Genomic DNA, 72,089 nt, shown 5'->3' with positions numbered 1-72,089 from the left:
GAGAGGATGAAAACAAATAAAATGATGCATATTTGCCCCACAAAGTTTATTGTTGCCTTCCCTACTAAAACTGTTATTAGTGAATCTGCCTGATATTTATAATTTTTTATATTTTAAATTTATTTATTTATTATATTTCTATTTATTTAATATATTATATATTAAATTATATCTCTATTAGATTATATATATAATTTTTTAAAAAGTTAATCACAGCCTAGATGCCTAATAGACCATATCCTAAGAATTGGAAACTATAATAGAGACAGTTTATTTTTTCCCCCATTCAAATGTAAAACTGTGCTTAGAGCCCTGGCCACTTAAATGTCATCATGTTCTCCTTCACTCTGGTAGAGTGAATATTTAAGTAGCCCATACAAAGTAGAGCAGCTTCAGCAAGAACAACTGAAAGTGCTCAAACTCAGTGCCTACACGAGTTTTGCTTTCAAGGCTTTTACCTTAGAAATACAGGCTCAGATTCCATGAGGAAGAGAAGGACATTAGAGCTGGGTTTTCCATAGCCTGGGTAACTGATCTTACCCTAAGGTCTTGAGACACAGGGTCATATCAAGTCATTCATTTCATTTTCTCAGTTGAAACCAGAGCTTTGTGGCTTTGTGTGCACATTTAGATGTCTATGTATGTATCTTACAAATATCAACATGTATGTTCCCTGTGAAACTCTCTCCTGTGAAACTCTCTTCCAAACAGCATGACTCTAGAGGTAAGAAAAGTAATACGGATCTACCATTACAAGCAGAAGGAAGCTATAGTAATAAAAAATGACAGAAAAAGACTCAAAATGTGTGAAGATAAGGAGAGAGAAGACAAAGAAGAATTAGGAAAAAACCTTGACTATGTTCAGTGCAAGAAAAAAGTGAGACATACCCTACACTGAGGTATTTGCCATCAGGATTAAAATATTAAAGTGCTAGAAGTAATAGTTAATTTATTTATTCTTATGGTGTCTTGTGGATCTGTTACTTTTGACAAAATTTAAGTATCTATGAAATAAAATATATTCAAACCTACTTAAATACATAGAATAACTCATTCCTAAAAGTGTCACACTGTTTTGTTTTTCATGACTTGACGTATTCTTGTGATTCTCAGCAAGCCTGAAGTTACTATGCCACTCATCCATCCATTGCTTGGTAACTTTGAACCTGTCATGTAACAGAAATTCATCACCCATAGAAAGATGTCACAAGGTGTCAAGACACAGATTTGTCTTTCTTATCCTTTTTCTGCAAATGAGATTCTGCTGTCAAAATGATAGAAAGTTCGAGGTGGAGGCGTCTAGCAAAATGTCAGAACCTCACTCGCAGTGAGTTAGCACCGGCATTCACCTCTGAATTGAGCTCTGGCAAAGGTAAGACTTCTTGAAATCAAACTAAGGACCAACTTTTCAAACATACTTGATCATCTACTGGACTTACGTAAATGGCAGCAGGTTGATTTGCTACATCTGTCGACATAAGAGTTCTGCAATACAGCTGAGAGAATATTTCTGGTACGTTCTTCCATGACACAGAGCCTCACCTACAGGCAGTGAAACAAAGGTGAGGAATGTGATCTCAGAAAGCCTCAGTTCCAATTCCCTCCAGAGAGACTGTTAAAAAAAGGGGGGCTTTACTCATACTTCTGTTTTGTCTAGAACATAAGAAGGAAACATGGGACCTGATAACTTAATGAAATATGTATTCTTGCTACTTATGAATTAAATAGTGGGGAAAATAACAAAAAAGTCAGAACTGTGGGAAATGGAGAGACAGATGAGAGTGGGAGGAGCTTCTCAAAGATGGCAAGTTGTGAAAGATGGATCAAAAATAATAAGAGAGGTTCCTTGCCCAATGTAAATATCACCAGGTTTTGAAGGAAATATAAATGTGAGAGGTATGCTGTATCTGTATATACTGAAGAAAACTTATGTGCAATGAAAACTGGACAGAGACAGAAACAAGAATGAAAAAGGAAAAGTAAAACAAAGATCAAATGTTTGTCTTCATTTGCTTGGTTAAGAAAATAAATTTGTTTCTGTGCTTGTAATGGAGATTGAGTTAGCCCGGAAGTCTTAAAGTTTACAGCTTTTGAAAGCAATTTTTTACTAAAACCATAACAAAGTAGAAGGATCATCACATACTAACTTCCACCCAGCAAGATTACTGCAAAGTAACTGCAGGGTGCTTTGCTGTTTTTACACTAAAAAAGTGGCAGTATGCTTATCGTATGAGTTCATGATGGCACAGTTCTAGAGAAAAGCAGAATTCTGCCAAAATATCAATTTTGCTAAGTAGCCTAAGTTATTGTGTTCTGAATTGCAAGCTTAAGTGGCATAGTAATGACTCTCAACCATGAGGGACAAAGGAACTAACTGGCATTTAGTTATTAGGAGTAAGTAGCATGCTGCTGTAGCTTTATATCTTTATGAGTCTTATCAATCATGTTTATGAAGACAATAGAAAGTTATAAATGGTTACTGCAGTGCAGAGTGGTCCATCTCAGACACTCAGTATGACAACTTTATTTCAACGGATAAGAATTGCAATAAATTAAGAAATTGTAGTATATATAACTTATTGTGAAAAAAACAAAGGGTAATGCAAGGTCATCTCATACTTGTCAGCAGCTATAGCAGCTGTGTTTAGAAACATGCATAAACAGAGCTATTTTATAAAGCATTTTGGACCCATATTCCTAACTGATCTTTTGTGCCACAGATTTTTCATAGAATGTATATCTACTAGTAAAGCCTGAATTGAAAGAAAGAAAAACTTTTATGATCTGCCACTTGATCATTTCTGACAATGCCTTCTGTTGATTTATTATAGACAGTAATTCAGATTAGCTTCATGATTAGTCCTCCTAACTTCTCAGCATGTTAATGCCAGTCACTTTCCTTCTAGAAAATAATGACAACCTGTTACTGCCTTTGACCTCTTCATTTTTCATACACTAAGTAGTTATTTTGACTTGGACAATGGTTCACAGAAGTTGAAACTATGGCATCATATTCCACTTTTAGTGTTAGTATATCTAGTGCTTCTAAAGAATATGGCCTGATACATTAGTGACTCAGGCTATAGCCCAGTGGGAGCACTGTTTGGCTTCTGCACCAACAGGAAGAGATGTTTTCCTAGAATCGGGCAATGATGCCTCCATATTTAAATGATGGGCATGTTAGAAATTCTAGTAATAGTCATTTTAATTCAGTAGTGAACTATGGGAAAGATGAGAGAGAACCCTTGTATAGCATATTACTGTTTCTCACAGTTGGTACATCATTTCAGAGATAGTGGATTTTCATCTTGAAAATTGACAAATGGAGAACATGAACTAATTTCAAAATGTACAGGTTGCTTGTTGATACTGCAGGCATAAACAATTTATGTGTGGGATGAAGAAGCATGAACTGTCTGTTCCTCTTTTTGGAAGACAAATGACCTTGAATTATGTGCCTTTTAGCATGGCACTTGGCTTTAAAACTTGGTGGTAAACCATCCAGAGAATAGTTATTTTCCCTTGAACTTTTTTTTTTTTTTTCACTCTTGCATTATTATTGGGAAAATTGTCCAGCTTTTCACATTATGGACTTCCCTTGCCTTTGCATTTTCTGTGAGTCAGTAATTTCTTTACTTCTTCCCCTGCTTTTTGCCCCTCAAAAATCTCCTTTGCTTTCATGAACTCACTTACTCACCCTCTCTTGGTTAATGACCTGATATTAAAGATTTATGGTTTCTTTGTTTCTACTGCAAATCCTGATCCCTCTATACCACCTGGGCCTGACAACCACTTTTAGCCCTCTCTTTGTAATCATACTGAGGTCTGGACTCATACAAGTAACTTTAGACACATTCTTAAAGCCCCTGTGTGAGATGTCCGTTTGCCCAGTATGTAGTATACAATCTGAGCTGGGCTCTTGCAGGGTGTGATTTGGTTCATCTTAGATCTTAACCACTTTGTGATGTTGCCTTCTTCCCCTCCCTGTCCTGCTTTTTATGTATAAAAATAACGTTCTGTTGTCAGCGTGCCAGACCCTCTTCCATTCTCAATCAAAAAGCCTAATATCTAAACCTACAAATACTACATCTTGCTAAGAAAGGAAAAAAATGAGGGAGATTAGAAATAGAGAAAGCCTAATTCAGTACATCTTCCTCTGGGTCTTCTTCCTTAGAGTGAGATTAATAAAAACCCTTGTCAACACACAAAAGCTGCATCCCCAGGTAGAGAAACTCAAATCCATTTGTACACGCTTATGTCGATTTAGCTTGCAGCTGTTGTTCATTGACATAGCTAAACTAATGTGAAGCAAAATGATTTGAGGGTTCCTGTTGTTTAAACTGAAACCAAAATGAAATTTCTAATCTTGCACAACTCTTCTATGCTACAAAATTCATTTGGAGAGGGCCTTTCTCTGTTATACCTTGCAACTGACTTCTATGCTATAACCTCATCATAAATAATTAAGCAAAAATGTATGAAAACCTACAGCTATACTCAGATGTATCAAGATGCATTAGCGAGAAAAGTTCTCTACACTGCATTCAGCACTTAAAAGTTGTCCTTTGTATTGTAAAGGTTATCATAAGCTGTGCACACTATTTTAATTCAGTATTTTCAGGGTCTGTAGATTGATGCGATTAGAAACAAAATTGCCCTGAACTTTTGACTGAATCGGGGACAAGAGATCATCTGAAAAGGAAGCTATCATCAACAGTAAATAAAATATAGCACAGCACTGTGAGCAGAGGCTTGTGACCTAATCCTTGGGAAGCTGAAACATGCATTTCCTGTCATTGCTTAGCAACAAAAAGAAAAAAAAAGTGTGAATATTTCAGGGTCACTGTATTTTTGGACCTGCCTGTGTAGTACCATAAAATGCAAGCAACACAAAGATGTTCCTCCTTTTTGATTTATAGCAGTATTAGAAATCCGAATGTTTTTATGGGGAAACTACTCCCAAGCATGGTCAGACTGTGAAAGAATACTGTTTGGAAACTGTAGTGGTTGGGTTCGATATTCCTCATGCACAGAAATGAGAGAACTTTTCTGTATTCTGTGGCTTTGCAGTAGCTACTTGCAAAATCATTTGAATTATTGTTCCTCTCCTTTATTTGTTGCATATTGTTATCTCCTTCCTTTGGGTCTTCATTTGTCATGTTTTCTTTGCTTTCCAACTGGTTCTTATGCAGCATAGCCTTGCACTATCCTAGCATAGGTCATGTTGTATCTCCACTGTCCCTGCCATGCCAATGCAAAGCTCTTCATGGACTCTAAAACTAGGAGTAGCCTATGACTTTTCTTTGCTAATTGCCTGCTTCTGAGTGAAAGTTATCAAAAAGGAAGTATTTTTCTGTATTTTAGACAGCGGCTTACAAGTCTCTAAACATACTTTCCACTTCTTTTTTATATCTTTACTGTGCAACACTGGAAACTTCTGGCTTCACTTTTGAGATACAAAGTCCAAACTAGAGCAGCCAGCATGTCTCCCACAGGTAGCATTTATTAACTATGCCACCTCAGTGTTAACTTTCCTGTGTTTTTCTGAGAATGATAAATGACTTTCTGTGTGCATGTGTGTCAGATGATGTGGAAAGGAAGCATTGTAAATACAAAAATTGAGTTTGATTTAATTTTCCTTCATCTGTTGGGGAACATAAATCCCCCCACGAACCCATTGTGCCAGCTCCCAGGCCTGCCCAGAGATCAAGTGACCTTGTTCAAGCTGCCATCTCAGGGTTTTTACATTTTAGCTAACAAAAGCTTTTTTCAGTGAGGAAATAATGGGGCCAAAATTAACCAGTGGTGAACTACTATATATTAAATAACAACAAAAAAAGAAATTTATATGCAGGTAATTAAAAAAAAAAGAAAGGAGGAGGGGAATAGTATCTTGCCCTGTACACAAACGTCTTTGACTTTCTGTGATGTTTGCTACTTGTGGTGTTACACTTCGGGAAGAGACCTGGGGCAATGTTGACTCCCTGGCTAACCCAAGAGGTATCTGTTCATGCTTGCTTCTGTGAATACTGAAACTGCTAAACTACTTGAAAAGTGAAAAGAAAGAAGCAGCTTATTCATTCTTCAATAAACTACTTTTTAACTGACTTTTGAAAAGTCCAGCCACTTCAGTCGCACTTAAGTGAGTTACCAGAAGTGATATGAAACAACATGCAGGAGAGGAGTATTTAAGCTGCCTGAAAAATACCACCATGCTTCTTTCTTTTTCAAAATAGTAAACTCTACCCAACCCATCATGTTTAGTCTTAACAAATATCCATGTGGTCCTTCTTGTTCGGAAAAAGAAAATACAGTGGCACCAGGAATGAAGCTAGTCACTGCCACGTGCACAGTAAGAAGATCTTGTAGGCAGGGATCTATTGGTTTCTAAGTCTCAAAGACAGACTCACCTGGGCCCATGGTTCAGAGGTGTAAGGGTTTTGTAGCCGGTACAGCAAGACCTGATGTTTGGAAGAAAACAAGGAAAGAAAAGTTTACAACTGCCTGGAAGAGCCAGGGACGACAATATGCTCCACCTAGTTTTGGACTAGCCTAAACAACAATAGCCTTGAAGAGAGAAGAAAGTCCTTTTGCTGCCAGAAGTTACAGGTATTCCAGCTAATAGGCAGATGGGGGAAACACAATCCCTGAGGGAAAGGTTACACAGTCAAACAGCAATTACTTGCATCCTGCCCATGAAAACGCTTAAGAAACAAAATAAAGGAGTGCACCTGATGTCAGTCAGATTTATAAATGTGAACGGTAGTCATTGGTGCTTAATGCAAAAGCTAGTGCAAGTTTCCTTTTGAGAGGAGAGGTAATGGGATAGCTTTAAGATTGGTACTCAAGTGTCTTATGCCAGAAAAATTCTTAATCTCGCGGAGGTACAGAGAGAGAGATTCTGCCTGTGGCTTTTAAAATGAAAGCCTACAAAGAAAGATATTTCTGGGGACTTATCTAAGAAAACAAATTTTTCTAGCTTAGTCTTGGTGCAGTTTTGTATAACATATATTAAAACAATCCTTCAAATAAACTGTCTGCTGATCTAGGGTATCAGTTTTCTATTTAGAAATCTCTGAAATCAAACCAAACAATGAGAAAACCCTAGTGGTTCAGTGACATAATCCTTTTATAGAATCTTATACCAGTATGAGGGAGAGTTTCCTGCTCTGGCTATGGGTGTTCTCATTCTACTCAACAATGGAATAAGGTCTCCACAAGCCACATCTCTTCTGTCCCTTTCCCTGCTTAGGGGAAGGAATTCTTGGTACATGAGCTAGCAGGAAACAGCCAGAAGCTCAGACAAGCCCTTCTGTGAAGATATTCAGAAAACAGGACTGCAAAGTCTACTGAAAAACACATCTGCCCCACCATGTAGGGCTGACCATCCTTGCCAATCCTAACTGCAAGAGCCAGGAGCTGCCATTTCAATGAAGTCTCTTCTTGGTTGAGGTGACTTGGAACATCCTGAACTTGTCCAAGTTCAAAATGTTACTCTGCCTTCCTCTCTTGGCTTCTTTCCAGCCTGTAAAGTTGGACGATCAAAGATGTCTTGAATAATAAACCTCTTCTTCTGTGCAATGTGGAAATATAGGTGCCAGATATTTGGTTTTAACTTCATTGCTGTTGTCCTCAGAATGAGTCTTAAAGTGCAGTGAGCTTTATAATATCATGTTTCCTTTGAAAGAAACGTCTTTGCACTGATGAAAAAATTAACAGAGCCTGGCAGGTTTGTGTTATAATGTGATAGCAGAAGAGGTACCAGGAAGAAGGCTGGAAAATTCATTCCGTGGGTTTTGCATACTTTGTGCCTTTGCAGGTGCTCCTGAATTTGATTTAAACTTAGAATGATTGCCCTTGGGGTGCTGGGTAAAACATCAGTGAACAATAGTATTGACTCCACAAAGAGGTCATATTGAGATCTAAGTTGTTTATTGCTGCATTAAACAATACTCCTTTCATTTTGTCAGTGGCAGACTTTGATAAAGTTTAATTTTATTTCTCCTGCTCCTTTGAATATGACTTCTCCTGCTGTGCAATACTACTTTGCATTTTTGTCACTGAAGAAGTCCTGCATGTATGTGTGTATTCTGGTGCAAATGGGGTTCTTTAACATACTCCGGGAGCAAACCCCAATCAACTACCTTCTGAAACTGTTCAGCTCTGTAGTACTCAGCAAGCATACAACTTCTGTTACCATTAGTAAGTGTAATACTCGTAGATAATTTGTGCAGAGATGACAAATCATTAATGATTCCCCCAAACCCCAGAAGTTTATATGAGCATAGCATTGCCAGATGCCATTTGTCTCCTCAAGTCTATGATACATAAGAAATTATTTTTTTACAGAGCTGGTGGATAACAACATCCAGGTGAGGGGTGCGGGTGGCCAGAATAACTGTAAAGGAGGAAGAAAATGCCAACAAACAGAGTGTGCTCCCATTTAATAGTCAGATGGAAAGGAAATGTTTCCAATAAATGATAATAATCTCATTCTAATGAGGCAGTCTCTAGGCTCAGAATAGATGACTTAGCATTTTTTTTCTAAATAACAGATAAACATACAGCTAATAGAACATGATTTAGTTTTATTAATAAAAAGATCTCATAGATTTCCTGTAACTAAAGGTAATTTCCAAAGGAATTATTCTTGACAGAGACATGCCATCTTTAATTTTGAAAAAAGATTCTGATCTTAATTGGAACATTCCATTTTTTGCCATAAAAAGTTACTTTCTTAACCTTTTCACTTCAGCATTTCCTCGTTATCTACTCAACAAGAATTTAATTTTGTTTTGTTTTGTCACTCAGGAAAAAGGTATCTTATTATAACAAGTTATAGATGTGAACAAGAGGTCTCTGCACAAGAATAAATAATTGTAGTGAAATTTTGGGGGGGGGGAGGGTTCCTTGTGTTTAGACATTATTTTGCCAGTATCATCAAACCTGAGATCACACAGTCATATATACCATTCACTGGTTTTTCAGAGTGTACAATGTAATGTGGAACACACTGAAATATCAGAACTACTCAACTAAAACAATTTTTTTTTCATGAATATATAAATATTGTCCTCCTGGTTATGTATTTTGAGCTGATTCTTGAAATTCTTTATAAGCATAAATTTGTTTTGGTTTTGTACACAGCAGCTCCATATGCCTTCAGATTATACTGTGGCATGCAATAGGATTTACCACTCATCTGGCAGTTACAGCATGAAGTAATTAAATCCCTGGGTTCTGTTGTTGTGAACTTTATGTATTAATTCAGCCTGAAAGCAGAATTTGGTCTTATTTGTTAATAAGGATTTTCCTGAATAATTAAAATTGCTGTTGAAATAAAAAAATTTAAACCTCAATCTTGATGCTAACTACTGTTTTTACTCTCTTTCCATACATCATTTGGCAATGACAATACTCACCTTCCTCTGCATAACAACTTTTCACTCTTCTAAACCATAACTGTATTAGTTGTGTGAGATCTTTGGTTCCATCTGAATACCACAAAATCACAAATACACTGTTTGGATTGTTAGGGACTTTTTTTAAGCGTTGGGTAAAGCACACTCAGTTCCTGATTAAGTGAAGCCAAGCTTATTATATTTTAGTTTGCCAATCTATTCTCAATTGCTTTGTCGACATGGAAGCCTAATGTGCTATACCATGGGATTTTGTTTCAAAATTCAGGAATAAAGAGGTTTTTAAGAGTGTTATTCCGTGTCAATAGGAAATTTCTGAAAGAATGGCACAGCACTTTCAGCTGGGGAATGCTATGAAAGTGAGTCAGTGTACATGGAACCACAGGCACACACTCTGTGTTTAGAGAACACGAATGCTGTTTAAGTGTTAGGACTAGGCTTGAAGTGATTGCTGAAACTGTAAAGGGAAAAATATTAATGAATTTTAGGTATTTATCTTCTGACAAAGTCATTAATCAAGATGAAATTTTTCAGAGATAAAATAAATTATTCTTACAAAGGTGAAAAAATATGCTTTTTACAATCCCTAAATAAAAGTAACTAATGTCATAGAAATATTTTGTAGTTCCATATGGTGACCAGTAGCCAATTTTCTAAGGTCAGTCTTCAGATATACTTAGCTTTATGACTTGTTAAGTAGTTTCTGCATGGTTTTTTTTGCTCTAGGTATGCTTGTATGTGCTTGCTAATTAAGACAAAGTCAGAAGGGTAACTCTGTGCATTGAGTTGTAAAATGGAATATTTAAAACACCCATAAAAGAAAAAACTTTATAAGAAGTTGAAAATGGTAGCCTATCAGGTGAAATCTGGCATCTGTGCTTTTGGTATAGGCAGTGGAATTACTTCTTTCCCTCGCCTGAATTTGTCCTGAGGACTTAAAATGGCAGTATTTTGGTGTTTGACCACCAAATTACATGGAAGTTGCAATACAATGCATTAATTGACTTATTATTACTTCGTAAAAGGATAACCAGGCTATTAGAAAGAAAATACAACTTGTTAGTAGACTTACCACACATTCTGGGATTCCCCAGTCATGTCCAGAGCATGAGAATGAGAAGATCCACACAATGCATGCTCGTAGGATGTCCCAGAGTCTCATGTCTTCTACCCCTACCTGCAAGTTTCCCCTGATGAAGGCTGGAAGAATTACAGAAACTAGGAAAAGAATGAGTGGGAAGCAATAGAGATGGGTAAATCAAAGGCAGCAAGCATTTTGGGAGGAGGTATGCACAAATTTCTCTCTAGAAGAACTAAACCAAATGTATAGAAAAGAAATTTCAGATTACTTGTAATTATCCACAAAATCATTACTGCAGGACAGCCTTGTGGATAAGTGTTTAGCAGCAGTGAAAAAATGTTATTCATATCACTAGAAAAGTTACCCTGGTTAGAAAAGACATTAAAATTATACTGTGCTACTTTAATAGAAATAATAATACAGAAGAGTGCTCCAGGGCATGAGCTCACTATAAAGTGATGTGGGCTAGGAGGAAAGTGCCCCTTTGGGCAGTTAGGGTTTTCAAATCCTAACTCATGAAAGTTGTCTTTACACTTTCTTTGAAGCGTTTGCTACAGGCTCAGACAGACCATACTGAACTGGGTGGTCTACTGGCTTGTGCTACAGAAACATCTGCTTTTATGGCTTCCAATTGGAAACTGCTTTTGTATGTTCTCTGGTGCTGTGAGAGAGTTCATAACAACATTTTGGTCATGCTTCAGTTCTGAAGTTCCTGACATTCATTACTATGTGTACCAAGGTGAAATAAACCCCAGTCAGTCGTTATATTGCAAAACAAAGCCCACACAGCATGGGACATTATTTGCTTAAGCTTTTACATTTGTTCATAATATTCTGAGCTAAGAAATACTGTTTTCATTTCTTTCACCATATTTGTGAAATGCCTTTACCTTTGTTAGCAGAGGACTTGACAAAGTCTCTCTTTAACACAAAAGCCTTTATCTATGTGATTTTAGTACTGAGATATGGTAGATGTCTACTGGGAAAATTTATACACATTGTACTGCCCCCATTTCAGATTATTACTGTGTTAAGTTTACAGACTTTTGACTGAAAAATTAAGGACTGCCTGTGTGCATTGTTCTATTGTATTAATCATACATAAGTTTTTATAGACATATTCAGAAAAATGCATTTAAGAATTATTTTACATGCATTCTGATCAGCTTTATTTATGAGGAACATTTATTTTTATTACCCACTGACATCTCATAGGCCCACATATTTTTTCTGCAGGTAGAAACAGGCTTTTCTTGGTATCCACAGTATGTTTCTGCAGTTGCCCTTTAGTCAGGTAGTTTTTCTTACTGTATTGTTCTTTTTACTTCAAAGCTCAAGCTAGATTTCCCAACAGGCTTTTGTTTGCCAAAGCCCTGGAATACTGGTGTATTTTGAAAGTAATGTGTGATGTTAATTATGTTATTATAAAATGTATTTCATATTAATGCTAATATAATTATAATTAATTCAAAGATAATATGAGATATGTTGTTAATTGTTGATAATTACTAAAGCAACCACACACTTATATCAACTGTCCAAATTACTTCGATACTGGAATAGTCAACACTTTAATAGTATAATTTAGGACAGAAAGGGGAAGTTTCTCATTTGATTTATTTACAGATGGCATTGAAGTAGTCAGAAATAAATAAGCAAAATAACCAATCTTTTCCTCGTATGAAATAAGCTCTTCAGCAATAGCTGCTTTTATATCCAAAGAAAACTGTATCTTCAGCATCCATATTATATCTTTAAAGCCCTTTCAGAATCTTACCTAAAGGACAATGGTTTAATATTTCTCTAAGACTTCACAGCTTGAAAATCCTTTCCATTTGTTTCCTTCCCCCTTCCTTCTACTGTCCACTTCCTACTGCTTTTCCCGTGTTTTTGCCAGTCCCCCATATTACTGTCTCCAGTTTACTTTTTGTTATCAGCTGAGTGTGCAAAATCCTTACATACAAAATTTGTGTAATCTTGCTTTGACAATGTGATCACAAGTTATGTGATTGTTTGACAAATGAACAAAAATTCCTATCCTGTCCTACTTCCCCCCCTAAATCGCACCCTCTCCCCTGACCAGGAACATTCTCACAACTTCAGCTTATTGAGTGAAGCCAAAATCTTCTTCCACTGATCTTCTTTTCTACACTGTCCAAGACTCCTCTTGGAGAAAGGTTCATGATGCATGATGTGTATGGTATATGATGCATATGGTATGTCTTTCCAGCTATGTCTCTGCTTTTCTTCCTAGCGATATTTATTTAATCTTTATTCTTATATATAGAAATTAGGATGGATTATTTTATGCTGTTTTTCATGTTCTTGTAAAAAAAAAAATGTACTGAGAGTCTATGATGAAATGTTCATTATATCAACATTTTCTCAAATGTAGATTTATGCTCTGGCCCTCTGTTTTGCCAAAGTAGTAATTCAACTAAAAAAAATAATTATAAAAATCAAGTTTTACAGAACTTAATCTTTATAAATGGCTATTTTGTTGTAAATATATGCATTTTTGTTCTATTTTTGGTTTTGTTACTTTATTGAATAGAATAAGGAATTTGCCTATTGTGTACTACACCTCTGCATTTATTTATGTTATGTAAAATGTGTTTCAGTCTGTAAGTTATCAGCCAACCTTATTGGTACACAACTGTACAAATGGGCTACAGTTAACATGAATAACAACTTTCAAGGTGAGTTCTATTTCAGGAAAAAAATAGTTCATAAAATGTACATTTCCTAATGTGTATATTTAAACTCTGTTCTTAAAAAATGGTAATCAGCAGCATGAAGGGTGCAAGTGGTCTTGATCATAGAGTTTAAGCAATCTCAGGACTGAAACATGCAGCAATATGGCATGTCTGAATAGACCACATCCCTTTGAAGGACAAGAGGGTCGATCAGCATGTAAATGTGAGTCTAAACCTCCACCCATTTTTTGCCAGTTTCAGACAAGCAGGACCATTACCAGTGGCTGCATAAGGGAATAAAAAATATGAGATATGGTAAGATAAAAGCAATGAATTTCAGTCTAATCTCTTTCTTTATTCTCTCTACACCATTTAGCCTGCCCTATGTTTCAGTACTATTTAAAATGTAACATTTTAATATTTTTTTTGTTCTATGATTTTATATGTTCTTTGAAGCAAGACAAACTTTTAACTTAAGTTAAAGTGCTGGGATGCTTGATTTGAAGTGACTTGAAGCAGTAGATATTAATGATGTATAAGGGGACTAGAGCCAGAATGGCTTTAAATCTTTTTTTATTGTATCATTTGAGACCTGGTTTTCTATTGCAGATGCTTTTTTGCCCCATAGAGTTCTCAATGCCTGTTGCAAAACTCTTGCTCTGCACTTCAGAAAGAGTTTTCTCTGACCTTTTCCACAGAAACATTTTCCTGAAAGAATATTAAACTTCACTGGATAAATGTATCCCCTGAAAGGTATACTGATGGCCATACACATAATCTAATATGCCTTAATGATATGTTATACTGAATGAAAGGGCAATAATCCCAAAGGCTAATTTTAGCCCAGCTCACTACAACTGTTGTAGACTCTGGCTCAGAAGCATCCTCTGAAAAGCATCTCTTCTCCCACTGAGCCAAAAAAGGAGACTATGGAGAATAACCTTATGTCATCCACTGTGGCAAATACCCCTTTCTTCCCTAACTTGTGTATGCATTGGCTCAACAAATGGTTTAACAAGAATGGTGCTTGCTTTTCAGAAGTGTTAATTCTGTCTGATTACACTGTACCTCTGCCTTGAACACAGCACTAAAGCAAAACTACTGCTGGACTTTCTGGCCTTGTAAGCCCTTAGACTACACTAGGCCAGGATGAGGACTTAGATCCAAGGTACTCGGGTACTTCTTCTGTGGAGTGCATTGAAGCTGCGTGCAAAAAACAGTCTTTGCTCTTTCTGTTCAATCTCTTTTTTTCCTAATAGTTACTTGTAAGAACAATAGAGAACTAAGGCAGATTTTTAAATTTTAAGGTTTTTACAGCTAAAATTTGGTGTGTAAAGGTATCTGGTAGAAGAATAATCATAACTGGATAGTTCACAATTATAGTCCTTAAATTATCTTTATCAATGTTAATTAATTAAAATTAGAAATTCTTCAGGTGAAAGCTCCTAATTTTTTTGCTGAATCCAAAACACATCTAACTCCGTAGAAAGACTAACAGATTTAAGCATCATTTAGGGCTGGCAGTATTAAAGAAAACATGCAAGAAGTTTTTTTGTTAGGATGACTTATAAAGTGAATTTCATTTCTTTGTGTTCCCACCTCATCAAATTTGCTTTCTGTAAATAAATTAATGAGCTTGATGGAAATCTTTAGTTAGAACAGTGAGTTTTTAAGCAAATATCACATAATACTCATGGGAAATTTATTTTCAATTATTGTTTCTAAGTATTCACAGTGGAAAACCGGGGAAGAGTCCTGATATGGCTTAAGTTTATGGCAGCATTTCCACAGACTTTAACATGACTAAGGTTCTGTCCCAGATTTTAAGATGTACATTTAGCCTCTAAAGGAACAGTCACAGAAATACACTACTATTTTGCCTGAAAAAAACCCACCTTGAATAATAATATTTTTCTCTCGGATCAGCTGTAGTATCTGCTCATCTCCTAAGAGCTAGATAGTCTAAGAGAGCTGACAATCTTAAGTTATAACAGAAATTTCATGATGAAGTGTAATATTAACAACACAGGAGAAATAATCACAATGACGCTACAGTGGAGCAAGACCCCAGTTCCCAAGAATAACACTACCAAGGGATATCAACCCCTGCCACTTTTGTACTCTGATTTAGACAGATAACAATAAAATTCAATGGTAGTATCCCAGGCACATGAAGAATAAACATTTTATAGGATTGTATTTTAGAAAAAAACACTTCTGTCTAAAAAAGAAATCTGACCAGCTCTGTCCTTTGTGTCTAGGGTGGAATTTCAGCTCAAAACAAGGGAAAGAGGCATCGTCTGGTTTGAATGTGGAACTTAGGTGTAGGTTTCTAGATTTTCAGGTAAATTCTCTGTTGCTGGTACCCATGGAATTTCTCTTTAAACCATCTTCCTTCAAGAGCTTATTCAAGAATAAAACCACCAATCTTTTCAACTAACAGAATTCTTGTTTCTCTGCCAGCCTTTACCAAGGAGAATCAAGCATCCTTTCCTTCCAGTTTGGATTGAAACATTTGAAAGAACACAATTCAACATAGTTTAGATACAAGTCATCTCCCTGATCTCTTAAAATGAAAAAACTGACAAAACACAATCTTTAGTGAAATACATCTTAGGCCTCCCTAGATAAACAAAGATCCCAGTTATCGGGCTGCAGCATCCAAGCATGTTCAGTGGGATCTCCATGCCCACTCAGGAGTTCAGACCTCTAAGCCTCCCTGCCTGCCAAAATGTAAGGCTGTTTTGAAGCATTTTCAAAACAGTGAACAAGCATTGATCTTGGTGACAGGGAGGGAACGTGCAGACAAGTGCGAGGTGTAAAGTGCATGTCTCCTACTTAATGGTCACAGATAATTTATGGTATATTCCAGTGCTTTCATGCCAAAAATATGGCTGCTGATTACCACGTCTTTTTATTTATTTATTTATTTATTTATTTATTTACTTTGTACCCATGATTTATAGAATGTTTTCTTGAAAAAAAGAAAAAAACAAACAACAAAAAAACCCAACAAACCAAACCTTCACCAACGTGTGTTGTGGCAGTTTTCAGCATATTTAAATCAGTTTTTAGGTACCTTAGAAATCTAAATATATCAGACTTGTTATTCTAGCATTTCTGGTAGTCTTTTGAGTAAATAAAAAACAGTCTGAATTCTGACATTATTATTGAAAAGGTCAGTTATGTTCATAATGAATACAGACTTGTGCACCAAAATCTTTTTACTGAAATGCAGTGAAGATGTTTGAATTTGTCAAAGCCTGTTTGAACTTCTGTTTTTAAACTACTAAAAATGGATTTGGAGGAGTCAGAAAGAAATTTGTTAAGAAATACAGTACTAAAACTGTATTCAACGCATATAGGTCATATTTTATCATGAGATTTAGCTTGTGTGAAAGGCCTTAGTGCTGTGCATATATTGAAAAGAAAGCTTAGAAGCACTTTTTACCTCCTTTCAGTCATCACTCTGCTTCTGGAATCATGTTGATAAAGAGAGAAGATTCTTCTTCTCCTTGGCCTTGAGACTTTCACATGATCTTGGGAAAAATGGGGCAAAGGCACTAGAGATAATTCAATTTTGTACACTAGAAGTGAAGTGGCAGTGGTGCAAACTACAAGTGACCTTTCAGAAGTGTATTCTGGATGCATCTAAACAGATTTAGAATAAACATATAGCTGCGTGCCTCATTAGCACAGCCTTCATAATAATTTCTTCCACTTTTCAGTTCAGGAATCCAATAGGAGGGAAATCTTTTGATCCCTTTGCCCTCTAGACCCAAGTGAGACGGGGAGTGTAAAGAAGACAGAAAAAACAATGAGAAAAAAAAAAGCTAATTTCATAACACTAATTCAGCTTTGGACTAATTGCATCATATTCCCTGGCTTCTCCTTAAAAAATAATCACTCTAATCCTCTCTCTTCCTCCTTCTTAATTTGAATGGCGCATTAAATCTTTCAGTGAGTGACAATCTCCCATTACTTACTGTCACCACACTTACTGCATTTTGGAACATCTCATTCTATTTGCTACTATCCCACTTTGCTTGTTTTTTGTGTAGCTAGTTGGCCTAAAAAATATCTCAAGTACTGCTCTAGTTCACTTTCATTCTTGTTCATCCTCTTTTCCCATTTCCTTCATGGTTATCTTCTCCGTGTAGACAGCTTGTATTTTCATCTCTCCATTTTCCTCACTTTCTCTCTATTTGGAAGGCTATGCTGGGTTTGTGTCTAAAGTAGTGCACTGAAGCATCAAAGAACTCTAAATGGGAAGTTAGCAGAGCTGACTAGGAGTGAGGGGACTGATGAAATGGAGGAACAAAGTTCAAGGAAGTCAACTGAATTGGAAATCATTAGGGAAGAAAATAATTACTAAGGAGCAGAAGCTTGGAAGGGAGAGAGGAAGAGAGTGAAAACAGGCTTCAGCTGCTGTCATCCTTCAGATCCTTTTTTCTGCCACAGTCAGAAGCTGTCACTGTCTCTCTGACCTCCTGGTGCTCCAGGGTCCATGGCTCAGCTCTGCTATGGGACTGGTACAGGCAAAGCCCTGGCTCAGGCTGCTGAGGAAACTGGTGAGTTGTGAGGAAGGGCTTTGAGCAAGTCTGTAGGATGGACACACGCATGATGAGAAAGGTAAAATTACAGAACCTTTAGTTAAGGTAACTGAGTAAAGAGATCATTAGCTCAGGGGCTAAGGGGAAATCAGCAAAATTGAAAGTTACAAAATACTAAGTGTAAAATCAGGGTGTTGACTGATTTGGTGAGAAAGCAGCACTGAAGGCAGCGCGTCCCATCCTGCCTACCCGGCAAAATACTCCTCTAGTGTCCTACTGGGGAGGTAAGCATAGTAATGATGAACCCACCAGCTGTCTTTTGTGTGCTAGCTCATAAATAAGTGCTTTACACTTATACAGTGATGATATGAAATTGCTGTATGTAGGAAAGGGAAGAAGCCACACTCATGTTAAATGCAACAGCAGGACCAGAGTGATTGATGCTTCCTCTTCTAATTGGGTTTGGAAATATGCAAATAACAACACATCCAAGGAGGAAGGACAGCATACACAAAGGACTGTGTGACGAAATGGATCTCATCCTTATTCAACATGTTGGAGTGAGCAGAATTAGCAATGTGTCCCAAGCAGAGAGAGAAGTAAATATCACCTGTCAAGACCTCTGGGAGAAGGAGAGGGACAGCTTGCTTGGTGGAGGGCAGTGCAGAGTCCCTAGTAACAGCCATTTGACACAGGAATAGAAGGTAGAGTAGACAGAAGGTGTAGCTAAACAAAAGGTAAACTTAATATATTTTGAACTTAAAGTCATGAACTTATCACTCTGAAGGAAGTAGAAAACAAATTTACTAATATCGCATTTCCCCACAACTGGCTACTGTATTTTCAGTAGAAATACAATGGGAATAGAAGAAGATCTTTCAGGGGCCCTCTGTATCAAGATGTTTGCTCCATGAGCTGTGTATAGGGTAATTTCACAGGAAATAAACTGGAAAATATAAATAACGTGAAATAAGGTTTTTCTTCCTCTCAGAAACATCATATCAGATTTTATATCTGATTGATTCTTGTTCTTTGCTCAATCCCCAATAGTGTAAGTGACAAGTAAAGTACTGGAAACTGCTGCTTTTTAAAAAATGATTTAACACCAAAGGACAATCCACCTAGGCACAAGGGCCAAGACCTCTATTTGGCATGGCTTCAAAGGTCATTTATACATTTTACATTGAGCTTGATTTCTCCTGGATGTTACTGTAGCAGAAAATCTACATAAAAGTCATTCCAATAAAGGCTAAGTGGAAAAAATAAAGCCTGTACAAAGATAAAGAGTGGAAAAAAAAACATTTAAGATTTAAATCTCAGAAAGATTTTGTGTAGTCTCTGAATGAGGAATAAAATTGAGAGTGGTGGGATAAAATGGCATAGTACCATAAAATGCCTGGTGCTTCTAACAGCAGAGGAGGCAAGCACATTCATTAAAAACTTGACTCCACTCCCAGGAAATATGGTCAAGTAAGTTGCCAGATTTCTTTTGAGAAGGAAGAACTACCTGTGTACAAATAATTAGTTTAAAGACTTAAAGATGGAGGGAACTCTATGGCACGAGAGGGAACAGAATAAATTTGGGGAAGCTGGCAATCCTTGAACCAAAAATACTTATCAAGAAAGGCTCCTTGCTGTATTAAGGTTTTCTGGCAGTAGTTTTAGCCTAAATACCTCTTAAGGACATGGGTTACTAACGAAGCAATAGATGTTAGGATTAATTCCCTCCTTCCTCTGTCCTTTTGCTGCAATGTGCTCCACTTGCTGTTGACCTTTGTGAGATCTAAGCCAGAGCCACTCTGCTATTCCCACCTCTGCTGCCTGCACAGGTGTCATGGGGTGACATATGCCCTGAGTTGGTGGGCACGGGGCTGGGCTGCCCCAGACCATACCAGGTCTTAAAAATATATTTACAATTATTTTAGCTTGCTTGGAGTGGGTGTCAGTGGATTTTCCCTTCTGGAGTCCTGAGGTTCTTGTGGATTACTTGCCTCCTTTCTCCTACTGGTTTCCGTATGAAAGTCCCAGGGTTCACAGAAGTGTGAGATTTTCAGGAGTGTTATAAAACCAAAGAACCACATTGTGCTAGTAATAGGAATTTTAACTTTGGTCATGCTAGACATTTTAGTCTTAGGTAATATATGTGATGTACAGAAAGAAAGCATACAATTTGGTGAGCTGTCAATAGTTTGCAACACACCCTGAGTAATCCTCAGAAAAAATGGCATTATATATCCTCTGCTATACATGAAAATATATGAACAGTATTCCTTCTGAATGTCAAAACCATGGTGTATTTCTAAGGATTTCCATTACAAAAAATGTTAAAGCAACTTCAAGGTTTTGATTCCAACAAACACACACATTCTGAACTGGGTTTGTGAAAACAATACCTTTGGCTTCAAAGTACCATACCTATCAGCAAAATGAGTCTTAAGAATAAATACCTGCTGCATGAATACTGTCTAAATTTCCATGACAAACTAAAAACTAATAAAAATCAAATGTTTTGTAACATATCTGGAAGGCAGCAGCTGTTTGGGAAAGACAAAGCATGGGAAAAATCAAGACACACAGAAGTTCCATATGTATATATCATTAGCGTGCCTAGTAATATTTGACAGTAGACTTTTTCTGTTGGTATGTCATACCAAGTATTCTGAAGCTTTCCAAATTAATAAAATGTTCTATGATAACACCCAACAATACCATGCTGGTTTATTTTTATTTGCATTGCCTGTATAGTCAGCTCAGAGGACATGAGAAAAAGTCAGTCACCTGAAAACTAATAAAACCAAAATAAACTCAAAACGAAGCAAGAAATAAAACACAGTACACCAATTTTTAAAATGTGAAGGCAAAGGGCAAATAGATAAATTATTCAATTAAGAATCTGTGTTATTATAGTTTACGTAAATTGGAACTACTGTTTCTTGTTCCAGATAAAGCTTACTTTAAAACTCAAAGAATTCAGTTAAAAAAACCAAATGCAACAGTTTAGCCAGGATTATAAGCACAAAGATGTCCCTGGCCTCAAGGGGCCTTCTCATGTCTTTAAAGTTAAGTTGCTATGCTTGGTTGCTCTGCTGAGGCAGTCCACAAATTCTATTAGTTCTAATAAAAAATGAATGTCCATGTAATACCAAAGGGGTTTCACTTTTTCTATAATGGTGAAAAGGAAAATCACTTAGACCTGTGTGTTGAACAGAGGGTATGTGTCTCTGATTATTTGAGTTGTAGGACTCCCAACAACAACGAAGGACTAATTTTCATTTCCGGTCCTACAAAACACATAGAACTCAAAGGTTTTTTTCTTATATTTTCAGGAGACATCAATGACAACAACTTTGGGAATCTATGGTTTTGGAGCTTTAACCTGAGATTCTTAAAATGGGGGCTGATTTTTAGAAAATATTTGGCTCTTTTATTTTCTTGAAATTGCTTTCTTTAAAGTAGGTCAGCATGAAGTAGAAGCACAAATTTAAAAAAAAAAAAATCACTGTTTTCTGAAAGGGCATTCCAAAATATTTTGTACTGAACTGTTTTGCATTCTAACCTCAATCTATTCAAATATGCCTTAGTCAGACCACAAGACTGCCCCCCCCACTGCTTTTAAAAACACATTTCTCAAATATTAAGAATCAGCTCACGTAATTTGCAGTGATTAACAGTAAATGTAGGCAAAATACAACACCTGTCCCAAAACCATCATAGGTATTCTAACTTCTGTTAATGTGTAATAAAAGTCTGATACAAATGCAGATCCTTCTGTTGATTAAAAAGCATTGATAAGGTACTTTTGAGAAGAAGGCTCCACTGATGCTTCTTAGAAGTTCTCTGCATTTCTTCAGCTAGGATCTGATCATCTGAACCTTCTCTGGAAAGAAAAACAAAAATTATTATTATATTTTAATATAATACGAATACTAATACTAATAATAAATTCTTCCCAATGATATTTTGCAAAGTTTAAGAAAGGAAAAAAATTAAGATAAAAAATAGAAAATTAAACCAGAAAAAGAATAGAAAAAAATTAATAACTAATTAGTAGAAGGCAATCCTGATGTTTAATTATTTTTTACTGCTCTCATCTAGTCTTGCTGGACTTCTCCTGGTCTGCTACTTGCTTTAGAAGGCACCAAAGAGTGTAAAAGTTTGTCCACTGTTATTTGGAGTAGCACGCAAATGCGTTGTAGAATTATTTGCTATTGTACTCTTAACTGGAGCCAAGTTTTACTTCCAGTAGAGGAATATTAGGAGCTGTCTCTAGCTCTCAGCTTGTGCCACTTGTGATAAATTAGAACAAGTTTAATGCTGCTATAATGGATGTCATTCTGCATTTTCTCCTGAACTTGTGTTACAAGGCTTATTTTGTAAAAGAATTTGATCTAGGCAGTTACACAACACTGTTAAAAAGATCCTTGTTAGCACTTCATTGTGGTTATCAGGAGGGGAGGAAAAGTGGTTGTTAATACTGAACTATTGCATGCCATCTCTGTAGACATAATGTGTGATCAGATTTAAGATTTGAATACAAATTTGTGTTTTTCAAACCATCACACCTTGAGTTCAGTTCCTTAAAGGAAAACCAGACTAGATGTAGGCTTATACACCAGTCTTAAGACAGAACAAGTCACCCTACGAAAATATGTTCACTGATTAAAGAGGGAGTGTAGATGAATTCATCAGACTATTTTGCATTCATCTTCCATATGGATGTAATGAGTGTCTCCTTTCCCTTCCACGTTCTTCACACCTAAAACTGGGTCCAGGCACAGTCATGTTCCATCCATCCCCAGTACCTGCAGAGAATCAGAACTTTCCATACACACTCTCTAGAAGAATATTCTTTGTATGGCTTTTGAAGTTATTGCAGTGAACCAGAAAAATCCATCTTCTGCCTTCTGCTGGTTATGGAATGAGTTTTCAGTTTCAGAGATGTTGCCAAATAGGTGAAGCATCTTTTTGTTAACTATGTTATTTGTTTTAAGAACGGCTTCAACCAGAATGTCTGTACAAAAGTATGGGAATATGGGATCGGACATACACTTTTCTTGCAACGTTTCCTAAGGAACCAAACTGTGATGTTGATTCCCTGTATCTATACTGAATGAACGTTATAAGGAAGAGTTTTGTTAATACCACATTTTATTACAAGCATTTTCTCATGGTGTTCACAGGAAAGGAAAACAAAGAATGATGACATAAGCCTTATCCAAAGGGATTCCCTGTATTGAACTTACCTAAGGGACAACTAGCACAGGGTGAACTCTTAGACACCCTTCAGGGGATTACAGAGGTTGATGGTCAGATAGGGTGGGGTTTTATGACTTAGGGTGTGAGGGGACGCTGCTTCATGTACACTAAATTAGCAGTTATAAGAGATCCTGAGAGACAAATAATTTTTTACTTCATTGTTTCAGAATAGAGGAAAGGAGGTAAAACAGAATACTAGTGTAAGAGACTGCAAGCTTGCAAAGATTCCCAAGGGTCAGACTTTATCCAAATTCAGGTATTTCACAGTTCACTCTGCTGCTTCAGTCTCCAGCAGTTAACAAGATTTATGCCTATAAACTGGAATCAAATTATGATTCTATACATTTCCGTAAATGCTGTTCAACACAGTATCACCCAGGTTTGCTGATAGTTCATAAAGAAGTCAATAAGTATCTGTTATTTATTGAGATGTTAATTCACAAAACTTTGTGTAAATGGAAAGGCTAGTAAGACCTTTTTCTCTTAAAAGACACATTGGTCTCTTTTAGGGAATACTTCAAGGAGTTTCACTCCTGTAATCAATATATTTCTATATTTGTACACCTAATCAGGGCACATCTGTTTTTCAGCTAAATTACTGTTCAATAAGAGAGTCATAGAATCAAAATTATTAACTTTATTACATTGATTTTTTTTTTTGTTCTGCATGTTACTCGGACTGCAAAATTAAATATTTTCATTTTTATAACTAAAACCTGACACAAAATCATTCCTCTAGAAAACATTCTCCTCTGTCAAGACTACAGCATCTTAAACTGCAGCCATGGCCATTCATCATTTTAGCTATGAAGATACAATAATTCTGTAGATGTTTTTCCTAAACATTTTCCTCACAAAGCCTGACATCTGCTACCTAGTATCTATACAGAAAAGCTTGTTGTAGCTGCTTGCAGAACAAGCTGTTGGAAGAATCTGATGACTGGGACATGGAACTCAATCCTTTCTTTCACTGAAAAGAATATAGTTTCCTAAAGTAGACAGGTCTTGCAGAGTCAGTTGTACTAGACTTTCAGAAGGTATTTCTGACCAGGGAAACAGTTATAAAAAGTAAAGAAATTTAACTGTATGCTCTAGAGATTGCTGTCAATTACATGGAAAAACTCAAGGCTAGCACCTTGGAGATTAATGGATAAGCTCCACCCAGGCAGGTCTTTATGCAGCCAAGAGCAGAGACAATGCATGCATTACTGTGGGACTTGTTTTTTGTTACAGTGCTGTTAACCCCAAGCCAGAGGAAACATCACGCACTGCTCCCCAAACCCAGCCACGATGGAGGGTCAGTCACCCCTGGTCATGCACCTCTGCCCTGCAAACATGTCAGGACCAGGAAGCCTCCACCTGGGCAAATTCACTCTTGGACTGTAGGACCTTCACAGATTTTTGAAAGGAAAACCAGCATAGACAGTAACACTGTCTTGCTCTCCCCTGTTAAAATGTGGCAGATGATAAACCTACATCAAATTTGCCCAAGTTGTTACTGAAGCCTGGTTCCTTCTGTGTGCAGAGCTGCCATACTTTTACTGAGAAATACTCTAGGGCAGCTGGATATATAGACATGCCACTGAGATGTCGTGAAGCTCACAGCAGAGCAGAGTAGCTGCAGTGTGGGACTGTATTTCATTGCAAAGCTTCAGCCTGGAGTTGATGGGAGACTCACAAACCCCAACATCCCAGGCTTCAGTAGCCCTGAAAAGGAGCAGGGCTCTTCAGCTAATGTCAGCACTGCTTACATTCACAAGCTGTTAACAAAGAGGAAGGTGACCCCTAAGGGTATAGCCAAGATAAGCGATTGAACTGTCATTGATCTGTTAACTGCTGTCTTCCCCAAATTAATTGGTACTCCCCTTAGAAAGTTATCTTTGGACTCAGCTGTGACTGGGAAGATTTGCCCCAGCAGGAGCATTTCAGGAGGTGATTTGTTTGAGGACTAAGCCAGTATTACTAAAGTGTTTGAAGTGGCCCACAGGCAGATTGATTTGGCCCTTTTTGCTGCCAGCACATGGTAGAAGGTTGCACAAGGATGAACAAACTTTCCGTAATGAAACCCAAATGGTGAGGTTATTTTCATGTTTCTCTCTCAGCTGAATTCTTGCATTAAGAATGTCATTTAGCTCTAAGTAGAAGGAAAATTTGAGTAAAACTTTCAGCCATATCTGAGTTCTTAGTTCAAAAAACAGATTTTTAATCATAGCTAAAAAATGGCTGAAGTTAGGAATTTAATTTTTAATCTGCTTTATAATGTCAAATGAAGAAATAAAATAATGCATATTTGAAGACTGGCTTTGTAATTTTTTTCAAAAAAATCACAGAACGTTCCCATGTTTATATGTGTATTGACTTATCTGAAGTGTTTCATGGCTGACTTGATTAACAGTACCACAAAATAGATTATATTAGAACTGGAAAGACCATTTCCTTTTTTTTTTTTTTTTTTTTCTTCAGAACAGAAGACATCACATTATGCCAAAAAGTATTTTTCCAAAATGTATCATTTTGGGCGGAGGCTTTGGTCACGTTATTTGAGGGACACTTTCCTTGGCCAAAGGGAGTTTATCCAATACAGAAAATACCAGACAACGAAATCTGTCCTCTTCTTAAAGAAATATTTAAGAACAGATGCTTTGACATTTCACAAAATCATAGAAATGCTGATTGGACCTCTGCAGGTCATCTAGTCCAGCCTCTGGCTTGAAGCAGGATCGTAGCCAAAACTGTATGAGATCAGCTGTAGCTTGATCTCACTGTATGTGGAAAACCTCCAATGATGGCAAGTTCACAATCATTCTGCATAACCTGTTCCAATGATGGACACTTTGCCATCAAGGATCCTTCTGCGTGAGCTGGTGGGAATGGAGTCTATAGGTACCTGCAGGTTTGGAAGGAAAAAGAGTTACTGGTGAAGAGCAGGCCAAGGCAAGGGAACATACTTTCTGAGAGGGAAGCATGCAGAAATTTCCCAAGGACTGACAAGTTCTGGGGGCTGTAAGTCCTGTTGAAACCAAAAGAACTGATAAACTTAGACACCAAGAGCCAGCGAAACTTGCTGATGTCAACAGGGCACACTGGTGTGAGTGGCAGGGTGTGTAACTTGGACCACAGCCATGGGGTCAGTGACCGCTATGCACAAATGATCACTGTAGGGCTATATGCACACCTGATGAAACAAGGGGTCTCTGGGGGACTTTCCAAACAGCTGTGTGGAAAGCAGCACAACCCTCAGTTTGTGAGTCTGCAGCTGAGGTTGGCCTCCCCACTGCTGCTCCAACAGTGCAACTGTGAATGAATCTGTGAGTCAGCTGCATGAGGGAATAACTTAATGTGGTGCCTGAATAGTTATTTGCTATTAATAACAACAGACTAATGAATAAAAGGTATTTCCAAAAGTACTGGTTGTAGTCTGTGTTTGCCCCCTAGTCAATCTCCTATTAGGGAAAAGGGATTTTACAATTCCTATTTTCCCAACAGCCTTCTTGAAGTGGGGGGCCCAAAAATGGGCACAGTACTCCAGGTGCAGCCTAACATTTCTCTCTGATAAAACTGAATTGTCATTTTCTTCCAGTTACAACTTGTTGGGGTTTTTTGTTTGTTTGTTTGTTTGTTTTCTAGACTACTGGTTTTAAAGAATATTTTCTTTGCTTGAATTAGCAACACTGAAGTTGAATTAAATACTTTTCTGCTGTTATTTAAAATCCCAGTAGTGTATCACCTTACAGAATACTGTATGAAAACACACATTCTTGCTCAAAGAAAGTGAAATTGAAAACAAAAGCATTTCCCAGCAAAATTGCTCAGGTCCTTGCCACAAGTCCTTCAATTGGCTTGAGAGCCTAAAGCATTTTCTGACTCTCCCTTATGTGTTACCGTTTCAGAGATTACTTTTCTTGCTTTAGTGATCGCTTCCATGCAGGAGAGGCTGGGAATGTTTTCTCTGATGCAGTCCCATCATCTGGTGCTATAAATTTGGGGAACAGATTTAGTGATGGATGAAGGAATGAAGCTATGATCAGTAAGATTAAATTCTAGGTCTTTTCCTGCTGGGTGGTGGCATTAGGGTGGGATGTGGCAAGGACTAAGGAAGTGCTGGAAGTGACCTAGACTACATCCTACACTTCAGTTTCTGTGCTACTGCTTGCCCTGTTCCCTCTATAAAATCTTCCCTGAGTATTCCTGTTCCTAAAGGTAATTTATTGTGTTCTTCAGCTAGTCATTTCACCAACCTTTCTCTCTCCATCCTTTCCACCCCTATGCAAGCATGGAGTTTTGGTTGGAAATGACACTATTGTAATATCTTATCCAAATTTGAAGAGCCATTTGAGACTGCAGAGAAGAGAAGGAAAGTTTAAGAAGTCAAAACAATTTTTTCCCCCTATTTCATTCTCTTCCTTTGACAGAGGAAAAAAAAGAAAGACTTTCAGAAATCTTCAGCAAGACTTAAAAATGGTCTTAGAAGTACAATAAAACCTAGAAGAGATTTGAGCACAAGTTGGCAGTCTGCTGTCCTAAACCTCCTCCAAAGCACGCCTGACAGTTCTCTTTCTGCTAATAGGAATCTGTGTTGATTTCAAGCTTTGGTTTTTTCCAGTCCCTTGAATGGCTGCTGAAGGTTTCACTATATACAGACTGGAGCATAATATCTTTGGACAGTTAATATGCACTCCTTGCTCCAGAGAGATGTGAGAGGTATCAATAAGAGTTTATTGCCTGTATAAAAGTCTTTGAATATCCTGCACCAAGCATTCAGAAGATACATTTGATAAGCACCTGTAGAAGGAGGAGATTTCTCAGAAGAAGTCATTGCTCTCTTAAAAGGCTGAGAGAGTTGTTTGTAGGAGATAGTGGATGAAGGAAGGGAGTAGCACTTCCTGCTTTAGAAATGGAAGATAACAGTATACATAAATTTTCTTTCAAACAGTTTTGTTTGCATCATTGGAAATGCTAACTGGTTTTGGCTACCTTATCCTTTGCTTCTATGTACTCAGGAATACTGATACCACATGAACACTCTATATATCTCACAGTAATAGTGCAGCCCTTCCTGCATTTTCTTTCCACTGCACAAGTCCATTTCATTGAAACCTTGTGTGCCTGATTTGCACAGCTGTTATAGTCTCTCTTCATTATACCTCTGTGGCTTTGCTCTGGGAAAGCTGGGCAGGACTGCTTTGGTTGGAGTGAATGGCCATGCTATGCTGCTGAGGCTTTTCTCTTTTCTCACTTCTTTCATTTTATCCCTTCTCATGTTTCCCTTTCTTGGCATGCATGTGGGCTTGTATGCAGGCCTGCGAACAGAGCTATGGCAGTCATTTTTATGAATGCTAACTAGGCAAAAGCTGGTGCAGCTCCAAGTAATCATTTAGCAAGTAATTCATTTGGACATTGAATACCCAGCCTGCATTTTTTAGGCATCTACTGAAGGGATAGCTCTCTGCATTAATTTAACACTCCTTCCAGCAGGACATTATCATCACTTTTTCACAGTTCTTTTTCTTGATTTCTTTATAATTTATAGGACCACAGTATTGCTAGATCTGTACCTAAAAAAAGGCTCTAGCGTACTTCCTTCTAGCCACACTAGTCTGCAGGCTCACATGCCATGGTGGCCAGGTTGTTACTTAGCAAGGAAAGATCCACCATCAGCATATACCCCTGCCCTCACATGTCCTTTAAGCTTCTAGCAAGTTTAAGAGGCTTCTAGCTCAGGAGGCAGGAGGTGCATGCAGAAAGTAGTTTCTTAGGTGGAAGAGGTATCTCTCTTGAGAAGGATAGAAGGGTCTCACTGCCTGGTTTGAAGGAGTTTTCTTCTGCTTTTATGAATTAAGCTGTGCTGTCCCTCTCCTCTCTTAATGCAAACCCAAAATATATACAGAAATCTTATATCTGGATTGTTGTGGCAGTTGACCTGGATGTCAGGAGGCTAAGCCACCTGATGGAGACAATGACGTGGAGCATTTCAGGAGCCAGGGTGAGGACAGAAGGCAGTGCAGTCTGTCTCTGGCCTGTTAGTAAGATGAGAGAAACCCACAACTTTCCTGAAATAAAACAATGTTACTTAAATTGTTGTTTAAGTAGGACACTTATGTTCATGTAAGATAGCTCTATTATCTGGACACCCTCATCTTGGGTTGCATCTTAACTTGAAGACAGCAGTTGACAGGCATCAGCTTCCCAGGATGTGTAGCAGATCAGGTGTGTCACTTGGCAGCCAGTGGAAATAGATGGGCCCCAAACAGGACATTTCAAGGCAGGAGCCTAAAATAGATGACAGAAATTGGTGTGTCCAGAAAGCTACTCTTACTGACTCATAGGTAGTCTAATCTCCTGATTTAATTGCATAAACTGTGTCCTTGCCTCTAAAATCCGGTCAGTGACACGCATCTCTGACAAATCACTTCTCAGTTGTAATTACTCTGAGGACAAAGGCAATAAAATGCAGGAAGACGGTAATTTCTATTACATGTTTCTCTGAAATAGATCATAAGGTCATGGGATCCATGCTTCTTATAAACACCGTAGCTGTCATTCACTTATATGACCATAACTATTTCTGTCCATGTTTTATGGATGGGCATTAATGATCCCTGCAATTATTCTTAAAAGTGTATATTCAGTGGATTCTTTCAAGAGTTAAAACAAGGCAATAAACTAGGTTGCTTATGTAACATGCTGTCTTTTTATGTAATTTTAATTAACCATTAACACGCATCTAAATATTTATTAGTTTTCTAACCCTTGTAAGTATGTAACTATTAAACATACCTACACCATTGTCTGGACATAGAGAAAATATGAGTAGATTAAAATGTTTTCCAGAACATTTATTTTAGCATTTGAAGGTTAAAGTCTAGTTTCTGTAAGGATGTAATTACCCTATACATTTAAACTGGCATAATCATCAATACTTTGCAGCTGCCACACGTATTAGTAGAAGTTCCTGTATTTCACCTAATTTAGCTTCAAGGTCCCTGACAGATGCAATGTTTCTTTCAAACATTTGTCCTATAAAAACATCCTCATCCTTCCCCATAATATTTTAGAAGCATCACATTTTGTTTGAGATTACCCTTCACAAGATGAAACAGAGCTTAGAAGAGCCCTTTGCAAACCCTAGACAAAAAAAATGTAAATAAGAACAGGATGAGAAGATTTGGGTCATCTCTTTCTCTTGGGCCAATAGAACATGACACTAAGAATTATGGACAGTTTACATTGGTCTTGGCTGTGTAACAAATTGCATATTATCTGCTTCTCCATTTTCAATTGCAAGCAAGGTTAAAGAATACAAACCCAGTTTCTTGCATGCAGTATTTTTCTCTAACCCTGAAACTGTAATAGTAGGAAGCAAAATAAGAAAAGCAAACAACTATATGTTGCAATACTACAAAGTTAGGTCCTTGGTGAAAATCAGTTCATCAGTGAATAGAACTTTACCTCCGATTCAGCAGTTGATCAGGACCTTACCTTATTTATATTACAGATGCATAATATAAAAGTATGGTTTATATTTACAGGTGCTATAGATGTATTACTTTACGCTGCCGTACTTCTACTTGTCATTTCATTAGGTTTGTAGTCAGTCAAGAGATGCTTCGCTGCCACCTGTGTCAGTGGAGCCATGACCCATGGTGCAGCACCCAGCCTGATGCCTGAGGCGGTGCTCAGGTTATGGAGGCGTGCAGCAGCCCAAGCTCCACTACACCCCCTCTTCATCCAGCTTTCTCCAAAGGACAATGTGATGTGAATTTTCTAGGCATCACAGTCTTACTAAAACTGAAAAAAATAGAGAAAAGACAGAGACTAAACTGATGAAACACAGGAGAAAGTGAATTAATTATCTTTCATTTTCTTCGTAATTTAAATCAGTTTCATAAGAGTTCCTTCATAAGCAGAAGAAAATATTAAGAATAACACGTATTTTCTTTCCAGAGACTCACTGTCATTATCTTCCATCCATCCATCCATCCATCTATCCATCCATCATTTCAGCCCCCAGCCTTCACTCATGGGCTTATAAAAAGCTTCTTTCCTCTAGCACCTCTGTTGTCCCTCACCTCAGAAGCCTCAGCTATTCTTGCTCTACCTGTCATTTGTCCCAGGCTCTGCTTTCAAGGGGTAATTACTACATTTGAAGATCTCATTCAATGCTGCAAAAACATCTAGCAAGAATACTTGAATGTTGCAGAAAAGCAAGATCGGACAAAGAAAAAAGCCAGGGAAAACACAATCTTCTTTTTAGAGACATGTGAAGATGTTGATAATGACTGTGATAAATGTTTTCCATCCCAACAAGTATCTGTGGAAGAATATCCCAGCTAATACCCAAATCTTCCATTTCCCACCTTTCCCTCCCCTTCTCTGGGTTATTTTTTTCCTTTAGCACACTTAAAACATCCTAGTCACCTCTCCTTTCTCTGGAGTGAACAGATCGTGGCTTATATAAGCCTCAGGCCTCTTCTATTCTTGAGAGCCTTTTTATGCTTGTAGTATTGCAGTTTATAAAGAAGTTGCCTTAGGAAAGTTCTCTTAGGCTTAAAAAAGATTATCTGATATTCTACTAACAAAGAATACCTTTCTTCCTCTCAAAGATGCTGAAAACAAACTAAAAGCTGCAAGAAATGGAACAGATGGTTGATTGTCAAAAAAAAGACTGTCAGCTATCTTTTGCAGAGCAGGGGGCATATGATAAAGTCAGAATAGCCAAAATAATCAAACCATGTTAGGCCTTGCTACAGAAATTCAAAAATGTACACACAGAAACCTCTCAGCAGACAACTGAGTAGGAGATTTTCTTGTTGCAGAAATACAAGAAGGACAGGGAAAACATTCAGGGGCTAGGACGAAGTGTAGAAGGGATTCAAATGTGAGACAAACATGACATGTGTCCTTTGCTTCATTTTCCAGTAAGGAGAATGATGATAAACTGCCAGCAGAATTATATTTAGAATTTAAAATTGCCATGCCTACATGTAGAAAGCCAAGATACACAGCTTGAGGTGGCAAATGAAGTCCTGGGAGTTTATATGGTCTGATCCATAAATGTTAGGTCCAGTAGAAAGATTTTATAATTGTTCTTCCAGCTTAAAGTGATACTGTCTGAACGCAGAGCAGCAAAGATACCCATGCCAAGGAAATGTATTCAGAAAAAACATGATACAATCTGTCCAGCGTTAGCCTTGTACAGGGCTTTTGAACACATTTTAAAAGAAAGACACATGAGTGTAAGAAATATAAGTCTATATAAATGGATTAAATAGGTTGGCAAAAATCATATAAAAGGGTTGCCAAGGGTGGTTTTAGTCATGCTAAATATCCCATTTGATAACATGTATTTTTTGAACAAGGGCTGAGTGATGGACTTATCTCAACTGCTTTCAATAAAAAGTATCATAGAATGGTATCTCATAGGAAATAACCAGGTTAAGATGATGGAAATTGTCATTACTACAGGAATCATTATAAAAAAAGACAAAAGAGAAATGATAACAGACTTTACTGATAGGGCTGGGCAGAAGCTATTGGTGGAGTCCTCAGAGACTTGCATAGGCTGATCTTAGGCAGTAATGATTTGGGAACAAGAAAAGGCAATGTAATAATTAAATTTACCTATAGTACAAATTTGAGAGGCATCATTAATACATAGGAGAATCAGAATATCATACAGGAAGAACTGAATGACCTGGTCAAAAGAGATAACTGAGAACGGATAAAATTTAATCATACAAAGTGCCACCTCATGCATTTAAAGACAAATAGCAAGACCTACTAGTATAAACAGGGAACTCATCAACTGAAAGTGACAGAGGAAAAAGAAAGATTTAGTGTTTTAATCAATCACAGCATGACTATGAGCCTCAAATGTTGCTGTGGTCATGAAAAAAGCAAATGTATCAGGTGAGGAATTCCCACTAAAGACAGGCAACCTATAAACACCTCTGCATAAAGCATCAGCAAGAGCTCATCAGGAATGCTGTGCACACTTTGGTCACCCACATGCAAGAAAGATGAACTCAAGCTGCAGAAAGTGCCAAGCCTGCTACTAAAATGATCAGGGGAATGATGAGCCTATCTTACATGAGCAGAGTAAAGGCACTTGGCTTGTTTAGCCTAGCAACACAAGGGAAGAAAAGGGGGTATAATTGCCCTCTCTAAAAAATACTGGCAAAGAGAAGAGCTATTTAAACCAAAGGATGCTGCTGGCACAAGAACAAATGAGTGTAAGCAGTCATGAATATATATGTGTTGAAATTAGATGAAGGTTTGTGTGAGAGGAGTGAGGTTCTGGGACAGCAGTTATTGGATCGAATCAGAGGGGCAAAATCTAATTAAGTTTAAAATGGAACTTCACACATTTCTGAATGAGATTATGTGGTGTGTTTTCTGGCATTAAAAATGGACCAGACTCAGAAGCGCTCTTCCATTACACTGGGTTTTGCTGCTATTTTAGACAATAAGCACATATGGCTGATTTTACAGCCATACAAGTTTTTAAGGGCCCCTCTATGTGTGATAGGGGTGTACAGCAGATTTTTATGTACTGTAGATTTCTTGAATGTGTTCATGAAACCACAGAAAAATCTTATGTGGGAAATCAATATGGAATGCCTTTGCAGTCCATCCTGTCATCAATGTCATATTTTTAAATGTTCTGCACATAGTCACACATTTAAGGCTTCTGTCACTTTTCCTGAGAGACTATTTCAGGGTCCAGTTTACCCTTCTTAGTAGCACTTAACAATTTCAAATTTATGCATTCCTGAGATCAATTTGCAGTCATTACCCTATTCTTGTCTTTTTCTGGAGGTGCAAAACATTTCAGCTGCTTCTCAACATTTAATCAGTATTTAGTCATTTACATTTCCGTCATAACTTGTCTTGCCATCCATCATTACTACAGCTCTTGCTACAGTTTTCATAATTCTGTTGTCAAAGAAACCAATGATATTCTGGCTAATAGCACTCTGAGGGTAGGAGAATGCATTTGTCTAACTCTTCTCTCTGAAAACTTTATACTATTTTTTTTAAATGTAATTCTGAGATTTTTGCTTTTTTCCATGTTAAATGCAAACCCTCGTGAGTTCTGAGACCAACACCTGCCCCATTGATGAGCGTTTTCCTCCAGAATAACCCATGTGACTTCACTGATGGAAGTCCTGATCTGATATTGCCAGCAACTTTTCCTGAAATAGCTGGCTTTGACCTGAAAGCACCTTTTCCCTACAGAAACTGTGCTGGAACAAGTCAAAAAACCAGTTTCTGCCTATGATACTTCTCTGAAGGAAAAAAAAAAAGAGAGAATCTTTTATATCTTCACAGTCCTTATTTTTTATTCATTCTTTAAAAATATAAGTGAACACTGCTATATTATAAACATAGCTATGTAAGAGTACTAGGGAAGGTGAAGAGAGATGGAGCAGCTGATTCTCCCCTTACATGCAGAAGCCAGCGCTGACCTCACCTTGCGCCTTAAGGGATGGAGGCAGCGATGGCAGGGACAGCCAAAACCCAAACACACTCAAAAGGAAAGATGCCAGTTGTGTCTGTTCATTTTTCCCCTGAAAATAGGTTTAGATGCTTATGGTAGTGCAGTAGATATTATTGAATAAGCATACTGGGACATTTATCCACATTATCATCTGAGACTTAAAAAGCACAATACTCAACACTGCTTCTTTTACCTCTCTCTCTTTAAAACTGTTCAGAAGAGCTACAAACAATTAATCTCACAATGTACCTAGGAACAGTACCTAGGAAAACCAGATAAGTTTTGCTTTACATGAGAAAAATTATGTGCTGCAACATCTGCATTTGCTAGAAATGATATAGACTTCTATATTTATGTTGCTGTTCCTAGAACCTGAGTATATAATTACTGCAAGGAGATATATTGAGGACACTTTTTCAGCAAAATTTGTTGTAATTCAGGCACAAGTGAAGGAACAATAGTTCCACCTGTAAGAAAATAAATTTCTGCAAGATTTGTTTGCTTTTTCTAGCCCTCAAAGCAGCAGCATCAACATTGTTGAAACTTCCTATACAATTACTTAACTTTATGAATTCCCTTTTCTTTTCTTTGCATTTTGCATTGAATGCGAGTTCAACTGGTGTCCACCAGAAGACAGACAAATACAATTATTGAGAGAGAATGAGAGAGAGAAAAGATTTTTTTTTCTTGGTAATATTATAAGTTTATTGATGGCTGGACTACAAAATGTTAAACACACAATGCTTTTGATTTATACTACCAATGAAAGCAGATTCTGCTATCCTAGTTAGCAGTGATTAATACCATACTTCCTCTATATTCTTATTCAGCTGTATGTGACTACTCATGGACTAAAAACTTAATTGCATGCAGAAAGCTAGTAGAATCTTGATTCTGCTAAATTTCTTACTTTTCTGTTTATTGATAGCACAATGTAAGAAGTGTCTCTGAAAACCAGCGAGTCTTTAAGTTTTATGTAGCAAGCACATAAATCTGGCTGCATGGTTTATTCTTTTGGAAAACAATAGATGGGCAATGAATCAAGCTAGAAATGTTGTGACCTAATTGCTTTAAAGGGACTGTGTTAGACCTAGATTTTCTGTTAACGGAACATCTTAGGATAAGCATCTTTATAGCAAACCATCTTGACTGTTCTGGTAAAGAAATAAATAATAATGGTTGATTTCTGGATATGTAGATCAGAAAACAGTAGCCTACCGGTTCCCGCTTCTGCAATGTTGGTTCACATTCAACAAGCCATCCAGGAGATTTAAATATTACGTATTTTCACTCAGATTTGTATTAACTTCCTGAATGATTCTGATATCAAAAACGTGAAGTAGGCAATTGCTCTGGGCAATACTAGGCAAAAGATAATCATTGGTTCTGCAGTAGTTTGATAATGTACGGTATCCAGTGGAATACCACACTTCAAAAGATGGATATCTCCAAGTTAGGGACTTCATTCCCTGTTCAGAAGTTCAAGTATTCATTTAAGGTGGCTTAGCACTTAATTCGGTGCTTATGTATATACTTTAATCAACTTCTAATTACTGATTCAGAAGAATTAAGGAACTATTCTTAAAAATTCAGTCATATAGCTGAGGAAGTTATATAGCTAATGTAAGAACAATATGTACATGAATAGTACAGAAAATATACCAACGAATAAAAACAACTGTAGATATAATAGGGCTTACACAATGATAGATGGTTAGTAGACACCTCATCTGTTTCAGACTTAACAGACAAGTTATCTCTTGTGACTGTCCTTAGTCACCCAACAACTTCCTTAAGTAAAACAAAGAAAAGACCTTGATTATCATGTCCTACTGGGACAAGAAACTAGCATTGTACCTTTGGAACTTTTTTTGCCACATAGATCATTACTACCAACATCATTTTAGTTTCTTCCAAGGAAATACATGCTAACATCATGGAACCCCCAAAATAGCATTAAAATGTAAAAGGAGATCAGAAAATCACAGATTCAAGATTCCTTAGTCAAAAAGTGGTGTAGCAAAGGCCATTTACATGCTACAAAGCTCATTGCCACTTGGGGCAATTCCTTTGCTCTGACAGAAGTTGGCTTATGGCAGTGCTGCCACCAACACCTCTCCCCTGTTTATCAGAAAGAGCAAAGTTTTGCTATGAAATATTCATTTCTGGTAGATCTGGCTGCTCTATCCTGTCAAGTGGATGACTGTCAGCCTCGAAGGCAGCTGTACATGTAAATTAATCACTCTGTTTTTATCAACAGCAAATGCATCTCTCCAGAGTAACTTCTTTTCTTTTTAAAGGGAAAAAAAAAAAGCCTGTCAGTTTTCAGTCCACGTCACTAAATGCAGGAGTGCAGCTGAACTGGCTGCAGGAGCTTTGTGCTGGAGATATTATTCCATCACTTGCTATCAGAAAGGTAAGAGCGACAGGACAAAAAAGTTTACCTTTAGGGCAGAAAGTAAAGCCTGCTTGCAATTTTTTGGCTTGGCTTATGATGTGACCTTACCAGCAGAGCTTCTGTTGAATCAGGTTGTCTGAATCCTTGCTGGTAATGTTCCCTAATGCAAGCAAACATACTGGCACAAAACATTTTCTCCAAAAGCAGATCTGAGGCTTTTCTTGTAATGATCAACTTTAAAAATTCATACTGAGAAATAATGTTTGCTACTGGGGAAAAAAAAATCGAACAAACCAAAATGAGCTTTGAAGTATTCAGCTCTTCCCTAGACAACGATGATACTATGTCAAAAGAAATACCTCTGCAAGTGAACGTGCTTATTAATTTCCTTTGAAATTGAAAAACAAACCCCAAACTACCCATTCTTCTTGATGATTTTATGCCACTAGAACTGTGGAGCAGTTTGAGTTCTTCCTGTAACACAACATGTACAATTGCTGTTGGGAAGCCACATCTTGGCTGTGTGGATACCTGTAAAATCATGTTGATTTCGGTAGACTCAAGACAGAGGCACCTGAACCCAATATCATAAGGTCTTTGCATCCTTCCTTCCCACCAGCAGCCTCTAGTCAATTGAAAAGTGCTTTAGGACTGCAGCGCACAGGGAGACGGAGTGACACTTCCCAGGCAAGGGCACAGAGGAGGAATTATCGGATCACTTCAGTTTCTTGCCAGAGCCTTCATGTAAGCAGTTTCTAAAACTTCCTGTCCAAAATCTCAGTAGAGAGTAGTGGTATGAGCAAGTCACCCCGAGGGGAAAATGATTCTTTTAATATGGAAAAAGGTCATTGCTGCAATGTAACAGAAATTGTGCTGCTATGTACCAACCAGCTCTTGAACAGAAAGCACGTAAAGCCAGTTGTTCTGAACCTTTTTTGGGGGTTTTTTGGGGGTTTTTTTTTTGCCTGTGGACTCCTAAAAATTTGTAATGCCTTTTAGATATTTTTATAGGTAAGATATCTGGATGGCATATAGGTACTTTTTCTTTTTTTTTTCTTTGTTTCTCTTCATTTGTTTCAAACAACAATGAAAGTTGTCCACCAGTTTTCATATGGCCTTAGAAGTTGTCCATTGGTGCCCACAGAATCACTGACCATTTGCTAAAAATCACTGACTTAGGCAGATTCAGTACTAGAATTCACCTTGCCTTCATTTTTTTACTCTCCGACAAAACTATGGCAAGCCTTCACAAGTCCTGAATCTGTGAATAGAAATAAGTGGTTCTGTTAAGATTTAAAGACAAAAACCAAAGACAGAGAGATATCAGATGAACCAAACTGCTCCGGGTGTGGCAAGGGAGCACGCTGAGCCAAATGCTCAGCAGCAGCTGTGAAGTGACGTCTGCTGCTCAGGCATTGGCATTTCATGTTTTTCTTTGGTACAACGAGACAAGCAGGTACTGTCCTACCCACAAGGTTATACCATGGTACTTTTGCTATCCAGAAACAAGAGCTCTTTGTTCATAGATGAGAAAGCTGGCAGGCTACAGAAAGGTGAATTGTGCAAAACCTGTAGATGTACTCTTCTTACAGAGCACACCATTTTACACATCTTTTTCTGCCTCTAAATTTCAGATTTCCTCTTAGCACGACCATCCACTGCTCAGTCTTGGGGTGGCATTTGGAGGTTATTCTGGAGTCTCCTTTGTATTTGCACTTGATACTGCAATTATTGTGTCTTTATCTACTGGATTTGAAATCACCATGTCAACTATTGATTTCTAGCATCACAGCTTGGGTGATAGCTTTAACCATTCAATCATCCTTAATAGCCAATTCTACACCTTTCTCTGCTGTGTCTCTCTATTGCTGACTGCAGTATAAACCACCATAAAATTGCTAGCACTTCTCTGTGGATTTACACAACAGTACTGAAGTAATGTGAATTCCCAAATGCAGATTGCCATAATGAATCAAAAGCTGAAAACTGGGAAACAGTAGGGACGGAAAGTAACTTTCAGATGTCTCAGGTATATAAAGAGAGTGAAATAATTTCTAGTTATTCTTAAAGTACTCAGAGGTCAAACGTCCTAAAGAGATAGGATGAATTTCTAAAATGCAGTTTGCATCCTAGTAACTGCCCATTACATCAAACAGAATTTTTTCACATACAAAGAGATGCACTAAAGCTTACAGCAGCATTGCAGTTCCTAGGAATGTGCTACCTTATTCTAATATTTTCCCATAAATATAAACCAGGATTCACAATCTATGGATGCTTGTGGCTGAGGGGCCAGCAGACAGCCTGTGGTATGGTGGCTGTGGGCAGAGCTGGGCAGCAGGCCTGGAAGGAAAACAAGTGGAGAAGTACCAGCAGTTTTCAGTCCTGGGGCAGGGACTTGCAGGCTGGCAGTTCAGTGCCTGTCAGTCACTTTAGGAAGGAGCCCTGAGGTGGGGACAGGGTACCGCATTGTCCTGGTTGCACCATGTCATGCATCCCACTTACAGACAGTATTGCACTGACCTGCTGCCTGGCACAGGGGGCTGAGGCACCTCTAGATTCATTTGTGCTCAGTGATAAAACACTGTGTCAGTTCTTGTCGAGAAAAGCTGTATCTATTCTCCCAGGCAGAACAAGAGCTTTTTCAAACCTTTTATACTGCTGCACCCCATTTACCTTCTCTCAAGAACAATGAGGGTTATTTGGGTTTTAATAGAATCTTCCCTTTTCTTTTTCCTCTATCTACCAAAGCTTTTAGTTTGATCTATATCATAAAATGACTAAGAAAAAATATTTGAGATTCCTGGGGGAATTTAAGACAGAGGGAAATCTGATTGGAGGGAAATCTACAGGCAGGACACTGCAAGCATCTTGCTATAGCACCACTCCTGAAATAGAAGAAATATAAGGCTGCATCACATATCTTCACCATCCACATAGTAATGGAGTCAGAGTAGCTGAGATTTAATTACACTGTTTCCATGGGATAATGTGTGGGCATCACAGACAGCTTTAGCAACAACCGTGAAGACCTTAAATAGTCATTCATTTATTACAATGCATAATCTACTTCTTTTTCATTACTGCAAACAGTAACAGCAAACTAGTTAACAACAGTTTTCTTACTGTGGAAGGAGATATCCTGACATTTCCTTAGTGGGTATCTGACATAACACAGATAAAGCCATGCCTAGTGCACATCCAGACGGCCAATTAAGAATAAAGAACTATTAAGGGGATGTAAGAAAGTTTTAAATGCAATTTTAAAGTATGCAAATGTCCTTTCTTTGTGCTAATATTCTCTTAAAGGACTCTTTTCTTCCTCATTTCTGGAGATGCTGTTATACAACTCTCTCATTTGTCTGATTTTTTATGAATCCCACAATCCTCATCTCCATCTCCTTGGAGTCTTGGGGAGCTGCCCAGGGATTGAAAGTAAAACTAATTTTGGTCCTCTACATACTCCTATGGAAATGCTCCTTACATATGTGTTGGTGTGATTAATGCCTAACTTCAGCAGATGCCTGCTGAATTCAAACACCTATAGTAGGACCCTTGTCAAATTTTCCATGGACACATTATCTTTTATATGGGCATATTATCTTTTACACAGGGTTCAGTCACCACTAAACGTAATGGAAAAAATCCTGAATTATAGCAGTGTAGAAAAGCGAGAGACAAACTATTTTAAAATATGTAAGCAGTCTCAACCTGAGTCTTTTCCAGTGCCCATTGAAGTTGAAGGAGCAATTTCTTTTCATGCCAGTAAGTTCTGGATCAAATCTGGTGAGGCAGGGAACAAAAGTTCCTTAAAAGCAAAAGCAGAGAATGGAAAAATCAATGGCAGCCTTAGTCAAGGAGTGACAGAGTCGAGGAAGTTATTCGTTTGAGTTGTTAAACAAACAAGCCAATATACTCAGTCCAATGCCAGTACCTCACAGTGCAAGCCTTGCTGGTTTTTTTTGTTCTGTTCTGTTGGTCTTTGGGTTTTTTTTGTTTTGTTTTGTTTTTTTTAAATCCTAGTGATTAATGACAGCTGCTGTCAGAAGAAGGAAGCTTTAATGCAAAGCTGGGATAGTCCAACTGTGACTCAGAGCAGGTAGAAGTATGATGTATGACTGCCTGTTCACAAAGCGTAATACAAATTATTAACTGAGCCTTGTGAAAAATTAGGATGTAAAGTTTACATCTGCTTTTATGCATTGTGCTTTCCTTTCATTTAGCACTTCAGCAGATAATTTATATAAAAATGTTTAAGGTAAGGTCTTTTGCATATTACCACAATGTTTTTTTATAGCTATAATAAGATACTGCTTACTACTTTTACTTTTTTTTTAATGAGTTTTAGTTACCCCACTCTTTGGCAAAATAGGACAATTTCTGTAATTAGTACCATAAATATTTATAAAAGATTGCAATAGATGTAGTTTGATTTTGGAAGTTTGCATAAATGCTGCCTTATTCACTATGTCTGGTTTTTACTTGCAAATTATTTTTTTAAATAGTTTTTTAAAAAAAGCCCAACATATTTGAAGAGGTCTCCAAAGACTGATTAAACTGGAAGTAACAGAATGCTGCTAAAATCAAATGTAAATGTATTCCACTTTCAGGGCTTTTTTGTATTTCATACAGGTGTCCAAAACTACAGAGACAACAATCACCAATAAACCATTTATTACAGTTACTTATAATCCTTCAGATCAGTAGTAAAATAGACAACCAACAAAGGAAGCATTCACTCCTTTTTTCATTACTGCATCTCATCTATTATGTTACTGAAGAAATTGGCTTATATGGACCAGCTTCTATTCTGATGCATGGAAGTAAAGTACCCTGGGAAAATTAAATCTTTTCAAACGTACTTACTTTTTTATAATAGAAAGTAAGTCTTTGGAAATCTGAGCTGTGTAAGAGCAGGGTACCCTATGGTATGGTTATTCCACAGAAGGAGCTGTGGAAATTATATAACATTTTGTGTGTGGATCTTATCAATGATTTCTGTATTAAAATTATTCAGTTCACAAGTCAAAAAAAAAAAAAAGAAGATTTCTCTTCTCAGCTGCCAGCTTGGAAAACTTGATATTGATCAGCGAATGAAACTTGTTTCTCTAAACCTCATCTGCATTAGTGAAAGCGATCAATTGCCATGTCCCTCAGCCAAGGACACCCTACTTCTGGACGGGAGACAGGCTCTGCAGTAAACAACCACTGCAATTCACTGCAGGCAAAGCCTGGTGTCCAGGCGAGCACCAGCACCCCAGGCTGACCTCTGTGCTGGCATCGCCACAGTGGTCTCTTGCCCTCCCTTGTGAAGTGCCTGCTGGTCTCCCTCATCCCTCCTGCCTCCAGCTCTGAGCTCCTGCTGCTCCTCCACACTGCCTGCCCAGAGTGGAGCGGACCGCCCGCTCGCCTGCTGCTTCTCTCCTCATCTCTTTCTCCTCCACTTTATTCATGCTTATGATGCCAATCCCCAACTCCTGAGACTCCATAAAAAGATGTGGTTTACTTCTAACAGCAATACTCTTCAGCACACATTTTTATCCGAAGCCATAATACATATTTCGGGGGGGGGGAGAAAAAGAAAAAAAAAAAGGCCCTTAAATGTGAAAACAAACAAACAAGCACACTTTGTGTGTGTGTTTGTCGGTGTGGCTCTTTGGAGGTTATAGCTCTGCTACTACTACAGTACAAAATAAAGTGTTTAAAGTACTTTGATTTAATTCAAACAAATAGGTTAGAACATTTCTTATGGAAACTCCACATGTTCCTAGACGCCACCTTCCTATTTAGACTGCATCTGAGAAGCATGTGAGACCTCATCCTGGGGCTTGCCATAAGCTTTTTGTAGCCATACAACATTTTATCCCCCAAATAATACATGTAGACAATACACTGTGCCCAAGATATTTCCAGGTAACTGAAAGTTTACATCAGCCTAATCCACAAATGTTTGGAATAATATTGTTAATGTCTCCAGTGGGGAAAAGTGTCAGATATTTTACTAAACCAGATTCAACGTTTTCTGTGAGTTATTAATACACAGCTTTAACCAAGGGAAATTCTGTGATCCCTTTTAAATGAATTTGTCTTTTGTTTTCTTTTACAGAGTATTTTGAATGAACTCTTGTGCTCTCAGAGAGAGCTGAACATAATCCAAGAATATTTGACCTGCTGTGTTTGGGATGGCTGCAAAGAGTTTAGCTGCAAAGCAAGTTTAGCTTGGAAAGAACTTTAGCTTCTTTTTCCTTCCTTTTTCTTGCATCATATGCAAAAAATACATAGTTGTATCGTGTCTTGACAACCTACATGATAAAGCCAAGGTATGGAACTAATAGACAGTTTCCCTAGGATTAAAATGTTGTTGTTTTTTGGTTTTTTTTTTTTACTCACATTTGGATCCAATGCAGAAGCAATGTTCTGAACCAGAAAACAGGAAGGAATATTAATCAAATGTGAAAAGGTTGCTGGAAAAAGAACAGCCTCAGAAAATGTTTTTAAAGATCACTTGTCAAACACACCATTATTCCTTTGGCCTATTTTTACCAAATTTTTGAAGAAATGGATAGTAAATTTCAGTTCCAAAGTACACCATGTTCACATGTACTCTAGGGCTGCTTAGTGGGTAAAGAAAAATTACTTAATATTTGCATGCAGGTAATTCCAGGGACATCCCAGGTAATGGAACTGTTTTGTGATTATTTGCTGTCATGCACAAGAAAGGGCTACTTCTAGCTCCTGACGGAGGAGGATGATTCTTAGACCCCAGTTTCTGATCCACATTTTCTAGTTGTTAGTTGGAGGTTATTATTAAGTTTCTGAGCAATAGCTGCCCTCAGAGGCTGACAACCATTTTGCCTGTGCACTGTACTGTGGTGTGAATTCAGGACCCCCCCATCCCTGGAAGCACCCAGCAAGACACACACCCCCCCCCGCCATGCCCACTCCTGAGCCATCTGAGGCACACAAGGTCCCACTCCTCAGAAAAAAATAGCATAGAGGGAAGTTTTAACCTACAGGATGAGCGTGAAAGTGCCATTTGTTAGAAAGAATTGGTCTTGCACTTCTTATACAAGTTCTTTTACTGAAAATAAGAATTTGACTGACAGGGGTAGTGAGCCTTGTGTTTATACCTAACAGCGGGTTTAGTTAACAATAGAAGTAATGTGTTTGCAGTTTTACAGAAACAGATTCGTAAAATAAAATTAGTGACACTTATCTAGGCTTAAGCAAAACCTAGGGCAAATGAAGCATCAATGCATCCACAGTATTGTAAGCTGATGAGCCATCTTATGGTTATCCAGCACAAGAGTATCTCTGACCTCTGCCAGAAGAACAAATGAAAGCCTCCTGATGATGGCATCCCAACGTACAACAGCCCCATTTCTACTTTTTTGTCTCACACAGGGATATCTTCCTAGACACATAATTGTCAGTCTTTTAACGGGCTGCTAATGTGCTCTCAGAGGGGCTTATTCTATTTTTGTCTTCTCCCCCCCTCACACTAAAAGGCATTTCTGCAACAAATAATTAAGCATTTACTACTGAAAACAAGAAAAGATAATGCATTGAATCCAGAAAAAAAATATTTAATATTCAGTATCACATCTTGCTTTCCTTTTGCACGTCTATAACCCTCGTAAGTTGCTTAACGGTCATCGATAATATTTACTTCTCTCATGTGTACTTGTTACTTAATTATGGTCTTATAAGATTAATGACTTAAAAGAATAGTTTGTAGGAGCAGTTGACTGTTATTCAAAAAGGTAATAAGTATAGTAAAAATGAAAACTGGACAAATATTTTCTATGACTGTGTCAGGTGAAAACTCAGAATTGTACAGCTATTCTTCTTAAGTTTCCTATATGAAATTATGATTGTTAAATGATATATCAAATTATGCACCAAAAAGAATTTAAATCTCTAAATTAGTGTCACAAAATTAATTGTGGGTGCTCAGTATTCTGAATTTGAGATAATCTGATTCAGAAAGAAACATCACATATATTTTTTTTTGTCTGCATGACCATAATTCTTCCCATAAAAATCCTTGCATAAATGCTTGCAAATTAACTTGACTTTCATTTTTTTTCCTTCACAGTCCACAAAATCTGCTTGTGGTTTACTGCTTCAGTGAATTAAAGTTGTGTAATAGTTCCTCAATGGAAAGGAAAACTATAGGAAAAAGAGATGTTACTAACTGATAGGTATGAACAAGTGTTTTACAGTTTTTGGTCATTTTTCCAAAACACTTAGGAAATGAAATAAATTTTCAAAGTGGAGAAGACATTCTCAAAAAAATCTACTTTGTATTTTTTTCCCTGAAGCAAAGTAAGGGCAATTCTGACATTATTCATAGATGGTTCTTTGTAAGGTGTTTTTTTTTTTGGTGAACTATATTTGCCAGTGGAAATACTGTATTTTACCACAGCATCATTGTTTTGACATCAGATTATTCACCTTTGTAAACACATATCCTTGCTTTAGAAGGATCTGTTATTTTACCAAGGCCCCTTTCCTTCAAATGAGTCATATTTAACTTCACTACTATTATCAGGGCATTTACAAGGATTATTTAGTCCTTGTAAATCATATGCTCAAACATTTCTGGGCTGAGGTTTTACTTGCAAAATAATACCCTTCTCACCTCAATAACTTGTTCACTGAGATGTGGAATGTGAAATTCAGCCCAGGTTTCTTCCTTGTCCTGCTTTGGCATCCCTACTATCCATGGCTATATGTCTTCCACCAGTCAGCAACTTCTTGGGGAAAGCACAGGATGTGTGCCTTGAACTCTGCTGCACCCCTGCCTGCAGCTCAGCCAAGTCTCTTGCTTGGCTATCTTGACAGTGGATCGATTGTCTGCACATGGAGTGATGGCAGGCTGCACTCTCGAGTTACATACTGTATTTAATGACACTCAAAGAGGTTTTAATGACTTTTCCATTCACCAGCTGCAATACAACCTGTCTTGCTGGTAGTCAGCAGCACCTACAGTCACTTACTTTCCTAAGCCTTTTTGTCTTGGATTTTATATTTTTGGCACTTGTGTGTCAGCAGGTGTAAGTGGAGGTGGTGACTGTGATTTGGCACTGGCACAGAGCAAGACCTTCCTGCAGAAAGGGCAACCCCTTGGCAGGACCAGGTGAGCCATACAGACCAGTTCTTCCTTGGTATTTCATATATTTCTCAGAAAAATATAATGTCAATCTGTTTCTGTTGTCCCAGACCAGAATGACATATATTAGACAGCAAATATTTATGCATGGAATATGGATGCTATGCATAACTAGCTAAATATGTTTATCTGTAATATTGAGATGTTTCACCTGATCTTTGTAGATGCACCCTCCTATCCAACATTTAGCTGAGGTGAGTTAAATTTCAATGACAAGATAATAGACTTGGTCAATGTATAAGAGAGTGGCCCGTTCTCTGCAGGACCCCACAGCCATCCTATTTCAAAGCAAGACCACTGCCAAATTTCAGAGAACGAGTTGGGAGGCTGGGAGAACTTATCCACATCCTTCCCTGGGGCTCTGCACACAGAAGGGCTGGGGAAGCGGGGGGCACATTCTCCTTCCAAATATCACATTTCTTCAATCTAATTCCCAACTCTAGAAAATGTATCTACAGCCTCCCATGTATTTTGCCAAAGACATGTCTGTGTAGTATTTTGGTCTTTTTCCACGAGGTCTTTATGTCTGTCTACTTACAAGGATTAGTTATGCACTGAATGGTTTGGGCTGATTCCAGATTGTGGTAAGCACTGCATGTCCAGTTACAACGGCTTAATGCAAGCCGTTTATTAAACTGTCAAAATTGGCTAAGCACCAAATGCTGACTCAAATGCTGGATATTTTAGAAAGGTGTTTATAAGCTCTTGGTGTTGAGAACAGAGAGAAAAAAAGGATGTTTGAGAATGTGAATATGGTGAAAGATGCAGGTAATTAATATCAAGGCAGTAACACAGGCATGTCTTCTGTCACTAACAAAAAAACACATGGAACATTGTAAATAGCAGCGCTAGACAAATTGAGAGAAACCTCACTGAAAATGTCTGTACTTTTGTAAATGTTTGTCAGAGGCAAGCTCAGTTTGTTTTATGGGTAGTCACGGACCTGAGTTACAACTTTCAGCTTTATAACTATCTTCTTATCATGAACAACTTATCTCATTTCCATACCTTTGAATTTCAAAATCCTAAAGTCTCCAGAAACTGTTCTGAATGAAGAAAAGGGCACTGTTGGGTAAGCTACTGGACCATAACCTCTCTACATGGATGTCTGATAAGCTTAATAAAGGTCCTTGTCTTTGGAAATTCTTCACTGAATAACTAAACTGGTAGAATAAAACACCAGCAGTTTATTCAGCAAATGATATGTATGGCTTATAACATTCATCAGGAAATTCATATAAGCCAAACACTTGATGTGTATGAGGCAGAGTTTTGAAACTTGTGCACTTTGCTACAGGAATACTGTGTGTTCTACTTTTCCTCAATGATCTCTTAATTTTAAAATTTCTAGGTTATGAAATCAACTTTATTTTTTGTAAAAAACCCCAATATCTTACAACTTTGAAAGCATATATCAGAATAAAGTGCTTTTAAATTTCCCAATGATATGTGTGACATCAACATTTTGGACAATGCACAAGCCAGCAGTCAATCTGTGAACATCATAACTGCAATGGATATTTCCCATTTTGATTGCAAACTAAGGATAGACACTTCAATATCTGGTGAGCCCAATATCTGGTGAAGAGAACTTAACTAATGAAATTTTTACACAAAGTTTCCTTCACACTTGACACATCAGAAGAATGGAGAAATACAGGCAGGGCAAGATTTTTTTTTTATTTTTTTTTAATATTCTGATAAGCAGCTATCTCAATAAAGTAATACATTACTGCTGTGAGGGGATTTGCAATCAGCAGCTAATTGCTGTTCAAAGAGATTGATCAAACTGTGTTTCTTTACAATCTGCATCATATACAAACTTAGGTCTTTGCATTTCTTCTCTTTATAAAACTGTAAACAAATTAATGTCCTAAAAAGCTATAAGACGAAGCTTAAATGCCAGATGAAGCAGAAGTTCTTTTAATCTACTGGCAGTTTTCCTCCACTTCTGTATCTCAACTGTGATGTCCATTTTCCTATGTGAGTGAAAGCTGGATGCTTTTAGAGTACTTGAACTATATTTAGATTAAATAAAATGGGCAAATGCATTTACTGAAAAGCTAGTGTGAGCAAAAGCTTGTAGCCATATTAGAAAGGTAAAATATAAAGATGGAGACCAAATCCTTTTCTCAGGATAACTGCCTAACTGTTGGTGTTACCTATTGAAGGAACAACTGTGTATAACAAAAAGGAGGGATGCCTTGGAGTTACTAGACATGTTATATAAAAGCTCCAGAGGATGATGACAGGAACTGAGGTGTGGGTTTTGCTTAAATTACAAGAGTCAAAATTTAAGAGAGCATGGGACAATGAAAGCACAGTCTTGCTTTCATTATATCAATCTTGCTTTTCAATAACTTGGACAGTACAAGAATGACTCACAGAAGAAACAAATGGAATAATATTCTACCCCCTGCAATGAAGACGGTGTAAAAATACCATGCAGACATTGTTCCTGAAGCACATGAAGTGTCAGGAGTGGAAGATAAATAATACACAAACAAATCCAAAGTATCACTATACTAGTTGGCTCTGCAACTTTTGTGGGAAAACTTTCCAGAGTGGTTGAACTAGAGAAATCTGAGCAAGATTTTATGTATTAACTGATCCTGTACATCTGTTGGGATAGTTTTTCTAAATAGCAGATGTGGTTCATAAACATTAATAGAGACTGCAGTAGACAACAGAGATAGAAAAACGAATGTCTAATTCTGAATTCGGTCCAGTATACCTCAAGAATAACTACACAGAATGAAGTATATCAACACTATTGTGAAATCATAGCAAGACCAAACTTATTCCCAGAAACTTCTGTATAAAGTAGTTCAAGACATGTTTTTAGGGAGGGTATACTTACCCCCTTCTGCCTTTTAGACCTTCTCTTGTCAACCAGGTGTAAAGCAGACATACAGATTATGCATGGGCTCTTTAGCAAAGCCACTCAATTCTCAACTAAAATTTGTACAAAGTTTTCTCTGTAAATTAAAATGGAAGCTACTGAAGTGGTACCGATACTCTCACAACAAGTTCACCATTAACATGAAAATGCGGAGCTTTTAGTGCCAAGAAGAATGTTTACCACTGTGATTGCCATTACTGAAAACTCTAAAGAGAGACTACAACAGTAAGTACTTCTCTCAGTATTTCTGGGGATGGGTTATAATGACCCAATATTGTTCTGTTAAGACAACACTACTTCAAATGCTTTTCTAACTCAGTTCAAATATATAATTTATATTGAAGCTAACTAAGTTACAGTTTTGTGCTGAGTTGTTTGGCTGCTAAATATATCATTACTTCTGTAGCTAAAGCTAGAAGTTAAAATGGCCAGACTGCTGACTTTATTTCCCTGCAACAACAACAACTTTGTTTTTTGGAATATTGCATAAATAGAGATTAGACCTGTTCTCTTCAAATGCTTTCTGTATTAGATATATTTCTCCTCTCCACTTCTGCCCTCTGCATTGACAGGATGCTTGAAAGCTCTGCTCTGTAAGTGCAAAAATGTTTGCAATACCACGCTTCAAATTGTAATTGAGGGGAAACACTCTTTTATTTTGAACTATACTGTGAGCTTTTCAAAAAAATAATGAAAATAAAATTAAAAAAAAATCTACTGTCCTTTCAGACCATTAATTAAATAATGCACTTTCTCTTTTAGTCCCAGCTGGGAAACATTATAAAATTCAGCACTTTAATTTCCCTTGCTTGATTTTTCTTTGTTTTTCTTGGTCTGTTTTGCAGTGGGTGCCACAACAATGCAAAACTTCCCAGTGCTTTTGTGTTACTGCAATGTCATATACAGTGACAATACAATCTAATTGTACCTGATTACTCATCCTCTTTGATTTGGTTACAAACTAGCCACCACAGGTCTCATAGTGAATCTTTAGGTGACAGCAGATAATAGTTGCCACAAACCTGCCCACGCTAGCTGTAGTTTTGTCAGCAGTCCTCAAGACATTTGACTAGAGACATTCCCATTAGGTTGCTCCTGGCAGATCCTTTCTGTGACAGCTCAGATTGTCCTGAGATGTTGTCACCCTTAAAGTAACTCTGATGTGTGATCAGCATTGCTCTGTGCACTCTGGAGGGTGTCTCATGTAGGAGACACAGGCTTTGGCTACAAAATGGCTGGACAAACTTCCTCTCCTCATAGACTGTCAGAGGAGTCAAAGTTGCTGCTCTTCTATTCTGGCACCTTCCATTTCTGGGTAATGCCAGGACAGTTGGTTGTCCCCAGGTGCTAAAAAAGCAGCTAAGCAGCAACGCACTCAAGAACAAATAAGAGTAAATGAGTGGTTATTTAGTAGATCACATCATAGAATCATAGAATGGTTTGGGTGGGAAGGGACCTTCCAAGACCTTTCAGTCCAAACCCCTGCCGAGGTCAGTCATCTTTAATGAGATCAAGTTGCCCAAAAGCCCCTTACAACCTAACTGTCGTTGTTTAAGCCCAACTAGTAACAAAGCACCATGTGGCTGCTTGCTCTCTCCTCCCACACAATGGGATGGTGTCCTGGTTTCAGCTGGGATAGAGTTAATTGTCTTCCTAGTAGCTGGTACAGTGCTGTGTTTTGAGTTCAGTATGAGAAGAATGTTGATAACACTGATGTTTTCAGTTGTTGCTCAGTAGTGTTTAGACTAAAGTCAAGGATTTTTCAGCTTCTCACGCACAGCCAGCGAGAAAGCTGGAGGGGCACAAGAGGTTGGCACAGGACACAGCCAGGGCAGCTGACCCAAACTGGCCAACGGGGTATTCCATACCATGGCACGTCACATCTAGTATATAAACTGGGGGAGTGGGGGTGGGGAATCGCCACTTGGGGACTAGCTGAGTGTTGGTCGGTGGGTGGTGAGCAATTGTCCTGCACATCATTTGTACATTCCAATCCCTCTGTTATTATTGTTGTCATTTTATTAGTGTTATCATTATCATTATTAGTTTCTTCTTTTCTGTTCTATTAAACCGTTCTTATCTCAGCCCAGGAGTTTTACTTCTTTTCCCGATTTTCTCCCCCATCCCACTGGGTGGGGGGGGAGTGAGTGAGAAGCTGCGTGGTGTTTAGTTGCTGGCTGGGGTTAAACCATGACAGATAGGGAGGAGAAAATATAAAGAAAAGCTTGTGGGTGGACACGAGGACAGGGAGGGATCACTCATCAATTATGGTCACAGGTAAAAGACAGGCTCAACTTGGGGAAAAAAACCCCAAATTAAGTTAATTTGTTACCAATCAAGTCAAAACAGGATAATAAGAAGTAAACCCAAATCTTAAAACACCTTCCTCCCACCCTTCCCTCCTTCCTGGCTCAACTCCACTCATAGTTTTTTCCACTTCCTCCCCACCAGCGGTGCAGGAGGATGGGGAATGGGGGTTGGGGTCAGTTCATCACACGTCTCTGCGACTCTTTCCTCCTCAGGGGCAGGACTCCTCACTCTTTCGCTGCTCCAGCGTGGGGTCCCTCCCACGGGAGACAGCTCTCCACGAACTGCTCTAACGTGAGTCCTTCCCATGGGCTGCAGTTCTTCATGAACTGCTCCAGCACGGGTCCTTTCCATGGGCTGCAGTCCTTCAGGCACAGACTGCTCCAGCGTGGACCTTCCCATGGAGTCACAGCCATCTTCCAGGACATCCATCTGCTCCAGTGTCAGGTACTCCATGGGCTGCAGTCAGGCATCTGCTCATTCATTCACCTCCATGGGCTGCAGGGGGACAGCCTTCTGTCTCACCACAGACTGTAGGGGCATCCCCTCCTTCTTCACTGACCTTGGTATCTGCACAGGGGTTTCTCTCACATTCCAATCTCCTCCCCTGCTGCAGGTTTTTTCCCCTTCTTAAATCTGTTCTCCCAGAGGCACCACCACCATTTGCTGATGGGCTCAGCCTTGGCCAGAGGTGGGTCCGACTTGGAGCCATGGAAGCTTCTGGCAGCTTCTCACAGGAGCCACCCCTGCAGCCCCTCCCCCACTACCAAAACCCTGCCACATAAACCCAAAACATTGACCCTGAGGGAGGGGGCATCTACAACTTCTATGGGCAATCTCTTGCCGTGTTTCACCACCCTCATCGTAAAAAAAATTCTTCTTTATATGTAATGTAAATCTACCCTGGTTTACTTTAAAACCATTAGCCTTAGTTCTGTCACTACAGGCCATGGTGAAAAGTCTTTTTCCATCTTTGTTATAAGTCCCTGTTAAGCATTGAAAAACCACAATAAAATGTCCCTGGAGCCTTCTCTTCTCCAGGCTGACCAGCCGCAACTCTCTCACCCTTTTTTTCACAGGAAAGCTGTTCCTGCCCTCCTGTCATGGTTTAACCCCAGCCAGCAACTAAGCACCACGCAGCTTCTCACTCACCCCCCCCGCCCCCAGTGGGATGGGGGAGAAAATCGGGAAAAGAAGTAAAACTCCTGGGCTGAGATAAGAACGGTTTAATAGAACAGAAAAGAAGAAACTAATAATGATAATGATTACAGTAATAAAATGACAACAGTAGTAATAAAAGGATTGGAATGTACAAATGATGCGCAGGGCAATTGCTCACCACCCGCCGACCGACCCCCAGCCAGTCCCCAAGTGGCGATTCCCTGCCCCCACTCCCCAGTTCCTACACTAGATGTGACGTCCCATGGTATGGAATACACTGTTGGCCACTTTGGGTCAGGTGCCCTGGCTGTGTCCTGTGCCAACTTCTTGTGCCCTCCAGCTTTCTCGCTGGCTGGGCATGAGAAGCTGAAAAATCCTTGACTTTAGACTGAACACTACTGAGCAACAACTGAAAACATCAATGTTATCAACATTCTTCTCATACTGAACTCAAAACGCAGCACTGTACCAGCTACTAGGAAGACAGTTAACTCTAGCCCAGCTGAAACCAGGACACCTCCAACCATTTTGTAGGATGATTTTGTAGAAGATAGTACTCATGAGAACTGTATAGCCATCCTTTTTATCTAGTACAGGAACACAAACTACAGCTAGAGCCTGTGTTCATGTGGGTGTGTAATCAGCAGCTGTGTCATTCATTACCCTCTTTCTGCTGGAACTGCTCCTGGAGGTGCTTCCACCTATGTCTGCACAGAGTTGCAACCTTTGTCAAGGCCATTTGGGTCACTATTATTCCACTGTGGGTTTATTATTGTAAGTGTGCTTGGGAATGCTTAATTCTATACACTTCACAGAAAAACAGGAAAACTCTCATAAATGTACCAATCTTTTTATTCTACCACAGGCTACTGGTGCAATGAATTTGTAAGTACAATATACTCTATAACTCACATATAATTTAGAAACTGGGCTATTAAGTGAAGTCCTTAAAATCTGATAAAGTATTTTTTATTCCCATTTTCTCATGATATCGCAAACCATCCCCATGAGAAAAGCCAGATTTGTCTCATTTGCTCTACAACATTTTTCCACTGTCCAGGACACTGTGCTTTGTGATTAATAGGAGAAAAATTTCTAAGATGACTGGCATACTAAGGACAAAAAATTGCATCATTTAAAAATTACTAGATATATAGATGGATGAGACATGTATCTAGAGGTATAACAAGGACTAACAGCCATCAAAGTATTCATGAAATGGTTTGGCTGTTCATGCTTCAAGGCATGTTAACAGTACTTTGTTGAAGCTATCCAATAATAAGTATCCTGTAATCTCTTTTACTATCAAGTGACACTTTTTAACAAATAATAAAAAATATCTCTTCCTAGAGATGTCTCTGTGCCTCAAGACAAAATATAAATATAGGGAGAAACTTTTGGGAATGCCACATTTTTCGTTGCCATTTCCTGTTCAATTTTGGCCTAACAAAACTGGCAAAAACCTGTGCTGCACATTAGTGCACCACATTAGCAAGCAAGAGGACCACTGTCTTAATCTAGAGGTGTAATTTATGTGTTCTGAACACACAATACATGAATAGTGCCTCATGGAGTTTTACATAGACACAGTGCAAGTACTGCAGTAAGTAAAAATAAAAACAGAAACGATTACTATAAAATACTCACAGACATCAGATTTTTGTAAACATATTTAAAATATGAATATACATAGTAATCCAAACACTTTTTATTCCAAAAGCTTCTTATTTGCTGTAAAGCTTCAATTCTGGTGAAGAATAAAAGTAAGGAGAGTAGAAGTTACTCATAACTGTTTGCACTAGCAACCCTAATGAACTCAAGTTTGTACACTGAGAAAGGCTTTTCATATCAGTACTTTGCAATAATGATCCTTCTCAAAATAAGACTCTGCGTACCTTGTGGCAGAGTACGATAGCAGAGGCATTTGCACTATTAAGTGGTATCTAACAGAAGGGAAAGTGTCATTTTAGTGAGAATACGCTAGATAATGTCTACGAGAGGACATATACTACATCTGGATAAGAGCTGCAGCATTACACTGGTTGATGGGGTGGAAGAGGATGTTGTGGACAAGCCTTTTTCAGGGAAAACTGAATCCAGATTCCCTAACAAGGCAGGTAAAATTTTCTTAGCCTCCAGAAATGAACGATCTGAGAGAAGGAACTTGAATCTCAGAAAGGTAAATGAAAGATCAAGATGCTTTTTGTCCTCTGCTTGTTTGACTAAACCCTCATGAAATTAAGGGTTTTCCTGCCCCGAACCCTTGAACTGAAGGCAGCTGGAAAAGAAGAGTCTCTCACAGGACTGGTTTTGCGAGAAGCCAAGGAGACTAGCACACCATAGCCTCACCTAGCAGAGGCACTGCTTCTGGCAGAGGTGACTGAGGCACTGTAAACTGATCCCTCTGAGCTAGAACACATTTAAACATGTCAGAGGAGTCAATCACCTTCATTTTGGAGAACTGAAACCTGTCTCTCCAGAAGACAGCTCAGTTATTTGGCACTCTCATCAGGCAGTCACTGACTGCTGTCAAGATTCTGCTCATTTATTATTGAACAGAGAAAGAGAAGACTTCTGCTAAGCTAAGGAAGAGATTAGAGACTGTATTACACATACAGATGTGCACACACACGCATGCACTAAAAATTTGCCCTTGTAAAATAAACACCAGTAGAACATATGTACTCTCTCTACGAGGGTGTGTGTGGGTGTTATTTAAAAAAAACCAACCCAACTTGGCTAAATTGAAGAAAAAGTATAGAAAATTAGCAAGGAAATTTTGCAATACTACTGGTAAACATCATGTTATGAAAAAGCAAGCTCACTGACAACTGTTGGAAGCTGGTGGGAAAAAGACACTGTAGAGATGAAGGTCAAGCCGAGTAATTATTCGTCTAAGAATTTAACTTTTTACACTAAGTTTGAAATTTTAACAACAAATATTTTACTGTATTTAAATACAAATAAAAGTATACTTATATTAATGTAGTTTGAAGAAATTCTTCGTTGAAGAACCAAAGCCAAGAAATACTAGAATTAAACTTTTTTTTCCCCTCCTGCTTGCTAGCAGGATGTCAGGGAGTGGTACAAGGTGTCTATTCCTCTCTGATTTTAAAGCTTTTTGTGTTTTAAAGGATGAATAGACAACCTACGCATGGAGAAATGCAAACCTTGCATGAGAAGTTCTGATTTCCATAATTAGTCCAATAGAAACTGCACAGTTTTAATTGTCCTTATAATATGGCTTGGTTTGAAAGAAAAATCTTATTTTAGATGGTACACTTAAGCAAGCACTTAAATTTAAGTGGAACTTCAGTACGTTCTGATCTCCAGAAGAGCATAAGTATATGCTTCTGTAATCTCCTGAATGAGGTGACTTCTGAACTTCTTCCCTCCTCTCCTTCCTTAATCCTGCCTGGTATTTAGCTCTATGGTTTTGGTATTGTTGATTATGCCCATTCCAGTAGACAAAATAGACCAGGAGGAGACTAAAGTCTAGCATCACTCATCTTTGTATACTTGAGTTCTTTTTCTTTCCAGAAAATTAGGCTGGCCACATCCAACTGTCCTTTGAGACCACCCTGTACCCTAAGCTATCTCGCAAACCATGCAGAGGCACTGGCTCAGCAAGTACTAGATACTTAGAAGAAAATCACAAAGGGCAATGTGCTAGTGGTTAAATAACATGCCCAAATCCTATAAAATATACTGTGCTATGCCCAGGACAGAGGCAGCATTAGGTCCCACCTATGTGACCTACTAAAAAATTAACGCTGCTAAACTAATCATCTTCAGAGCTCCCCTGCTCCAGTTTCCTCTACATTCACAAAATTTCTATGCTTAATAGTAATGACAATCTGCTGAAAGATAAATTTTTTTGACTGAAAATATGGCTTGCATTCATGTAAGAAGCAAAAAAGCCCACCCTTCTCCACAGTTTCTGTTTGGATTGCGAACATGAAAACAGAATTTCAGTATATTTGTGTATGTTTTCTCCCCACACCTTTTCCCCATACTTATTTATCCTGTCTCCCTGCATTGCCAGTAAAATACTGTCCCCAGAGAGAAAGGATGTCACTAAAGCCAGTTGGGCTGCATGCAGAAAGAGCCATCCTTAGTGCATTGCCTGTTGGGACAAGCAAATGCCACCCAGCCTATGCCTTTATTTGTTCCAATATTTATGGATGAATACAGGCAAACTTTTAAAGAGTCTTTAGTCTGCATGACACAGCCTTAAAAACACTAGTCCCTATCTAATAAAAACTCATAAATACAAATCCAGTAGCCTAACTTACCTGTAAAGCTAAATTAATTAGTCTGAAAAAAAATTGACAACTGCCTCTTTTCTGACAAAATAAGCTCTCAGCACTCCACCTCCACACTGAAAACAGAGATTAAAATGCTATTTCTGGGCAGCAGTTTCCAAGGTTGTTTAATATTCAGTGAGCATCTTCTTAAAGTTTGCTCACAATTTAAGAATTTCACAGCACATCTGTGCATCACTGTATGTTTTTAGGGGTTTTCTTGGACACCATAATGGTTCTTTTCTAAAGACTTCTACATCAGGAATTAAATTCAAGGCATTACTTGTTCTTCCTCCACAAACAATCTCCAAAGATGCATTTCTAATTAAAAGAAATGGCAACTTATCCAACCATTTTGCATTGTACCTTGATACAATGTATTTTTGCTGAAATCTACTATTGAGAGTGGTGTTCACAAACAAGATGCTTTAAACTTTGATCTTCCTTTTTTCCTTCAACCTTTCATTTAGATAGTATTATTTAGTGTTATGAAATATAGCACTTTTACATTGCAAGTGTCTTTTTGAAAGTACTTAGGATTGCCAGGATGTTGTGACAATGAAAACAATGGTAAAACTCTCAGTGTCTTCCATGAGAAGATGGTTAAGCCAACACTGTGAAAATAACAACCCTCATTTTTTGTTGAGATAAGGTCTTTCTAAACGACATGAAATCACACATGAGCCTACCTTATATCTATAATAATCCTGTAGCAAAGCAATGGTCAAGAGCACACAAACAAAATTGTCCCCACACTAATCATCATGGGGTGAAATCAACATTTCAGCCTGGAGGGAGTTTATCTGATTTATAAACCTTTGGAAAAGTGGTATGAATATATAATTGAAATGTGACAGACTCCTAATTATAAAGGCAACCGTATCAGTCAAATATTCTCAACACAATAGCACATATAACTAATTTTGACAAAGCAATGGTGTTGTGAATTAATGTTGCTGACAATTCATATCCAGCTTACAGAGAATTCAAGATATTCTCTGATTTTTCATGTCTGTGCCCCTGTTAGGGTCCACCAAGATGATGTAATGAGGAATGGCAGTCGCAACTAAGACGTTTCCTCATTAAGGCAATCCTCTCTATCATTAGAATCATTGAACATCTATTCATGTAGACTGCTATTTAATAAGGAAATCTTATTAAAAAAAACCCCACACCAAACAAAAAAACCAAACCAAACAAAACTCAGTTCATGTCTTCCAAGGACAAAGGCTTTCTTTCTCTGAGAAAGTCAAAACAATCTTATAGCAGTGACCTCAATATACACCTAAGAAATTATGTAGTTAGAGCAACTCAGGTAGTGGACACTTCTGGGCAGTATGCAACATTTCTCAGAAAACAGCTATATTGCAAATAAATACACAAATGCATCCAAGCTGACTGCCCAGACTTTCAGTTGAAAGTCTCTTAATAAACCTTTGCATAACCCAGCAGCACATTCCAGCCTGATGGTAGCTATTTTCTTAGATGAAGGGATCCGGGACCTGTATGAACATAAAGAAGCCAAAGGGGCTGAAAGAATGAAATCAGGGGAACAGGGGCACAACATGGCTGTGCAAGTTCTGGCAATGGTCCCACCCTGAGCATGGGAACTAGCAGGTCCCTCTTTGACAGAGGGCACTCAGTGCTTTCATGGTGATATGAATTCTCAGAGCTACTAGATGAAGCTTGACATCCCAGCTCCATATGTCTTGTGGTGATTGAGAATGATGCATCATCTGTTATAATATGTGTAACTATACTAGAAAGTGACTTGTACTGCACCTATTTCCTTACACCGCTTGAGCCATGCCATACCTTGCCACAAATCCATGAACAGATCACTGAAGGTGCTTATTCTGGGGCTTCCCAGATATGGGAGATTATTTGGTCTCCAATGTAGAGGCTAACCTCTCCCCTCCACTTAAACTGGCCAGCGGGTGGAGAGCTGAAGCCACTGTCAAGTGAAAGAAAATGCAGATAGCCAGCCTCCAGGCTCCTACTAGCAAGGTAATGTAGAAGTGGAGGTGTTTCTGACTTCCCTCTTTTGGTGCATCTGGCCCCAGCAGAACAAGTGCAGCTGATCTTGGAGCTGATGTCCTTCCTCCCAGCACATCCGAGTAGCAGGGACTGGACACAAAGCCATAGGGCCAATTCCTCATAGGTGCTGAGAAGTGAAGAGAGATACGATGTCCTAGGTCAGGTGGGAGTCTGTTGTAAATGGCTTGGAAATTGTACAGGGCAAATAATACACAGTAAGGACACAGCTGGCTTGAGCCACAGTATGAGTGGGCAAGCAGGATGGACGTTGTCAGTTTAAACAGAGATGAGGCACACTTGTAATTAAATTAAGTCAAGGCTGCTCAGCTGGCTGTAACACAGATACCAATGCTAGTGCTCTGCAAGTGTATTTGTAGACCTATTCAATATGTTCAATACCTTCTTCCTCTCCAACTTCAGTTAACATTTTACCACTGGCTTGAATAGCTGCAACACTGCATTGTGGATGTGTACTTAGGTATAGTCCAAAGTGATTAACCAATGAATTAAAAGCCAGAACCCCTAGGGACAAAAAAAGAACTCTCAGCAGCAATGGTAATATTTGAAACCTTCACCCCAAGAGTGCAAAGAGGTCGTTCTCTGGTAGTATCATCACTGCAACTCATCCCATGCTGTCCTTATTGTCTTTAGGTCTTTACATCAACAGGATCCTCCCCCCGCAGACAGGCAGAGAGGATGAGATAAAGTGTGCACACTTTCATCACAGTGCAATGTGTAATTCAAATGATGGATAGCAGTACGCCACTGAGGCTGAAAAAACAAAAGAAAATGCTGCTTAGGTGACACCACCTTGTACAAACCCACCTGGCTCACATAAGCTTTACTCCTGACACACTCCCCAGGCTTCTGCATTCAATTTCCTGTATGATCCTGGTGAAGACCAAGCTTCCCACACTTCTTTCCAATTATAACCACACCACCCCTGTATCCTGCCCTGTTGTGGCAAAATGCGATAGTCCAGCTCCAGAGCTAGCTATCACTCACCCACCAGCCATACCAGAGACAGAGTTTTTTCATTGACCTCAGTTGAATTGAAACATTATATAGCTTAAGCACCAGCAGCCAGTATCCCTGCCTTGTTTCCAAATAGTCACAGGAAAGCAGCACTGAGAGCAATTCGTGACAAACTGTACGTAAGCAGGACTAAAGGCTGTAGCAGAACAACTGAAAATACTTGAAAAGTAGTAACCTGGTGCTGCCCCACTCACAAGAGGAAAGTGGGGGAGTGGGAAAGACGGAAGGAAATTCTGAACTTTTTGTGCGTGGCTATCCTGAAAGTGGTTTGAAGTTGACATCATTTTCACTCAAAACCAGTGTTCATTTTGTTTTTCCTCTTAAAAAGAAAAAAAATGTTCTAATTTTCCTCAGGCAGCCTAGTAAACACCAGCAATTCAGTTTAAGTTCAAAAATCTCTCAGAATACAGCTAAATTATTGCATTATTCTATTATCACTAATCATTAATCAATATAAGATTAAATAAAATATATAAGGCAGACTAAAAAGGCGGTTGTTGCTTTTTTTTTTTTTAAAAAAAGATAATCTTTTTAGGTAGATATATAAAATTATCATTGTACTGCTTAACTACATTATGCATGACCATTTTAAATCTTCCTTTAACAGCAATGGTCAACTGTTTGATTGAGAGTTCTTACTTTTGTACCTAACTATATGAACAAAAGGGGACTAAAACAAGACGGGGTACAAGTAGTTGAGGTATTTTCAGCAATTGTCACCAGAAACTGAGTTTTATGAAGTTGTAAAATGAAGACTGCTTTTGCAAACTTTAAACATTCCTGTAAGAAAATGAAGTCATTTCAAAATTTAGAAAAAAATACATTTACTCTTGTGAACGAGGGACTAAGTGTCAGTGTTTGTAAGACTGAGGGCATTCACTGAAACATATGCTGTGCCCTGTTAAATAATGAGATTCCACAGTGATGAAGTTTTTGACAACTCATTCCAGCAAAGAACTAAGTACATGATTTTTCCATGTAAAATGTTTGTAATTGGCTTGCTTTATTTGTTTTTATGTTGTAAAAATACCTGCATTTTCTGGACTTATTTTAAATGTAGGCTGAAATGTATATTAACTTAAATTCCGTGAGATGGCTGCCACCAGATAACTAGGATGAACTGTTGCCTAGTTCAATAAAGTAGCAGATTTGCAAAACCCAAATTTTTATTTGAAAGAGAAAAGATTATACAAGGTGATATTGATAACAGCTTTATCAGAATGCTGTGGTGGGGTTGACATATAGTATTCAGCTAATACATTGTTGGATAAATTTTTAGGTTGGTATCTGAGTATACAGAAATAAGTGATTTATGATTGGTTACTTAGTTATGTAATATTTATCTGTTGAAATTTTCAAATATGTTCACCACAGTAGGCTTTGTTATGCCTTATCAGTGAAGCTCGCATCCCTTTTACAAAGAGAAAGACCAAACCCACAGAAAATGGAATCTGTTCTACATGTCATTATGCACATGATTAATTTTACATATCTGAGTAGTACCAGCAAACTTACTGCACTGTTTGGATGATGAAATGTTAGCACAGTGTGAAACACTGGTGGTACTCAACACTGGTGATTTTTAATTAAAATTACATTTCATAACTCTTATTTTCTGGTGTGGTCCTACTTCAGCTGTATGAGTACCCATGGCATACCACATCTTTCTGTTTCAATTTAGATAAAGTGTAATAATCCCAGAGACTAGGAACCAGAACAGACAGTGATACTTTTAGTGTTCTTAAAATCTATCAACCTGAAGGCATGATTTTGCAAAAGATCCTCATGTACGAGAGCAGTAGCATTGATACCACAGCCAGATTTACATATGCAACTCCATCTTTCCCCACCTGCAGGCTGAAATGAGCATTCATCAGTGACTCTCAATGCTTATTGTTCCTTGTGTCTAATTTTTATGATAAGCATTTATTATTGTGAACTTCAATTTCACATTTATTTTCTAACAAAGCGATTACATGTACAGTTTAACTGTAATATTTATTTTTATGTTATACAGTATCATAAAAAATGTTATATATAGCACCATCTGTTGGCTAAGATAGCTATAACACATGAAAAATAGTTTATGCAGATTAGATAGAAATGGGTATAACAACAAGAAAACAGGAAAAAGACCATAAAAAAACTAGATGACTAAACTGCATACTAAAATGAACTTACATGCACCTTTTTCTGTAAGTTAGGGAATATATTTCCAAAGCACACTTTTAAGGCTGCTGAAATCAAGAATTGTTGACAATTTGGGGGGAAAAAAAGATGGGTATGAAAAAGCTATTAAACCTAGCTTAATGTAAACTGATAAACAGTAGTTAAGAGAAAGTGATAAATTAATTCACCTGCAGCATCATAGCTCATTCTGTGCTCTAGCGTCATGCTTCTCTGGATCCTTAGTGCTCTGAAATGGCAATAGAAATGTAATTAATAGAAAAATGATGGTGTTTCCTGCTGTCAAGCACCTATCTAGAGAATTTCTGAAGCAGAATTGTGTACTTCTCCCACGCACCCACCTTGAAAGTCTGTAAGGCAGACTGCTCCATGAAGTGCTGTCCTTTCCTGAGGTTCACATTATGACGTATGTGTGTGCACGCATGTGGGTGGGAATGCAACCAATCTTCTCCACTATTGAGTCTGTATTTACATAAAGGCCAGCCACAGCTGCAGCCTGATGACCTTGATGATGTCTCCTCAGTGTGAGAAGCACTGTGAAGAAGAAGGCTTAGTGTGCTAGCACTTGTATTAGTGCTACCTTTCCCTTGCCTTGGACAACCTGATGGCTGCTACACCTAACTTGTGTGCTGGCCTGGATGGTAGTCAGGCTGGGGCTGGGCCAGCATTTCTGCACATGGCCATCAAATCTCCATCCAACTGTGTCTTTCTGGTCCTGGAAAACACTCCTGAAAGCAATATGCATATCAGTACACCAAGGTTGCAGGAAGGTGTCTGTCGTTCCCTTCTGTGGTGTTATGTAGCTATACACTGTAGATCTTGCTGAGCAACCAAAAAATGTTGTGGATCTAGCAGTTCAGGGACACATACCAGGAACGGTAGCTAAAAATATATTAAAAACTGATATGTACACCTTTTTGCTGGTCCAAACCAGGCAGTGAGCAGAATAGGCAAACTTTTCATTGTCCAAACAAGAAATTGCAATACTCCATTTCCCTGTATTTAGACCAATGGATCTTGAGATAAAGAAATCAAGAAAGTTCTCACACAGAGATTAATGAGACAACTGAATTAGAGCTTATATCTAACAGCTGTCTCTTTATACAAAAACAGGCAGTAAAAGAAATACTTGTGGGTTGAGAAATGGGAACTGTATCTCCATCAGGAATATCCACTCTTAGGTCTCCTGATACCAGATCAAAAAGGTTGCAGCTGCCTCGCACAAAGCACCTATCTGATACAAACCCACACTGTGAGTTCAAATTCGGTCAAAACATTTTGAAATGTTAATTTCATGCAGCCAGACTCCTTTGTGCCTAATGAGCTCTATACCTTGTTTCGTCTAATTCAACAGAAATGCAGTTGTGCATTTTATCTGGATCAGTTCAGAAGTGCTGGATGACCCAGTATTGTAGAGATGAGACACTAATGACTTGGGATACCTTAGCTTCAAGTAGGCTCTGCAATTAACTCAGGCAGAAACCCAGGACTGCTCCAGAGTGTGCACATTTCACTCCAGGTTTGCTACCCTTGCAGCAAGAAGGAATCTGACAGTCTTTCAAGACCTGATGTAACACATTTTACCTCCTCTGGCTGCCCTTTTACAGGAGCAGAGGAAGTCATAATTCCTTCCACCTGCCACTGTGAAGGAGAAACATTCATGCAGCTCATCATTCATGCCACACAAGCCTAAGCACACATAGTCCTCTGGAAGAAGTCTAGGTGCAATTATAGCAATAAATACATCTTTTAATGATGTACAAGGCACCAATGTTTCTAACAGTATTTTTTTTTTTCTCCAAAAGCTACCAGCAAGAGTAAGGATCAAATGAAGTTCAGGACTACTGCATTCACTGCACAAGGCTACAAGAGGGAGATCTTAATATGGTCATTGTTATAAAGAAAAAACATTGACTACATTCATTACATTCTTCTGTCCACACTTGAAATCTGGAAAATTAGTGAAGATGTTTCTAATAGCAGTTATGAGACTAACGTTTGTGTTTTTAAGAAGCTGATCCAGGACCTGATAAAGTTCTGGGATTTACACTTTTTTGTAATAAATGTTACAAAATACAATTGAAAAACCCATCAAGCTTATTCTGCTGGGAAAGAGTTCTTCATTGATAATAGCAGCAGCAGGAAGAAAAGTTACAGCGCACAAAAATTTACCTTCGATTTTATAATAACACCATTCACGTTTTCCAATAAATTGAAACGTTACAGTGCATTTCTATAGTATGTCATTGAAATAGATCAGTATGTGCCAGGGAACAGTTATAGCCCCAAATAACCTTTAATTCCCCCACACTACTTAACATATTGCAGACGAAACAGACTTCACTCTCCTGCTTTCTATTTTCTGCTCTGCTCACCCACTGGAACAAATGGATTTCTGTATTTATTTGCCCCAGCAAAATGCATGGAAACATGAATCATTTAGATTAGCACCTCCTGGCACAAATTAAACCAAGAATTATTTTGCCTTCCTACAGTCCTAAATGCCAAACACTGCTGAATAAACAAAGGTGAACCAGGGACAAGATTTCTAGTGGTCTTTCTCAGTGTATATTTGGTTGATAATTTGCACTGCCATTTCATAAATATGAATTTGAGTCCACAAAACCTTTCCTGTGGATCCACGTGAGGCCTAACTTGCAGTCTTTCCTTCTATTGATCAGAGAACAATACAGCCGCCAGTGCATTTTGATTTTGCTGCTTAAGACAAAGACAGGGTGTGTTTTAAGTCAATGACAGGTAAGCTGACTTTACTTAGTATTTCTTTGGGGTAGTTTATATATGTTCATTCATTTTTAATCCATCTCCATACACATGAAGGACAAGACAGGAATCAGGAACAATCAACATGTATCTGTCAATATGAAATTATGCTGGACTAACCTGGGAGAGTGGTGAACACAAGATACCTTGACTTTAGTAAGGCTTCTGACACTGTCTCCTGTGGCATTTTTGTCTGAAAGCATTGGCACACTCTAATGCTAATAAAGACTTGTTCAATATCTGGCAGCTAGTAACAAGAAAAGGGTTCATGCAGCCTGGCGGAGAGGAGTTAAGGATGATCTAAAAGCCTACAACTACTTTGGAGGATTTACAAAAATTACAGAGTCAAACTTCTCAGTAGGGGCAGACACCGTAACAAGGGGCAAATTGCAGCTTGGGAGGTTCAGACTGAACATTAGGAAAAACCTTTTCCTTGGGAAGGATACTGCAGAACTTGTCACCCAGAGACACTGTGGAATTTCCATCTTATTCAAGACTTAACAAGATGGAAGCACAGTGCTGGCAATAGTGCTGCTTTGAGCGGGAGGTTAGATTTTCAACCAATGTTTCTGTGGTTCTGTGATCTCACATGAGATCATTGGCATGATCATATAACAGCAGTGTGGAGCCATTAAAACTGACCCAAATTCACTGATGAAATTCTGTAATGCTATAATTAATCTGCTAACACACTGGAGTCATTATTATTTTATTCTGAGTAGGAGTAAAAGAAAAACAAAAGAGAAAACATTTTTTTGCTTGCCCTTCCAAACAGTTAGATCCAGCATCAGAGCTATATTGGAGGAAGATGTGGACATGATAAAATTAGGAGCTCATCAACACTGTGCCAATGCACTAGAAAGTGGGCAGCTTTAGTAGTTTATGATCTGTCCAAGCAAATCAAGGACAGTCTATCCAGATTCAGTGCACAATACAAAGAACAGTAATAGATGTAATAGGTTAAATAAACAATTTTGTATGTCTTCTTGCTTCCTTATCTCCCTTACAAATCAAAAGAATTGCTGTCATCCAAATCAAAGACCAGGATCTGACAGCAATAACGGTGATTGCTTTTAAATCCCTACTATTGTTTGCATTTCGCTCCACCCACCACACCACTATTTGCAGATCCTGACCTGGAGAGGGATGTAAATTGAGCAAACTGCTATTGTTTGGCAAGGTGGAAAATCCATTATTAGTTTCTTTTTCTGCTGTGCAGAACAGTTCTGCTCCATTTTCACTGTTCAATGCAGTGTGACTAAAAATCTGCACCCTGCAGAAAGCTTTCATGCAGTAACTGAGGTTGATGCATTTGTGCAGCTCTGGCAGCAGTGAAAAGCAGTGACCAGAAAAAGTGGCAGGGATGAGAGAATTGCTGAGGCACACAGTATACTATACATTTCCCCTTGCTACTCTGTCTGTCCCAACACTGAAGTTCTTGGCCATTCATCCATACCTGAGAGGACCAACGGTTCTGCTGCTCTCTTTAAAAGGAGCATATTTGTAAGTGGAGACAGTGACCAGGCACACATTTATGAGGCTTATGTTGCTGCTCCTTTGCTCAGGTAAACAAAATATGAAAACTGCTATAAGCATTTGGAGGACAGGAGGATGGCCCTAGAGGCAGATAAGCACACAACATTTTTTTTCAGATGTCATTCAGGTTTGTTGCACTGTCTCAGATTTTCTTTCTACTTCCAGTTTCAGAGCTGACTTCAAATGTGAAGGTAGGGGAGGATCAACCGAAGCAATGCCTGAGACTGCAGCCTTCAAGGGTAATGTGAGTGGAGAGAAGAGGCTGCTTCCCTGCTTGGCTGAAGGTGGGGGTAGGAAGAGCCCAATATTGTGCTGCCTAGATTCTTGACTGGGATGTTCCCAGCTGGCCAATTGCTTACTGACGCCATGAAAACAATAGGCTTTGAAGAGGAATGTGTAAGTACAGGTACTGAACAGGCGCAGCTAGACTACTTTCTTCAGTGACTTTATTTTTTACAGAAATCCTTTGGTATAGTGAATATTGTCAGAAGCTGGTTTGATATGGTTTAAAATATTTAGACTGAAGCTGCTGGGGAAGCACTTGGTCACTCCCTGTTCTTCCTACGTGTTTCCTGTTGCTACTCCTTGAAAGACAGCAAGCGATAGCTTGGTATCAAAAGCACTACAGAAGCCTCATAAATAGAAAAGGAGCAAGAGAAAGGGCTAGCCTGTAAATACCTAGTTAGGGAAAGTTAGATAGCCAACCACATAGAGTTACTCCAACAGTAGAAGACTGGGAAATAAACTCCCATCCTCCCAGGACCTGTGAAGCTTTTAGCAGCACCAAGCCAAAGCTCAAATGCCGTACTATACAACCTGAGGATATGATCTCTGCACAGTCTCTAGCAGCAGGATTTGAGTTCAGGCCAGCCCTGTACCTTGTTTTGCTTTTCCCACCTGATGGACAAAGCAACTTTCTCCAACCCTGAAATGGTTTTTGAGCCATCACAGCACTCCTGTCTCCTGGGTAACATGCCGGTGTAGACATATCAGCTTAGGAGATTGTTTGTGGAGGCAGAACAATTAATGATGTGAAGTTAATAACAGTACTGAAAAAGAAGTAGGTCTCTTCCCCTCCTAGCAGCACATATATATATAAATGAGTTGAAGCACAGGCTAGAGGACAGGATACAATAGTGGACATGAGCCAGCCACCTGCCCCTGCTCCTTGCTGGAATATGTGCTGACAGCAGCTCCCCCTTTCCTTTTCCCCTTTACACTGACTGGGAGCTCTGTCCTGAGGCTCCTGCTCTGTAAGGCAGCCAGATGGAAGAGGCAGGGGAGTACCTTACAGAAAAGTGATTCCCAGTAGCAGGCCAACTTTTGCTTTTAATTATTTCCATGGTCCTCTCATCTATTGTTTTATCTAGAAGGCTGAAGTGCACAGGGTGTTGTGTCATGTATCTTGTCTAACTAAAAATAAATCGGAGCTAGACAGCAAATTCGCTTAAGAATGTATTCCATTTGTTCCACTAGGTGTGTCAGTATGTATATGATTTATACTTTACTTCCTAAGCCAAAAAACATCAGTTTTCTCTGAACATCTGGCTGGCATCTGCAAAATCTGCAGTATGCATCATTAATCAGAATACATTGTGAGGTTTGGTAATGACAGATAGATAGGGTAAGTTCACTATATTAATGTAATAATGCTCACTGGGGTACTGCAAAGCCAGAGCTTTCACTGTGCACTTAAAAAAAATAATTGCTTTAATAACAGCCTAGAGTAAAGAGTGGTATTTGTACTTAACAAAATCATCTAATGAACATCTGTCTTCACTCCTAGTAGCTTGCTTTGTACAAAATAGATACCATATACTTCATTTCCTGTCCTAAGCTATTGCTTGCTATTAATGCCTTGGTAACTTATATTTGTGTGGATGTATGCTACATATGCATGTGTGTATATATGTGTGTGTGTTTATGTATATATATGTATATACAGAGAGAGAGGGATATATGGATACTCGGTTATATCGATATATGTATCCATGTATCCCTCTGTATATATGTACACATATATACATAAAGACACACACACATATATATACTGCCTCTGCTAAGCCTAAGGTTCTAGTAGAGATTTCTATTGTAAGACTACATATATATCTATCTTTCTAGCACCTTAGCTATAATTTATGTATGGTTAAGTCTGAGTGTATGCATGTATATGTATATACAAACACACAACAACCAAATATTTTCCTTTCTTCCCCCTACTCTCATTCCTCTGTTAACAAACCAGTTATAGGTAAGGGATCCTTTGACTCCAGCAGGATCAAGACAATGAATCTACCATCTAATTTTCCTGATAGATCTGATTAATTCAAGAACCCTCTTTTCCAAAACATAATAGTAACCAGTGATCAAACCTAAAGTGTGCTTAAATTTCCACTGGCAATGATGATGGGCTGAACGTAGGGCTCCCCTCCTATTAAAGCCATTATGAACATTATGAACATTTTCTGTTATATGATTGTACGAGAAGAGATGGTCACTTCTTTACATATCTATAAAATTGCAACCAAAAGATTTCTAGTTCTACAGCAGGTGAACAAATACACCTTGGGTGAAATCAGAGGACATAGCTAGAGGGTATTGGCAATGTGTTTCACACATGGAAAATCAGTTAATTTTCTGCCATTTAACAGAGCTGTGGGAAATGTATTTTAGGCATACTTCAAATAAGTGACAGTGTAAACTGTGCTTGAAACAGAATCAGCAAATTTCCCACTTTTCACATGGCAGAACACCTGGTTTAAATATTTCTTTCTCTTACCTTACCAAGGTTTTAAAAATAAATTTCTTCCACACTTAATTTCTCTATTTTAAACATAAAAGCTCTCCTTCTCACACATGGGCATGCTTATTATCAGTTAAGACTCCATCCAGAAACACTAAGAAATTTGAGGTAAATTGGTGGTGGAGTTGTATTTTGCATTGATTTTGTTGTTGTTTTAATGTCAAGAAAAATCAGTTGGGTTATAATTGGCTCTAACTGGCATTCACACAGGATGGAGCTTTCTTTCTTTACCTGAAGACAAGTAGCTCTCAGGAAAAGGTATTTCTTCTCAGCATATGAAAACATCAAGTAAAATCTAATCTACACCATACCTTGCAAACCTTGATGAGGAGCAAGTAGTTGATGGTTGGAAGATAAATAAGAAAGTGACCTCATGTGCTTATCTTTTATCCCCAGAATTAGTCCCCACACTTCACTACATTTGACCCAGTTATTTTTTCTAAATAACAGTTTTCTCACAAAGGTTGTTTAGTACCCAAGTTGATTAGTTCAGGGATTGCAGTGGTACAGGACACTAGTCCCTGTTGCTCCAAATCTCATAGCTTTATGTTTCTTTTATGTCCAAAAGAGACTCTACAGGGCAGAGAATACCTTCCTTCACAGGCCTGTTAGTCCTTCACTACAGCTGAACACAAATATCTCTGGTGCTGTTTAGGAATCTGATAATGCCATCCCTTCAATGGAGCTAATGAAGAGACTGAGAAAAACTCCCAATAGGGCCTCCGTATTTCTGTTACTGTAAGCTAGACCTGCAGTGACTGTATGAGTGATAATTACACCATTTTAACAGAAATGTCAGAAAGTAATGCTAGGTATGAACTATCAAAAGCAGAAAAAAGAGGCAACAACACAATGACCAGTTAAAAAAATGACTACCATTAGCCTGGAGTATCCCATACAACATATCCTGAGTGAAAAGTTACTCACATAAAGAGGTTTTAGTCTGGGTGATTCCAAAGAAAAGGACTTTTCTGTTTGCTCACTCTCTTATCTCACTATCTTTCATGCACTAACCCACAAATACTGTGGAAAAAAGAGATAATGATTCTGTAAGGATGACTCATAACTACCTTAAAATAGATGGAAGCTAATTTTTATTTCTGGACATTTGCTTATTTATATTCCAGCATGTAAACAAGTTAATCTGAAGTATATGGCTAAACTGTTGGTGCACATAAAGCCCAGTCCTGTTGTTTGGCTAAGTGTAAGTAGGCTGAATATCTGTGGTGATGCAGAATCATTTATTAGGAGTTTATAGCTTTCTATTCCTTTATCTCTAGGTGTCAGTTACATGCCTCAGCTGCCAGATTAATTTCAGGTGTTCTTCCAAAGGCTTGCTCTGGTTTATACTGACAATTGTATCAGAGTATTGGTCTTAGAAATGCCTCTTTTCTTGGACAAGGAATCAAGGAGGCAATAAAATGAGGTTAGTGGCTGATTTCAATAAAACAGATTTTTACAAAGAGATGTATAACTCTATGCCAAGAAATCCTTTCTCAGTAAACTAAAAATTGGTCTTTATAGCCTTTCATATCCTCACATTAAATTCCTCTTGTTCCATATTTTCTTTGTGAGCTAGTGTTAAAATACACGTGCTCTCTACTGTAAACCACTATAGTGATAGGTGAATGTTAAAGATATTGCCATGGCAATCGTTGTCCCAAAGTTATTACCTTTAAAATTTGAGTGTGTAACACAAGTAATGGCAGACCCGGAATCTGCTGGCTCTGCAGAATTGTTACATTTTACAAAGACAGAAACCTAGCACGGAAGGTTCTTAGCATACAAGACGCATAAATGTTTCAGAGTAATTTCTGAAATAAACAATCATAATTATTAATCCTAATTGATACTAACACCTTGGAAGTAGTCCATCCCCAAATCCAAAACCAAATGTGAAGTGCTATAATAAATCAAATAATAAGTACTATGATTATAATAAAGACTGCCAACAGAAGATAGTCCTGATTGTCTCAAAAATATGGAGCAATGGAAATAGATTAGTCTAATGTTTTGAACTCATCTCTGTCCTTTCCTAATCTCTAGGCTGTCATACACTAAAGCCTAACCTACCTTAATTTCCTGAATAATTAAGTAGTGTCTATCACCAGCAAGAGCAATAAAAAGTAGCATTCTAATTTTGGAGAAGACTAACTGGGACAGGGTACTAGGGGCTGAGCTCCTGGTCCACTTAATCACTTCCAGTATTATGTCATGACATTCTAATGCCAAAAACAACACTACGTAAAGGTGTGTCCATGGTTATTTCTCTAATTTTGTAACAGCTGCTCTAAATCTGTGGTTATGAATCACCAATCACAATCCATTTTACAAAATCAGCTAACCTGATATACTGGTGCCATATTTATTTAACAATTACCCTGCTCTCTGCTAGAAATTATTGCAGTTTTTGGATGTATGCAAGTCAGTTTTGGGGTTTTAGGAAATGTTTGGTGCTTGGGGTAACACAGATTTTTGTGTGGGATCTATAGGGATTGGCTTTGCTTTTGAAACACCAGCTGACATTTTCTCCAGCAATTAGCCTGACTTTCTCATCACAAGACCAAGCAAGACTCCTTTTTTTACTCTCTTGAAAACATTGTGAGATGGACATTACAGAGGTCTGAATCCTTAAGCAATACAATCCAGGTTAAAAAGGATTTCTTTGTGCAATACCACAAAACACTTTACTTACTAAGTGCAACCACCTGCTGCTTCTGCAGTTGCAACCAGTTTAATCTGTTTGTATTTTGAAGTGCTAAAATAAAAACAAAGATTGAAATCCGAAAAGTCTAAGTATGTTTAAGTGTTCTTGAGGACTAAGTCTGAGCAGAAGAGTAGAAATATTCAGTAACAGAGGAAGCAAGAGGTGAATAGTAAGAATTCATGTACACAAAAAGTGTGATAATAAATTTATTGGTTAATACAACAGATAATAAATATGTTGGCTGTGAGGGG

Source organism: Haliaeetus leucocephalus, unplaced genomic scaffold, assembly GCF_000737465.1.
Source record: "Haliaeetus leucocephalus isolate CR32 unplaced genomic scaffold, Haliaeetus_leucocephalus-4.0 Scaffold158, whole genome shotgun sequence".
NCBI lineage: Eukaryota > Metazoa > Chordata > Aves > Accipitriformes > Accipitridae > Haliaeetus > Haliaeetus leucocephalus.
The sequence above is the reverse complement of the archived record's forward strand: the minus strand, read 5'-3'. Positions refer to the sequence as shown.